This window comes from Citrus clementina, unplaced genomic scaffold (assembly GCF_000493195.1).
Source record: "Citrus clementina cultivar Clemenules unplaced genomic scaffold, Citrus_clementina_v1.0 scaffold_1, whole genome shotgun sequence".
NCBI lineage: Eukaryota > Viridiplantae > Streptophyta > Magnoliopsida > Sapindales > Rutaceae > Citrus > Citrus x clementina.
Window position 1 is genome coordinate 6,175,532 of NW_006263303.1, and position 72,089 is coordinate 6,247,620.

At 33.0% G+C, this 72,089-nt stretch overlaps 4 protein-coding genes and 1 long non-coding RNA gene across 14 annotated transcripts in view; 3 read left to right on the plus strand and 2 right to left on the minus strand.

Annotated features, from left to right (window-relative positions):
• The window catches only part of LOC18055882 (casein kinase 1-like protein HD16), an 8,883-nt gene extending 6,105 nt beyond the window's left edge, over positions 1-2,778 (minus strand). Inside the window, exons 1-8 of one of the 3 annotated variants that reach the window (XM_006451066.2) lie at positions 2,500-2,778; positions 1,568-1,735; positions 1,298-1,488; positions 749-874; positions 585-658; positions 433-502; positions 248-303; positions 22-93 (exon numbers count right to left, since the gene is read on the minus strand). In XM_006451066.2, the coding sequence (XP_006451129.1) occupies positions 22-93; positions 248-303; positions 433-502; positions 585-658; positions 749-874; positions 1,298-1,488; positions 1,568-1,670 (692 nt within the window). In that variant the 5' untranslated portion in view covers positions 1,671-1,735; positions 2,500-2,778. Of the gene's footprint in view, positions 1-21; positions 94-247; positions 304-432; positions 503-584; positions 659-748; positions 875-1,297; positions 1,489-1,567; positions 1,736-2,327; positions 2,474-2,499 lie in introns of those variants that run through there. The other 2 variants (XM_024177576.1, XM_024177575.1) reach the window with 2 other exon arrangements.
• Positions 2,779-34,043: 31,265 nt separating this feature from the next.
• LOC18055883 (ras-related protein RHN1) lies at positions 34,044-37,892 on the plus strand. Of its 2 annotated transcripts, none has more exons than XM_024177463.1 (8): positions 34,044-34,301; positions 34,783-34,860; positions 34,962-35,129; positions 35,669-35,717; positions 36,261-36,334; positions 36,759-36,852; positions 37,413-37,539; positions 37,678-37,892. In XM_024177463.1, the coding sequence occupies exons 2-7, from the start codon at positions 34,798-34,800 to the stop codon at positions 37,508-37,510; spliced, it is 546 nt and encodes a 181-aa protein (XP_024033231.1). In that variant the 5' UTR covers positions 34,044-34,301; positions 34,783-34,797; the 3' UTR covers positions 37,511-37,539; positions 37,678-37,892. The 2 variants fall into 2 exon arrangements, with proteins under 2 accessions (XP_024033231.1, XP_006451132.1); XM_006451069.2 differs by having other exon boundaries at positions 34,044-34,297.
• Positions 37,893-37,947: 55 nt separating this feature from the next.
• On the minus strand, positions 37,948-43,500 carry LOC18055884 (protein DECREASED SIZE EXCLUSION LIMIT 1). 7 transcript variants are annotated; one of them, XM_024177461.1, is made up of 13 exons: positions 43,196-43,500; positions 43,044-43,106; positions 42,895-42,966; positions 42,742-42,798; positions 42,138-42,298; positions 41,577-41,662; positions 41,386-41,479; positions 41,053-41,119; positions 40,662-40,744; positions 40,461-40,552; positions 39,927-40,033; positions 39,307-39,370; positions 37,948-38,350 (listed from the first exon to the last, which is right to left on the minus strand). In XM_024177461.1, the coding sequence occupies exons 1-13, from the start codon at positions 43,300-43,302 to the stop codon at positions 38,330-38,332; spliced, it is 1,074 nt and encodes a 357-aa protein (XP_024033229.1). In that variant the 5' UTR covers positions 43,303-43,500; the 3' UTR covers positions 37,948-38,329. The 7 variants fall into 7 exon arrangements, 6 of the variants coding, with proteins under 6 accessions (XP_024033229.1, XP_024033228.1, XP_006451133.1 ...); XM_024177460.1 differs by lacking the exon at positions 37,948-38,350 and adding an exon at positions 38,360-38,461; XM_006451070.2 differs by lacking the exon at positions 37,948-38,350 and adding an exon at positions 38,444-38,799 and having other exon boundaries at positions 41,577-41,635.
• Positions 43,501-54,639: 11,139 nt separating this feature from the next.
• On the plus strand, positions 54,640-56,729 carry LOC18055886. The gene is made up of 3 exons (XM_006451073.2): positions 54,640-55,284; positions 55,478-55,549; positions 56,358-56,729. The coding sequence occupies exons 1-3, from the start codon at positions 54,718-54,720 to the stop codon at positions 56,358-56,360; spliced, it is 642 nt and encodes a 213-aa protein (XP_006451136.1). The 5' UTR covers positions 54,640-54,717; the 3' UTR covers positions 56,361-56,729.
• A 12,735-nt stretch (positions 56,730-69,464) lies between these two features.
• Positions 69,465-70,179, plus strand: LOC18055889. Its single transcript, XR_002903969.1, has 2 exons — positions 69,465-69,771; positions 69,889-70,179. It is a non-coding gene; the product is annotated as an uncharacterized LOC18055889 (long non-coding RNA).
• Positions 70,180-72,089: the final 1,910 nt, after the last annotated feature.

Sequence of the window (72,089 nt, forward strand, 5' to 3'; positions counted from 1 at the left end):
AGCATAGCAGTTTCAAAGTACCCTCTCAGGTGAAGCTGTTCCAGAATAGATATTCCCTCCACTGCTATACAAGCCACCATCTCTTCAGATAGCCTGTAAGAGGAAGAAAAACAATGATCAAAGTTAAAAACAGAAAAACAGCAATAACGAAAGGCAGAATGCAATTTTTGGAAACTAACCATGGTAATTTTTTAATTAAAAGAAATAAATAATCAAACAATGAAAAACAGAGAGAGAATATTCATACATCTGGTTGTTAGAGTTCCAAACATCCCATAAACTTGGGCCTAGCATGTCCATAACCTGGATTCACAGACCCAAAACAATTGAGTACAATGTAATCACAGAAGATTACTGATATCAATAGGCAAAAGGTAAAAATAATCTTCAACATAAACAGGAAATATAAAAGAAGCAAAGGGTGAAACCTACAAGGATATAGTAGTCTCCTTGCTGGCCTTTGTAATGGACCAAAGGAAGTCCATAACAACCATTAAGAGTGCTAAACAATAATTTTGAAACAGAAAGATTGGTTAGGACATAAAAGTCAGAGTTAAAACAGCAGAAGAATCAAACCCGCCTACCTATATACTTGCCACTCATAAGGAGGGCTAGAGCTGCACCCTTTATTATTTCGACGCTCAAACTTCATAGCAACCTACAAACGTAACAGGAGAATACCATTAACAAAAAAAACCACTTCCTAATAATTCTGCATGGTTTACTAGAATTGCACAAGAAATTAAACCTCCAAGGCATCAGGCCCACTGCGCCCTATGCCACCGGTCATCCTTCTTCCAACATAAACTTGTCCAAAACCCCCTTTTCCCAGCTTTTTCTCTACCTTGTACAAGGGGGAGTTCCCAAGCTGTATCTGAAGAGGAAACACACAATAAATTAAAAATAAACTACTTCCAAGTATTGCCTTAACGCATGAACCAGAAAGACATCACATAGGCTGCCAAAGCTAACAATGCATTGTAACAAGCAGAAACGTTTTCAGTAAAAACAACATGTAAAGCCTAACCATTTTAAAACTTGACCGTATCTTACAAATGCTTGGCTTGTTTTCCCATAAACAACCAAAAAACACATTAGTTTGACTGCTTGTCATGGTTAAGAAGAATGTATTAACAAGGTTAAAGAAAGAAGCAACTACAAAGTCAATAGTCGATAAAAATGAAAAATATTGATTCAGGCTAAGTCTGATGTGACTTTGATATTAGAAAATGGTAATAGAAGTTGTTTATTTTTCTATCTACTAATTTTACTACAAGTGTTCACGACAAAATAGTACCTTCTCAGGAAGTGGACTTGCACTTCCTTCCTCCTGAACAGCCAATAATTTTTCAGCTCTTTGCTCACCTACCTGTTTCACGGGCAAGTCCAAACCTGTTCCACCCCTGCCTCGAAGCCCAGCAACAAAAGTCTTGGTATTCTCTTGATTCACCATTTTGCAGCCTCTACCTCTGCCTCTACCACCTGCGCCTGGATTTGGACAAAATAAAACTGTCTTAACTTGATTTCTTGTTAGAACATCCTAAGACCAGAGCTATAGTGCTATTACCTCTTCCAGCACCACGCTGAGCAGTTGGAGCTAAAGATAGAGGATTCTCCTGGCTTTTATTGAGCCTCTTTGATCGACGAATTCCACCTTCCAAGTCTTGCATTCTTTTCCCATGCAAAGATGAACAGCTTTAACCTTAATCTCCTTGCCGAAAGAAAAATCAGTAACCTACAATTTCACCCTATTAGTGGATAAAGATTACAACACTATGGTAGAAGAAACAAGGAAAAACCCAATAGTAATAACTAAATCATAAACTTGCTCCATGGATATGAAAAAACACACGACATGCATTCGCAAATCCAATAAACAAAACTTGCTTATTTTGGCAGATGGTCAAGGCTTAAGACTCTTCAAACAAAATTTAAAACGAATACATAAATTCCATTACATGATGCTAGCAGTAAGTCCAATGGGAGTTTTACAACATCAACAAAAATTGATAGATTGACTCAATCTCGATGAACATTAGATGGATGTATCAATCAATGCGAAGCTTGCACTCTAAATGTTACTGTATGATAAACCATTACTGATTTTTCAGCAGTCCAACAAAATCTAATCAACCAACCACAAGTCCAACTGCATCCTCTTCAACATCAAAAACCAACACACATGCAAGATGAATTCTAACAAATCAATTCTTACATAAGCAAAATAATCACATCACCAAACTAGAAAATAGCAGACTCCGTACCAAAAAAATACAAATTTTAAATCCAAAAATTACAAGCAATGCTTAAAGTTGAAATCTTTCCACCTATAAGCATAACGTGAAACCTGTATGAAGCAAAACCCCCTCGGTTGTTTAACGGCTAAAAGAATAAAACGATCGTCCAAGATTTCAAAGAAACACAATCAAGGCACAGTAACCATAAAAGCCAGCCAAAAATGGAGAAAAAGAAGTTTAAGTAAACAAATGGACCACGCACCTTAAGGAATCATGCAAATTTTATAAGCTTCGGTAAGCACAATGCGTTGGATTTTCTTTTTTATTATTTAGTTTTTAAAAAGTTTAATTTTTGAAGGCATAGCTGTAAGAGAATTGACGGTCGGTGACTTCGTGGCGTGGTGTATGTGTGAGAAAGAAGGAAATGGGAGAGACGGCGCACCATAGCACGCTGGCTGACGGGCGACATACTGAGTGCGGGACTACAATATAGCTGTGGTCTCTACAGTAGGAGACTTTTATCCTATTCAAGTTTGCGTAGATGTTATGCTGTGACGTTTTTGTGGGCGTACTGACACATTTTTGCCGTTTTGATTAATTTGAAGCAAGATGAAGTTTTTCTCTTAAAACGCCAAATAATTGTTATAATTGTTATGTGCTAGGTCGAATAATGGTGCGTGTATAAAATTTAATGGTACGTGTATAAAATTTGGATATAACTTTTGATATTTTTCATTCATCGATATGTGAAATCGTGTCATTAATAATTTTATAAAAAGTTGATTTTTTTTGTTAAATATCATTGATCAGTGATACTTTATTTATAATAGAAAATAATAATATATTATTAATCCTGTTAGGTCACAGTAAACTTTTTATATCAATATTAATGAATTAATTTCACAACACAAATGAATAACATGTCAAGTGCCATGTATTTTGAGATATAAACTTTATATCTCAACTTTAAAGCATGTCATAACTCAAAGATTATATCGCACATCATTTGGAGCTATTTAATGATTAAGCGATAAACAATTTTTTTTTTTTTTGGAAATAAGATATCTCCTTCATTAAACAAAGACAAAACTATGCAACAATAAAATTTTGAGTTGAAGACTCCATTTTAATGTCGTTAGGGTTTTTATTATTGATGTTATTGTGTCAATAATATTATAATTTAATTGGTCTTATATTAAGGACCTATTTAGATTATGTGGAATATTAGAGAATTTTTTAAGACAATTGGCATATATACATATATAGATAAATGACACACAGCTTTGAAATATTAGAATAGAAAGTAAAAATGCATTAAAAGAAGTTTAGAAAAAAAATTGCACAATATGGGTGTCAAAAGTATTTTTTGAGTAAAAAAAAATCACACTCTAATAGTAGATACATGTAAAATAAAAAAGTGAGAGTATTTGCACTTTAAAAATTATTCTAAACACTATTGCTTTATGCACTCATCTTCCTGAATGAGGTAAAAGTTCATATATAAGTTTGACGATAATTTCAAAAGCTCGATTGATTCTCTCATTTGAAATTATGTAGAGAGAATAATATTAAAGAAAACATATTAGAGGACACATGATTTTATAGCACAAATATGCTCTTTCCATAGCAAATCAAGAGTGCCAATATAAATTGATGTTATGTTTTCTTTTGTTAAAGATAAAATTTGAGTTTTTGATTAAATTCAAATTGGTGATGGATCACAAGTTCAAATTCAAAATCTTCACTAATTTAGCTTAGTAAATTTGCTATGCAAGTTTAAATCTTTTGTGAAAGTTCTTCTACAATTAGGGAGAGCAAAGTGATAAATATTTAGGGGGACAATATAAATTATTTGTTTCACCTTTATCCCATTTTGATCTTTATATGAGTTAATTAATTTGAACTTGAAGTTCAATAAGATTATTGTACAATACGCATTATTGATCAATTATTGAATGAATTTATTGATACGTAAAAGTGAAAAATCACAAACAAAATACGATTGTTGGTTGATATGATGTTCTTGAAAGACGAAATGGTGAGACAAATAAATATATAAATGCCTGAAGCATGTAATAGATCAATTAGTCTTTATATGAGTTAATTAATTTGAACTTGAAGTTCAATAAGATTATTGTACAATGCGCATTATTGAATGAATTTATTGATATGTAAAAGTGAAAAATCACAAATAAAATACGATTGTTGGTCGATATGATGTTCTTGAAAGACGAAATGGTGAGACAAATAAATATATAAATGCCTGAAGCATGTAATAGATTAATTAGTCTTTATATGAGTTAATTAATTTGAAATTGAAGTTCAATAAGATTATTGTACAATGCGCACTATTGATCAATTATTGAATGAATTTATTGATATGTAAAAGTGAAAAATCACAAACAAAATACGATTGTTGGTTGATATGATGTTCTTGAAAGATGAAATGGTGAGACAAATAAATATATAAATGTCTGAAGCATGTAATAGATCAATTGATGCAGAAATGTAATTGTTGGGAAGTTAAAGTGAAATAATTTGGTGCTCTTAAAGAAGTCATGTTTGCTTGTAAAGCAAATTTTTTTATCTATATTAAATTATTGAATATATTGCCTCTAGAAAGACATAACATACCAACTAGAAAAATGAATCTTAAATACCTTTGAAGAGGTAAATAGTGTGAAATAAAGAGATTCAAATTGTCCTATAAAAGACACACATGCAATTTAAGAGAGAGAGATCTTTAGACTTGTACATGCATATCTATTAGAAACTTTGAAAGATCTAATTGGGCATATATATTGAAAAATAAAAAAATTTGATCAACAGTGTGTTCGTACTTGGTGCAAGAGAATAATTGAAATTGATATAAGATTTTTGTCAATAAAAGTATAGTTATTAGGATCAAATTTTCAGGGATCAAATTTTTAGGATCCTGAATAAATAAAAAAAGTGAAGATCATCAAATTATATGATTGGGCAAATTTGTAAAATATTTGGACTTATAGTCCATACTTTAGAGACATAAAATTAATCAGTAAAATTTGAAGAATTTTGGACTTGTAGTACATACACTTAAAGTTGTAAAACTTATTAATAAAATATGACTATAAACTATAGTGTGTCAAAAATTAAATTGAAGAATTTATGTACGTATCATTGAAGGATAAAATACTTGAAACAAATACTTGAAGTACTGAATAAAAAAGGTTATAGCTTACATGTTCTTGATAAAGCTATAATCATAGTTGTATATATCATAGCAATCTAGATTTGTAAAATATAATCACTTGAGTGAAAATTTATTATAAGTGGAATATGTCATTATCCACTTTACTATGTGATTTTTATTAAAAATTACAATTCCAATCTTTCCAAAATGTGTTGATGAGTTCATGAAAACACTATTGAAGAGCCTATGAATTTATCTCTTTTAAGAATGGAATTCAAGATGAAAGATCTTGAAATGAAAGAATTTCCTTCAATTTGTGGATTGAAATTTATCAAGTGAAATGCTAATATTATTGAAATGCCAGAAGCATTTCATATTAAAAAATTGATCTACTTTAAAATAGATTGTATGTGGCTTGGTTATAAAGAAAAACATTTTATTCTAACTTGTGCCTACAAAGGCATTGAAAAATTGCATAATTACAAATTAAATTATGTTCAGCATAAACTTGAAAATGTCAAAATAGTGTGAAAAGTTTAGCACACTCTTTTCTTGAGACTGAAGGGATATGAGTTTAAATCTAAGTTTGAATGGAGACAATTGTTGAGCGTTAGAAAGTGTATATTTATAAAGGAGAAAATCGTAATTTTATACTTCAAGTCTCACTAACATCTCTACTTTTATGTATTTAAGTCCCTTGTGATGTTTTATTATAATTAAGCATTTTATGTATTTTGGGGGTATTATGTCATTTCACAATGAACGAGAGATCAGATGGCAAAACATACAGTAATTTTGAATGCAGGACAGTTGAAAACCTTAGGAGGAGCATAAAAAGATAAACGACATTGTTTAAATATACGGTACTGTTTATGAAATTGTTCACGACACTGTTCACATATCGGTATGATGACATGACATTGATCGCTAATGTGGCACTGACCAATGACATGGCAGCATTCGATTGGACGAATGATGTGCCATTGACTGCTTTTGTGGCGTTGACTGATGACGTGACTTGACCGATGATGTGTCACGATCCTATTGGACTAAAATGTTGATGTGACGTTGACTGCTGATGTGGCAGTATGTTAGTGGACCGAAAAAACGTGCGTACGGTATATGCATATACACAGAATGATAGCCCTGATGATGTGTTCTATCTAATCAGAACTTGCCATGTGGCGCAATCCTGAGCGTCTAAATTGTTTTAATTCGATGGTCATGGTTTACTCATTGTATCTATAAATAGAGGACTTCCCTCGCTAATTGGACACCCCTAAATTCATTTTTTAGCTTCATTTTCTGTAATTCCTCTCTATCTTGTATTTTCTATATATTTTAATAAATTTCTATTTTACCCTTAGTTCAATTATGAGTAGCTAAATTTTTTTCATGTTTGGGTTGAAGGTGAAGTCTCAACATATTCTATGGGCTTAATTTGGTAAATTTACTTTCTCTTCCCCTCTGACTTATGTGGATGTTTTGACTTTTCATCAACAGATAGTAATAATTTTGCCTAGATATTGCATTGGGTAACCGTCTCCCTAGTGCAATGTTATTACTATTTGACATAATAAACACTTAGCACCATATTGATTAGAGTGCGGTTCATGAAGAGTGGAAACCCCCTTCATGATTTAATTAGTACTAATAAAGAATATTAAGCTCATGGTGTATGTTGAGTGCGGATCCAATGACCCAAGCGCTTCATTTTATTAGTTTTTACTTTAATTGATTCTTGCCATTTTCATTTAAATTTTAGGATAATCTAAATCACTTCCACCACAAATCCAACGACCCATTTAGAAAAATAATTCTACACGCTATTAAAATCCACCTTCTTGTGGGATCGACACTCGTCACTATTGATTTATTCTATAATAAATTCGTGCACTTGCGAGTTCAATAAAATTTGCACAACATCAATGTCGTGAAGCATTTCACAGACCATTATCATTGTTGCAAGATATTAATTCAAACCAACGGAAATTGTACCAAAAATAGAGTTTTTTAAATTGATCTAGTTTCCTAGAATAGCTGCGTGTATAGTTGTCAATTAGTTAGGATAATTTCCTCAATTAGTTCATTGTAAAACTATATATTTGTACTATTGTATTCTAATCAAATATTCAGTAATACAAGTTATTCACCTTCATGGTATCAAAGTAAGAATTCCTTTAATTCCTGGAAACTTTATTGTTGTTCTGCCCTTTCTCTTACCTACAGATAACCTAGCCGTTCTCCTACTTTCTTTTCTACCCTAAATCAGTCTTACCTCTTCATCATGTTGACGTTGTTTTCGAGTCTACAAGCACCCTTGAACATGCCCAAAATGCTCCTACAAGCTTGCCAACACCTGCTGCTGTGCTGCCTAAAACCCAAGCTTCGGCCACCAAATCTCACTCCATTCAGATCACTACCACTAAACTGAATGGAGGAAATTTCTTGCATTGGTCTCAATCTGTGCGCATGCATATCTATGGTTAGGGCAAGATCAAGTATTTAACTAGAGCAAAGGAGCATGCGGTTGATGATGCAACCTATCCAACATGGGATGCTGAGAACTCGATGGTAATAACTTGGTTGGTGAACTCTATTGAGAACATAAGCTCTAACTTGATGTGTTATCATACGGCCAAAGAGCTTTGGGACAAAATTAACCAAATGTATTCTGACTTATGAAATCAATCTCAAGTATATGAGTTAACTCTGAAACTCGGAGAAATCCGCCAAGGTAACGATATTGTCACTAAGTATTTTAACTCCTTGAAACGACTTTGGCAAGCTTTAGACCTATTTAATGATTATGAGTAGAAATCTTCTGAAGATTGTAAACACTGTAAGAAAACGGTAGAGGATAACCGTATTTTCAAATTTCTCATTGGACTTAACATAGAGTTTAATGATGTTAGAGGCAGGATTATTAGGAAGCAGCTGAAATTCTAGTTATGCACCAAGAGGGGGGTGAATTGGGATTTTAAAAATTAAGCTAAGCAAATCACACAACAATTTAATCTAATGCCTTAATGGAATCAAAAACAATAAATTCAATAAAGCACAATAATAAAGGAGTAAGGGAAGAGAGAGCAAACACAATGATTTTTAAGTGGTTCGGCAATCCCCGCCTATGTCCACGCCTCCAAGCTCACCGGGCTTGAGGATTTCACCAAACAAGCCTCTAAGGCTTCAAATGCTTACAATTAACTTCCAAGGTGTCAATGAACCTTCACAACAAGAGATTATCCCCAATCTCTTAACCCAAGTGTATCACAACACTTACAATCTTTTAACTTGATTTTACAAAAATGATTACAAATGAATTTCTCTCACACAATGTGTTTGATCACAAATGAAAGCTCAATGTGTGAATGAATGAGATGAATACAAGGATTTAAAGCTCAATGAAAGTTGTATTCTCAATATTTTGCTCAATGATGATCGTTAGAATTCTTCTTGTTTGGATTTGAATGAGCTTATTTATAGTTGGAGCTAAAAACTAGCCGTTATTGACTTTCTGCTCACTATCGGATCACCGTTAACTAGATGTCGGATCGCCGTTAGTGTCCAGAGGCTAATCTTCAATTCTGTTCAATGTCGGCTACCCGTTATCTAGATGTCGGATTGCCGTTAGTGTCCATAGGCTAATCTTCAATTCTGTTAGATGTCGACGAGCCGTTATCAAGATGTCGGATCACCGTTTTCTACAGTAACTACTACAGTGAACTATTTTATAAAATAATAGTTTGAACCCAAAACTTTATATAATTGTACTATGGCCCAAAACGTTATACATTTAGCAAATAAGTCCAATTTCAGAATTTCTAAATAATGCTTACTATTCCCAAAACTTTCTAAAATTATGATATAGCCCAAAATGCTATGAATACTTTTCAAATAATTCCTTCTCCAAAATTTCAAGCAATACTTGTTGATTTCAAAGTTTTCAAAACTCTTTCAATTAAACCATAAACTTGAAAAACAAATAATTTCATAAAATCATTTTTTCATTAAATATAAAACCTTTAAAATGTGAAAATAATGATTTATTTAAAATGTATAAAAATAATTTGAGCTTAAAAGATTAATCATTCTTATTCTTGTTTGTTATCATCAAAATCAACATTATGGAAACATATATGTTAACATCAGCTGCTTCCCTATATTGGAGAAGTGTTTTTTGAGGTACGTTGTGAAGAGAGTCGGCGTCTTGTTATGATTGGCAAAATGAATCTCGGTAACACTATTGAAAATTCGACCTTTGTTGCAAGTATTAATGCTAGCCGAACTGCTATAAAGAAACCCCATGAAATGTCTCGCGTTTGGTGTGATCACTGCAATAAGCCATGGCATACACGAGAGACTCGCTGGAAGATCCATAGAAAACCAGCAAATTGGAAGGGTTTTCATGAAGGTAGATTTACTTGTACTCCTGCTGCACATGAGGTTGAGTTTGCGCCCTTTAACAAAGAGCAAATGGATCACCTTCTGAAGCTGATGAAATCTAACTCAGGATTGTTAAGTACACCTAATGCTTTCATTGCTCAAGCAGGTAGTGAATTAAATGCTCTCTCTTGTTATTTACTTGTTTATTATACTCCTTGGATTATAAATTTAGAAGCCTCTGATCACATGACAAGTTTTTCTTATTTATTTCATACTTACACCCCTTATTCTGATCATGAAAAAGTTTGTATAGCAGATGGTTCATATTCCCCTATAGTTGGCAACGGTTTGATAAATCTATTTAAAACCATCTCTCTTAAAAATGTTCTTTATGTTCCTAAACTTACTGGTAATCTGCTATCAGTTAGTAAATTATCTAGAGACTTTAACAATCGTGCTATTTTTTTTTTTCAAATCCCATGGTGTCTTTCAGGAACAAAGCTCGGGGAAGATGATTGACAATGCTAAATTGATAGATGGTCTCAACTATTTTGAAGATGAAGAATCTAATAATAAAGAAGCTTAAGGTAGTAGTATCAGTTCCACTCAGGTTAAGGATCAAATTATACTTTGGCACTATAGGCTAGGGCATCCTAGTTTTCATTATCTTAAAAAATTATTTCCTAGTTTATTTAAAGGTTTGAATTGTTCTGAATTCCATTGTGAAAATTGCATTTTATCAAAAAGTCATAGAACTATCTATCCTTCAAGGCCTTATCAAGCCTCAAAGCCTTTTTATTTAATCCATAGTGATATTTTGGGTCCATAAAAATTTATTACTTCTTCAGGAAAAAAATGGTTTGTGACTTTTATTGATGATCATACTCACTTATGTTGAGTTTATTTAATGAAGGAAAAATATGAGGCTCAGAACTTATTTAAAATATTTTAATTAATGATTGAAAACCACTTTCAAACTAACATTGGAATTATTCATACCGATAATGGAACTGAATATTTTAAGCAAAATCTTAGAACTTTTTTTTTGCAGAAAAATGTATTCACTATTAGACTACTTATGTTGATACACCTCAGCAAAATGGTATTACTAAACGTAAAAATAAACATTTACTTGAAGTTTCTCGTGTTATTATGTTTTCTATGAATGTTCCTCAATATCTTTAGGCAAAGTGGTTTTAACTGCATCATATCTAATTAACAGGATGCCCACCTGCGTTCTAAACTACATTACACCACTTGAATGCTTTAAAAAATATTTTCCTGAATACGGAATTCAATCTAACCTTCCTTTGAAAATTTTTAAATGTACAACTTATGTTCATATATTTAATAAAAATCAGTTTAAACTCGATCCAAGGGTTGAAAAATGTATTTTTATTGGTTATGCACTAAATAAGAAAGGATATAAGTGTTTTAATCTAAAAACTGGGAAAACTGTTGTTTCTATGAATATCACTTTTATGGAAAATCAACATTTTTTTCAAAAAATTTCTCTTTAGGGGGAGAACAAAGGAGAAGAAGGAAATTTTTGAGATGTTATTTCCAATCCCTTACTTAAAACCGTATATTGCATTACTAAACCTATACTTCAAAATGAGTTTTTTAATGAAAAGGAAATTGGTATTCCTAATGTTGTTCTTGAAATAGTGATACCAAGACTATTTTGCCAAACACTTCTGAGACCGCGACAGGGGGAGAAATACTACCTTTTGTTCTCAAGGAATATGATAGAGAGCTTCTTACTTATTCAAAGAGGAACCATACAAGGAGTAAGAGACCTATTATCCCTTTAGCACAGGGCCAACCAAACACCCTGCGTGAAGAATCTGAAAAAAATACAGGTACTCTAGATATTTTCTTACATAATCTTGTTCCTAACCCTAATGAAATATTTGAACCTACTGTCAATCCTATGCCTGATGCTAATTCTAATGATCATGCTATTCCAATAGCAATTAAAAAAGGAAAACGCTCTTGTACTTCTCATCCTATGTCCAAATATCTATCATATGGTGAACTCTCGAAAAATACAATGCCTTTATATTTAAAACCTCTAATCTGCATGTGCCAAAAAACATTCAAGAAGCACTTAATGATTCTGATTGGAAATCAGCAGTGATGGAAGAGATGAATGCTCTAAGAAGAAGTGGGACATGAGAAGTTATTGACCTACCCATGGATAAAAAGATAGTTGGGTGCAAATGGGTGTTTATAGTGAAGTGCAAGGTGGATGGAAGTATAGAGAGATTTAAAGCCAGACTCATGGCTAAGGGGCTTACTCAAACACATGGGGTTGATTACCAAGAAACATTTGCCCCTTTCACCAAAATAAATTATATTCACGTACTATTATCCTTAGCAGTAAACTATAACTGGCCATTACACCAGTTAGATATCAAGAATGCATTTCTGAATGGGAATTTAGAAAAAGAAGTGTTTATGAGTCCAACATCAGGATTTGAGAAGGTGTTCGGTCAAAACAAAGTCTACAGACTTGGAAAATCCCTATATGGCCTTAAATAATCTCCAAGGGGGTGGTTTGAACATTTTGGAACGGCTGTGAAGAGTTATGACTATCACCAAAGCCAAGTTGATCATACAATGTTCTATAAACACTCAGAGAGAAGTAAGATATGAATATTAATTATCTATGTGGATGATATAATTCTAACAGGTGATGATCTTAAAGCGTTGACAGATCTCAAGAAGAGAATGGCACGAGATTTTGAGATCAAGGACTTGCGTATGTTAAAATACTTCCTTGGTATGGAATTTGCAAGATTAAAGGAATATATCTTTGTAAACCAAAGAAAATACATCCTTGATCTTCTCAAAGAGACAGGTCTTTTGGATTGTAAGGCTACTGAGACTCCCATTGAAGTCAACTTAAAACTTAATCCTGCTATGATAGCGAGAAATTTCAGAGACTAGTAGGGAAATTGATCTACTTGTCACATACGCGTCCTGATATAGCTTTCGCTGTAAGCATGGTAAGCCAGTTCATGCATTCACCAAGACAAGAACACTTTGATGTAGCCTATAAGATACTAAGATATCTAAAGGAAGCCCCTGGAAAGGGTCTTATGTTCTGGAAACACAACAAGCTTCAAATTGAAGTCTATATAGATGCAGATTAGGCCGATAGCTCAACTGACAGGCGATCAACTTCAGGCTACTGTACCTTTATTGGAAGAAATCTCGTTACATGGCGAAGTAAAAAAAAATGTGTTGTAGCTCGAAGTAGTAGTAAGGGAGAGTTCAAGTCTCTCGCACATAAAATTTTCGAGGCAACATAGGTAAAGAGACTATTTGAAGATTTAAATATTCCAGTGTCTCTTCCTATGAAGATTTACTGTGATAACAAAGCTGCCATCTCAATTGCCTACAATCTAATTCTACATGATTGAACTAAGCATATTGAGGTTGATAAGCATTTCATCAAGGAGAAATTTGAAAGCTGGGTAATCTACGCTCCCTATGTACCAACCGCACAACAAATAGCAAACATACTCACCAAAGGACTACACAAGGGACATTTCGAACTACTAGTTAGCAAGCTAGCTATGGAAGACATCTACAAGCCAACTTGAGGGGGAGTGTTGCAAGATATTAATTCAAATAAGAGGAAATTATACCAAAAATAGAGTTATTAGAGTTTATCTAGTTTTCTTGAATAACTATGTGTATAGTTGTCAATTAGCTAAACCATCATCAGTCGCAGGTCACCATGCCGATCTCTATGCCCTAAACATCACAGACGCCATCTCACTCTCTCAGTCTTAATCCTTATAGCCGTCATCACAGCTGATGAAGAGAAAATGCTCATAACTGCCATAACTGCTTACAACCGAAAAAAAAATGTAGTCACAATCGTAACCCTCAAATCAGCCATTGAAAAATTCAAAGACCTCGATCTCTCACTCCAGTCATACCCAGCTATCACTAAAAATTAGTTGTGAGGTATTAAAACCCTAGGTATTTAGTAAATTTTAATTTTGAATTAATAAGTTGTAATCGTTGAAACTGTATGTGTTGCATGTCAAATTAACACTTCACTTAGAGAACTAGACATTGATTATTTTGTTTTAGTTTAAAATTTGTTACTTTTGTGCGGCATGTGGTATTTAACAGTTGATTCTTCTTTTGGATATATGGTAAGTGAAATTTGTCATTATCTACATGTTGTTTTACTAATTTGTATATGGATTATGGTCGGTTAACATTGTTTTGCGAAGCTGTCTTTTTAAGAAAGGTTGTTTTGTTTGTGGTCCTCGAAAACGACATGCAGGCCACAATGTCTGGTGGACCATCATTTTTTTTCTCCAATCATTATTTGATAACATTATTATTCGATAAATTGCTTTGTTTAATGCACTGTTTTGATTAGTTTAAATATTGCAGGCCATCCATTCAACATATATTTGTTTTTTAATTTATTTTCTTGTTTAAACAGTGTAAGGCATCTTAGCCAAGGAGGGCCTTTGTGTTTTACATTTTCACAACACATGGGTCCCCTAGAATTACATATTAACATTTTTAAACTGAAGATTGCCATTGGAGTTTATATATATATTGCTTCATACTAAAGACGAGGTCATTGCAGCTAAGCAAGGCTGTTAAAGGTGTAATGACGACACATTAGGTAAAGTGATTCAATTGTACTACCTTTTCTTATTATATTTGTCAACTATGATCTTTTTTATATCTGAATGCATGTTAGGTAGTTTATGGATGTGTGCTTTGCATATATTTGTGTTGGTTTGGTTATTATTTCTGTGGCTATGATAATCTTATACAGTGGCTGTAATTTTTAATATAACAAATCGTTATGACTATTTATTCATTTAACGGAAAAACAACTCTCTAATAAGTGAAATAATGATGATATTATATATGAATAATGATGACGTTATTAATTCCCACTGCCTTTTCTTTTATTTAACTTATTGTACAAATAATAAGTTATTAGAAATCCCGTAGAACCCTTAACTGAGTTCATAAACTTGTAGGGAATTCATTATATATCAGCGGGAAATCGGCAACATAAATTCTGGTGGTTAACTGGAATAGGAACTAGACCAGTCTTTAATGTCGGTGTAACAAGCCTCGTACAAGTCTTCCTCTTATGTTTTTTGTCATGTATGCCTTATTTGGATGGATTGTGGTTATATTTTGTAGATGTTTGTTGGATAAGATAGCCTTATTCAGTGGCTCTGATATTTGATCTGAAATAGTTAATTACTAACTTTAAATAATTTGATATGAATTAAAATTGAATAAGACGTAGAGCAGTAGCTAAAAAAATTCAAATATATATAAACCAGTCCAGAGTAATGATGATGTTTACTTTTTTGGTGTCACTTACTATAGAAGGAGTTAATCAATAGTAGATATTGTGAATTAAAAAAAAAAGTTATATGTTTGTGTTTTCTGAATGATTTGAATGTTTTCTGCACCAACTGCAACTCCTCCCACTAGCCCATTACAGAAAAATAAAAAGATGTTGCCAGCTGCCTCACCACAAGAATCCCCTAAGGATCAGCTACGAAGCGCATCTAAAAAGCGCTGAAGTCACTGCACCAAATTGCAGCAATACCCCGCAACATGGAAGTACCCCCTACCTGCTAGTTTTTTTTTTCTCCTACAAAACTGTTCTTGCATTTAGTTTTAATTTTTTGATTCATTCTGCATGTCCTTTTATTATAAGCATGTTTTGTTTATATAGTTTTATCTTGTGTGTTTGTGAGGACACAATACCTCTCAAGTTTAGGGGGGTTGTGTTTCTGATTGCATATGTTTATGTTTGTGTTGTGTGTTGTGTGTTGTGTGATTGCATATGTTTATGTTTGTGTTGTGTGTTGTGTGAGCTCTGTTATCTAATATTTGTGTATGGATTTGAAGACCTAATGAAGATAAATTGAGTGTTATTCAGTATTTATGAGAATGCCAAGTAGAGATAGTTATAGATGGAGGTTGGAATTCTGTCCTGACACTTAAGACTTTGGTTGAGTTTTATGAGAATGTTGTATCGGAGCCGAGAAAACTAAAAAGAGTAAAACATATCTCAAGTTTGGGGGAAAATATTTTGTTAAATTGTGCTTGTTATGAAATAAATTTAGCTCCAATTGCTTAAGTTGTTGAGTAACCAGGGCTGAGTATGTACCCCATATGCAGACTTGAGTTCAAAAGTAACAAGAGTTATGAGCATTGTTGTAGCATCTATGGTTTGCTGCTCTAAAAATAAAAAATAAAAGAAATAAAAAGTCTTATGTCTAGGATATTGAGTAGCCATGTCTATTCGTGAGTCTCATGTTCAGCCTTGAGTTAAAAGATATCTCTAGATAAGACTATGTTATAAGTATTGCTACAACAACTCTGATCTATGCATTGATTGAGTAATTGGGTGTCATCATTATAAGTGATCAACATTCACATGAAAAATCAATGTTACATTGAAGAGGGTTTAAGTGCATTATAAAAAAAAATTATTGTTATAGCACAGTTTGAGTATATTTATGATTTCTGCTCCCCCATATGTGAATATATTTGTGTTCTACCTCTAAATTATATGCAATGTTTGTGTAATGTTATAGCATCTTTGAAATTTGATCAAAGTGGAGCACACACACTTTGGACAGAATGAAACCTAAATCTAGAACTAAACTGCTAAGGCTATTTTGAGTGATTAAGAGTGCGATCTAAAGGTGAAAGAATTCTTACAAATTTGATGACAAAGCTGAGTTATTTGTGCATGATTGTGTGACATAAAGTGTTAGCATGTTCTCATTATTTGAGGACAAGTAATGATTTAAGTTTGGGGGTGTGATAACTCTATAAAATGAGAGTTATTATGGCAATTCTAGACTTAAATCAAGATTAATTTGAGAGTAAATAATGTGTTTTTATTGCATTTTTGTTACATTTTGCATAAACATTCATTTTAATTTATTCTTAATAAATTTTGCTTGATTTAGAGTAATTTGTTCTCAAATTATGTGCATAATTGTAGGTGTCCAGAAGCTTATTTTGCACGGAAGGAATGTACAACAGGCTCGCAAAAATGAGAAAGAACATGGCTACATAAGAATTGAAACAAAATCTGAAACAATGTAGTGATGTAGCTGTTGCTGGAGCAGTCATTGCTGTAGCAATCCAGGAACAACGACAGAGAAAATTTAGCGCAGGATATATGCAGAATCGCGATCTGCAGTTTTCTAATCTGACCTATGCGCGCCCTAGGCTTCTATTTACCCTTGTTTTCAGATATAAAAAGAGCACGCATCATATGAAAAAGGAGGTGGCGAATTAACATTAAAGGAATCAAGAGGAAAAGAAGGAAAATTCAGAGTTCACGGGAAAGTAAGTTTGCACCAGTGAAGAAAAACCAGCATAACTATTGTAGATTCAATTTTCATCATTCTTTACTTGTTCATTTTCTTACTCTTTGATTGAACTGATGTATTTCATGGCTGATACTTTGCTTTTTATTTTCTTTTTCAAAGTATGAACTGAATTCGTTTGTAGTTGAGTGACAAACAATCTAAATGGGTTTTGTACTGTTCTTATGAGTTGCTGCAAGATTGTTGTAGCACTTTGCTCTAATAGCTTATATTATAATCATTATTTCGGTTGATCATCCATTTAATGGTTCAAGTTAAGAGAGAGCTGCAAAAATGTCTGTCTTAGTGGAAATTATTAGAGTAATACTTTATCTTAATTTAAGTTTCTTAGACTGAGATTACTTGAGTCCTAAAAGGGCTATATTTGAGTTAAGATTTGTGAAGAACTAGACATAAGAATTCACCTTGTAGGGTAGAGAGAGTGTATGTTTATAATGGCATACCTTAGGTGGAATAACAACTGATCATTGTTAGTGTGCTTAAGGGTATGAGAAGTCTAACAAGCGACAACTGAGGATGCAAAATAATTCTGCCAAGTGCTGTAGGAATTACTATAGCAACAGGTAATAATTTAAACAAAACAGTCAGCCCATGAAGATAGTTTGATCATTCAGCTACCTTATTCCCATTGAATTCTTTTTATGCAATTCATCTAATTTACTTCATTACTGCATTTATTTGTTTTAATTTCTTGCAATTGTTTAATTCGGTAGTAATCAACTTTGACTAGATTCTTTTTTTTTAAATAAAAGGAAGTTTGCACTATCATGATTGCTGTAGCCTTTCTAGTAACATTAGTATCTATGGAAACGATCTTGAATACTCATCACTTTATTACTTATTGTATACACTTGCACATTGACATCAATAGCAATTAAGAAAAAAATACCCAACACATACGATAAAAGGTTTGTAGAGCATATTGTTGGGGTGAATATGTTTATAGAGTTTTATTGGTTGCTTATTGCTATAGGTGTCAATGTGCGTAAACTTACTTAATGGTATTGACTATTTTTCCAATTAAGATTTCATTGCTACAACATCTATTACAGCACTGGGCAAAATCCCTCATGCATCCTGAACTATCGGTTGTTGGATATTTTATATCTAAATGCAACCTAACAATGACCAATTATTAGTTAACATTAAATATAACATTATATGTTCTACGTTCTAATTACTCTACAAGGTGAATCCTTATGTCTAGTTCTTCATTAATCTTAGATCAAATATGGCCCTATTCAAATTAAAATTAACTCAACTTGGAAAACTCAATATAAAACCATGTATTGTCTTAATTTGTTTCATTAAGTCAAACCTTTTTGACGCATTTTCTAATTTGCAGTCCAACTTGAAAAACTCAAACTAAAAGTTGTTGCTTTGTTATATAGCCTGACACGACTTAAAAGTATATTACTCCCAAGTATAAGAGTGTTTAGTTATAATATAACCCGGTGAGTCCGAGGTCGAACCACAAGGAATTTTAAATCCAGTAGTCAAATTAAAACTAAGAAAATTAATTGTGGGGAAAAGAAATTATTTGAAATCAATTTAAAAAATAAGCTAAGGCTACGGGATCCACTCAAAGTATTCAAACTATAATTTGAATACTCTCTCACTTTTACCCTCACTTTTACCAGTTAATTATTATATTATTTAATTCTCAACTAACTATGTGTGAGGATAAATATGAAATAAAGTACCTAATGTGCCACAATTAATGTTTCGACATTATGTTAAAATACCATAAAATCCAGTGAGATTTATAAATTAATATGATATAAAAATATCCAGAAAAGAATAAAATAACTTAAAACTCATTTGAGAAAGTAATTAATTTTATTATTTGAAACTTTGAGCTTTAACATTCACCTCGGCTCAGTAAAATTAGCCACTCATATTGGAGGAAAACACAACACTTTTTTTATTTGATAAACTTTTGAAATATATTACAAGGAAACTGATACAGATGAAAACAAGAAAAGAAAAATAAAGAAGTCCTCAACTGAACTCTCTCTCGACTTTTGAAAGATTAACTCTATTGGCTTTTGGCTCTCCTTCAATTGCTTGCCACCCCTTGCCTTTTATAGGCAAAGTAAATCATCTTCTTTTATTTTATTTTATTTTATTAATATTAATAATTTATTTTATTTTTATATTATATATATATATATATATATATTGAATTGTGTGATGGTCAGGAGGTGTGATGGCCTCCTGACTATCACCAACATGCTTTTGTTCTTTTTTTCTTTTATTTATTATTACATCTCTTCAATTGTATTCTAGTAGTTCTTCTTTATTCCCGCTTTCAATTCCAATTCTATCTTTATTCCTGAAAAATATTTACAAGATAAAAATTAACAAATTACGAATTAATTTAACATAAAATATATTTGGGGAGTATTAAAATAATTTAGAAATAATGAACGCATTAATTGACACAATAAGTGAAAAACTAATAATTTTATCCTTATTAAATGTACAATTTTTAGTGTCAATCACACCCCCCAACCAGCTTATTGCTAGGCCTAGCAATTGAAGCGATAAAAATTTAGAGAAATTTCAAAACCAAATTGAAAATCTTTTTTTTTTTGAAAAATTGTGTTTACGTCTTTTATCAGATTAATGACAACAATCAAATAAAAGTATAAGTATTATCTTCAGCCTAAAGAAAATCACACCCCCACAAAATAATTCAGTAAAATCTTATAAAATGATCAATTATTAGAGCTACATTAATCAAGCCACTTTTAAGAATGATACATCAAACCCCAAAAATTTCACGATTAAGAGTGACTCTCTCGAAAGAATATATACCCCAAATTAAATTGTCACTCTAAAAAAAATGGTAAATGTGAGAGGATAATAAAACAATATCACACACTCTCACCAAGATGAAAAAAATAATGCCCACAGCTTATTTTTATTTTTATGCATCACCACATCTTTTAGTTCATATCATCAGCTTTACTTCAGACTATAGTTTCCTAAAATCAAGAAAGACTTTTATTAGGACGTAACGTAGGCTAGGGTCATGGCTAACAAAAAAGGTAATAGGGAAAACAAAAATATATGTTTGAAAAATAGGGGACTTTTTGGAGATTACAATGTGCTCTTTTTTTTTTCTTTTTGCTTGGATTTTTTTGCTCTTTTTTATTTTATTTATTCATATATACATATCATCTTTTTTTTATGGCACCATTATTAGGAATACATAATCATACATATTTTCAAACATAATTGGGTGGTGGAAAACATAAAATATAAAGTGATACTTCACATTAGAGTAGGATAAGATAAGTTACCAAAGAAAAAGTTTCTTTTTTCAAAGGGTCAAAGGGGTTAATTATGGATTCTTTATAATAGGGTTGGCTAGAACATCTTTTAGGGCTCTATATAATCTTTCATATCCACTAGTTCAATGGACTTTTAGATGCGGCTGCACAAACTTTCTTTTTTCTTTTTTAGAAAATATTGAGATCTTGTACAATAAATTGTGAAGCTGTATAGGCAAGTAAGGTTACTCTCCAAGGATAATAAGCTCAAAAACTCGCTTGGTCTTTTCATAACATATACATTCCTCCAAATGGCTTACTCAATTTCACTCATCCAATTTCTTAATTTATGTTTCAACATTCAAAAGGGAAAATATAGTGTAACATAACTCAAGGGCAAAGATAATACAAATACCAAAATTTAAAAATCATCATGTTATCTAATGTTAAAAGATCACACCGAAAAAGAAAACTCTTTTTTTTTGTTAAAAAAACACGAAAAGAAATTGGGACTAATTGTATAAACTTAAGGGAGATGATTAAGAGAAAAAGAGAAAAAAAGACAGAAAACAAAACGTTAGAAGACATTTTTTTTTTTGAAACAAAACACTAAAGTTACTGAGACATTCCAGTCTATATTCTGCCATCTTCGACTCAAATTTTTATTCAAAGTTAGTCTTTACAACAAAAATTAGTAAAAACATCACTAGAACTGAGACATTTCACAGTTATCAACTATTCCCTTCCCCCAACCTGAAAGAGACATTGTCCTCAATGTCTAAAGAAAAGAATAGAGTTTAGAAGATATCACCTGGCCACTGCTGGAAATATTTACAAACAGAGAGTTAAATTTAATTTACACTTTTTACGAGAGTTACTGCCATCGTCATCAGTTGCCTAATCCAACGCCAAAGTCATGGGATCTGGCTCTGGTTTGTAAGCTTGCAAAAGATCAAATAACTCGTTAGTAGTAAGAGCACAAATGAAGAGGTTTTTCGCTGAGGATGGAATGAAATAATTTTTTATTGCATAATTAAGAAATGTTATTAAGCCATCATAAAAGTTATTAACATTTAACAAACCAATGTGGTTTTGATGGATATTCAAATGGGCTCAAGAAGCAAATGTAATTAGCCCCTCCAAAGTTGTAAGGTCTCCTAGCAAGAAAATAAAAGCGTAAGCATAATTTAACATTTCGAATATTCTTTCTTGCATAACTGAGACAACTAACTATTCTTCAGTTGGTGAGTCTGGTAGACATCCTAAAGGTTTTAAGGTTTTTGGAATGATGCCTAGCACTTGGCTTCCTCAAACGAAAGCAGCTTCAAAGACAAGCTTTAATAACCCTCAGTCACCTCCTCCATATACAAGCTGTAGTTTCCTCTTTACTATAGCACGACCAAGACTATGGCTGCCTGAACGAACTCCTTATACTTTCCATAACGAAATTCAGAAAGCACACAAATGTTCTTTAGTTGTCTGTTTGAAGTTGCTGCCATTATAAAAATTCTAAAAAGAAACAATTTGTGAGTGCTTGCAAATGAGCTCTTATTTAAGGATCTTAGTGACGGATATAGTGATATACATCTGTAAATGAGGCGGTGTGTTTGTCAAATGACGCGTGAAACTTTTAGCTTAATAATTCAAAGGAAAACAATGAAAAGAAAAAGCAAAAAGTGATTAGATACAAAAACACAATAATGATAATGCAAAAAATAAAAGAACAGTAAAATAAAAGGATATTTACTGATAGTTGTGATTGTGGCTCACATCTTCCTCTGGTTTTACGCTTAGTAACGGCTTGAACGCCCTCTATGGGTCGAGAATATGCTTCCCATCCAGTTTTCTTATAAATTGGCAAACAATGTCTTTTAGAGTCAGATTCCCAAGACTAAACTGTGCACTTTCCTTTTGGAACAGCTTTAAGAAATTTTGAATTTCACGTTGAACATATCCGCTCGGATGCGTCTCAAGAGATCGTAAGATATCATCCAACGATTCTTTACTCATGCCATCCTTAACGAATTTGATTTAATCTTCACGATTTACAAAAGCCATTCCTAAAGCTTTACAACATGGCTTTTTGCAAGCAAGTCTTACATAGTGAGAACATTCAAAGCCAAGTCGCTTAGCTCTTCTTTTCTTAGCAAATGTACTTTTACCAAAACCAGGCATGTAAGAAATGAATGGATCAGAAAACTCACCTGCCAATCGGACCTTTACTTCAATTAACCAGCGAATGTCAGCAAGAATCCCATTGATCATTAACAAACACAGTCGTTCACAACGAGCTTTGTAAATCTTCTTAAGAGCATTTTAAAGGAGAAAAGGAAAATGTTTATGTAATTTTTGTTGTATTTCTTCCATGCTTGACATTGATGTTTAAGTTATTATGGGAAACTGAGAATACTGACTTAAAAAGTCACGGAGTGTCGTTATCCACCATTTATACGGGAGAGTGAATCAAAACAAAACGAATCAAATTTGCAAAATCAAATCAAAAGTGAAGAAGAACAACAAAATAAAACAAAAACACACAAGGAATATAACTCACCTTCATCCTTTTATTGAATTTACCTCTAGTTCCAATTGCAGATTATAAATACCATTCTTTATTTACTTGAGTTGTCTTTCTAGATCTTTCATGTGAGATATGAACTCTGGTGGTTGTAGATCCAAAATGGGATATGATTTACAAAATCGAAGCAATTTCCTCATGTGAAATTTTACATGTAAAAGCGTTTTAAGATGATCGAAAAGGAAATTTCTCATGGAGGTACTCATGACAAGTATAAAAATTTGGTGAGCTAAATCACAATTGTCAAACTACACACAATTAAAACAATGCAATGCACTTCATTCAAGACATAGGGAAAAGGAAAAAGAAAAAAAATCAAACAATTCAAACGATAAAGTAACAGTAAATCAAATTCACAAAAAGTTTAAATGAAAAAGCTTAATTAAAATTTGGTGCGTCACTCAAATTGATTTCAGTATCCGCTTTACGTGGTTGGTATTCTAGATGTGGTTTCAATCTTTGGCCATTAACTTTAAATGTGACACCATCCTTTGGATTCTGAATTTCTACGGCTCCATATGGATACACATTTTTTACAACAAATGGACCATTCTACTTTGACTTTAATTTCCCTGGAAATAAATGAAGACGAGAATTATAAAGCAACATTTTTTGACCAATTTCAAATGTTTTCGGAAAAATTCTTTTGTCATGAAAAAATTTGGTTCTTGCCTTAATAATTCTGGAATTCTCATATGCATCATTCCTTAATTCCTCAAGTTCATTTATTTGCAATTTACGCACATTACCAGCATCATCAAGATTTGAATTAAAAATTTTAATGGCCCAAAATGATTTATGTTCAAGTTCAACTGGTAAGTGGCAAGATTTTCCATAAACAAACCGATAGGGTGATGTTCCTAAAGATGTTTTAAAACCAGTACGATATGCCCAAAGTGCATCAGTTAGTCGAAGAGACCAATCTTTACGGTTTGGATTAACTGTCTTTTCAAAAATTTATTTTATCTCTCTATTTGCTAATTCAACTTAACCACTTGTTTGAGGGTGATAAGGGGTAGCAACTTTATGTGTAATTCCATATTTCTTCATTAAGGACTCAAATGGCTTATTACAAAAATGCTTACCTCCATCACTGATAATGGCTTGAGGTATTCCAAATCTGCTCAAAATATTTTCTTTTAAAAAGCGAATCACAATCTTCTGATCATTGTATCGATAAGGAATCGCCTCGATCCATTTTGAATCATAATTAACAGCAACTAAAATGTATAAAAATTCAAATGATGATGGAAAATGACCCATAAAATTAATTCTCCAACAATCAAATATTTCAGTGACAAGAATGGGGTTTAAAGGCATCATGTTTCGCTTTGAAATAGACCCTACCATTTGACAATTCTTACACATTTTACAGAATGCATGTGAATCTTTAAATAATATAGGCCAATAAAATTCACACTGTAATATTTTTGCAGCTGTCTTTTTTTAAGAAAAATGGCCACCGCATGCTTCAGAATGAAAAAATTGAATGACCATACTTACCTCGTCGTCTGGTATGCATCTTTGAAAAATTCGATCTAAGCAGTATTTAAACAGGTATGGATTATCCCAGTAAAATCTTCTCACTTCTGTTAAGAATTTCTTTTTGTCCTGGGAACTCCAGTCACATGGCATTTCACCTGTTGCAAGATAATTAACAATATTAGCATATCAAGGCATTTTGTTTATAGAAAATAAAAATTCATCAGGGAAAAAATCATTGATGGGTGTTGTTTCAATTGAAGACTCATTAGTAAGTCTTGAAAGATGATCTGCAACAACATTTTCAGTGCCTTTTTTGTCCTTGATTGTCAAGTTAAATTCTTGAAGTAGCAAAATCCATCGTATCAACCTTGGTTTGGCATCCTGTTTTGACATTAAATATCTCACAGAAGCATGATCAGAATAAACAATAGTGGATGAACCAATTAAATACGAACGAAATTTATCTAATGCAAATATTACAACAAGTAGTTCTTTCTTAGTTGTAGTGTAATTCATTTGAGCATTATTCAAAGTTCTACTTGCATAATAGATGACAAAGGGTTTACCTTCCTTTCTTTGACCCAGAACAGCGCCAACAACATAATCACTAGCATCACACATTAGCTCAAAAGGTAAAAACCAATTAGGGGGTTGCATTATTAGGGCTGATGTCAAAAGACTAGTTATCTTTTCAAAAGCTTGTTGACAATCTTTAGTCCATTCAAATTGTGTGTCTTTTATTAGGAGATTGCAAATTGGTCTAGATAAGGCACTAAAGTCTTTTATAAACCTCCTATAAAATCTTACATGTCCTAAAAAAGAACGGACTTCTCTAATTGTCTTTGGTGAGGGTAATTTTGAAATGACTTCAACTTTGGCTTTATCAACTTCGATTCCTTTTTACGACACGACATGGCACAAGACAATTCCAGAAGTGGTCATCAAATGACATTTTTCCCAATTTAAAACTAGTCCTTTTTCTTTGCACTTTTCCAGAACTTTTTCTAAATTATCAAGACATGTATCAAAAGAATTACCAAATACAGTTAAATCATCCATAAAAACTTGTAGACAATTTTCAACCATGTCACTACAAATGCTTAGCATACACCTTTGAAATGTTGCAGGAGCATTACAAAGTCCAAAGGGCATTCTTCTAAATGCAAATGTTCCAAATAGGCATGTGAATATGGTGTTTTCTTGGTCTTCTAAGGTTATAGGAATTTGATAATAGCAAGAGTAGCCATCAAGAAAGCAGTGGTAAGGATATCCAGCTACTCTTTCAAGAATTTGGTCTAGAAATGAAAAGGAAAAATGATCTTTTCTAGTGGTATCATTTAATTTTCTGTAATCAATGCACATGCGCCAACTAGATGGAATTCGTGTTGGGATTGGTTCACCTTTTTTTATTTTTTACAACAGTTATTCCATATTTCTTTGGTACTATTTGTGTTGGACTTACTCATTTACTATCAGAGATAGGATAGATAATTCCTACATCTAGTAGTTGAAGGACCTCATTCTTTACCACTTCTTTCATATGAGGGTTTAATCTTCTTTGTGATTGACGGGTTGTTTTGGCATTTTCCTCTAAGTGTATTCGGTGTGTGCAAATTAAAAGATTAATGCCTTTTATGTCTTTTAAGGTCTCACAAATGCAGTTTTATACCTTTTTAGTACAGATAGTAACTTACCTTCTTGATCATGCATGAGCTGGGAAGAAATTACCACCGGATATGTCTGTTGTTCTCCAAGATAGACATACTTCAATTCTTCTAGTAAGGGCTTTAATTCGAGCTCTGGTGTTTCTTTTTTGTTTGGTTCTTCAGGTTGTACCGTATCTTCAAAGTTCGATTGGTCATCGTCACCTATTGGTACCTGTATAAAATCAAGTGTAGAGCATATGTTAGCAAGCTGCACTTATTGAATCCATGAGATCTTATGAACTCATCAAATCTGATGTACCACTGCCTGGGTGATTGTTTTAAACCATATAGTGATTTTTTCAGCAAACACACATTGTTTGGCTTCATTTGGTCTGTATACCCTTCTAGTTGTGTCATGAAGATTTCTTCTTATAGGTTTCCATACAGGAAGGCTGTTTTGACATCGAGTTGATCAAGCTCCATGTCATAGACTGCTGTTAGAGCCAATAAGACCTTTATTGATGCATGTCTAACCACATGTGAGAATACTTTTTTGAAATCAATGCCCTCCTTCTGTGTGTATCCTTTAGCTACCAACCTAGCCTTAAACCTCCTAGGTTCTGTAGCTGACACCCCATCTATGATTCTGTATATCCATTTGCATCCCACTAGCCTTCTGTTATCAGGCTTTCTCACCAGCTTCCATGTATTGTTTTTGTAGAAAGATGTTATTTCATCATCCATGGCTTTCTGCCATTCAGCCTTGTTTATATTGTTAAATGCTTCTTTATAACTCTTAGGTTCTGTTTCATCAATTTTATGTGAGGTAGCAAGTGCATAAGCTATTAGATCTGCATAGCATATCTCTTTGGAGGTCTTATGGTTCTTCTTTCTCTTTCTTTTGCCAACTGGTACTCTTCAAACTCAATTTGACTCTGATGATATTGATGTTTTGTACTGTGATCTTCTTTATCAGAACTTTCTTCACCTGAATCTGCAGCTTCATTTGAAGATTTCTGAAATGAGTGCTCCACCTCAAACTGGATACTGTCAGTACCTTTGTCTTAAGATTCAGCAACCTCAGCTGGATTACTTGCAGACAACGCAGCTTCCTCATTGAACACCACATCCCTGCTTGTTATGCATCTAGGTGGGGTTAGTTCTGAACACCATAGCTTGTAACCCTTCACTCTATCTGGATAACCTATAAACTATCCCTTTAAGGCTCTGTGTGCTAATTTTTCCTAGTTTGTATGTGCATATGTTGTGCACCCAAATACTTTGAGGTTGCTATAGTTTGCAGGTTTACCAGACCATTGTTTATAAGGAGTCTTAAACTCAATGGTTGCTGAAGGACTTAGATTGACCAGTAAACAAGCTATTAACAAGGTTTCTGCCCAGAGCCCTTTGGCAGCTTAGACTAAATCATCATGCACCTAACTTTATTCATTAAATTCATGTTCATCCTTTCAGCAAGTCTATTTTGCTGAGGAGTCATTCTCACTGTTCTATGTCTAGCAATTCCCTCACTAGCACAAAAGTCATCAAACATCTTATTACAATATTCAAGTCCATTGTCTGTTCTTAACTTCTTAACTTTCTTCCCTGTTTGGTTTTCAACTAAGGCTTTCCAATCCTTAAACTTGCCAAACACTTGATCCTTGGTTCTGAGAATATACACCCAAACTCTCCTCGAAAACTCATCAATTACAGACATGAAGAACATATTCCCCCCCAATGATAGAACCTGAGATGGCCCCCACAAATCTGAGTGAATGTATTCCAGAATGTCTCTAGTCTTATGCTGAGATTTCTTGAAACTAGCTCTTGTAGACTTCCCTAGGACACAATCTTCACAAACGACTAATTCCCCAATCTTGCCATTCTCTAGAACACCCTGTTTTACTAATTCTTTTAGACCCTTAATGCTCATGTGCCCAAGTCTTAGATGCCATAACTTGGTTGCATCCATGTTAACCTTAGTGGATACACTGGACTCTCCAGTTACCATTTCACCATCCGAAATGTATACACCATTCTTCATATTCCCCTTCATAACCAGTGTTGCCCCATTGAGATTTTTATTTCACCATGTTCAAGCATAACACTATAACCAGCTTGGTCAAGCATCCCTAAAGAGATTAAGTTTCTTTTTAGATCTGGTACATGTCTCACTTGCTTGACTTCTCTAATGGTTCTATTATATAGTTTAAGGCTTACATTTCCTATCCCAATGACTTTACACACTGCATTATTCCCTATCATAACATTTCCCCCATCAAATGTATGATATTCAGAAAAGTAATTTTGACAATGACTCATATAAAAGGTGCATCTAGAGTCAAGGATCCACTTACTCTTCTGCACTTCTTCTGTTGCCACACATACATCAACTGACGCATATCCATCTTCTTCAACAATAGCTGCATCACCATTCTGTCCATTTTTCTTGAAATTCTTCTCTGGGCAATCTTTCTTGAAATGTACCTCTTTATGACATTGGAAATACTTCATATTCTTGTTTTTGTTCTTTGTCTTCCCTTGTTTCTTTTTCTTTCCATCATTCTTGTCAATCTTTCCTTTCACAGTCAGCCCTTCTGCATGAACTCTATTTACTTGTTTATCTTGTAACCCTCTTGTATTTAAAGCAGCTTTAACCTCATCCAGGGATAGAGATTGTCTGCCATACACAAGAGCATCAACACAGTTTGAGTATGAAGGAGGTAAAGAGCTTATCAAGAGTAGAGCTTTGCCTTCATCATTCAGCCCTTCATCAATAGTTTCCAAGGTATCACAAACCTTGTTGAACTCATCAATGTGCTCATCAAGAGAGGATCCCTCGGCCATTTTGAGTGTAAACATCATCTTCTTGATGTATAATCTGTTAGCCAATGATTTAGTCATGTATAAACTCTCAAGTTTTGCCCATAACTCAGCCATTGTTTTCTCCTTAGCCACTTTTCTGATAACTAAGTCATTGAGACTCAAGATTATCGTGCTTTTGGCCATTTCTCTGATAATTTCAGCAGCTTGCTCAGGAGCACTTGATGAAGACACCTTGTTTCCTTCTTTTTTGGTTGCTGGTTCAATGGCATCACTCAACCCCTGTGTAATTAACAGTGCTTCTATTTTCACTTTCCACATGTTGAAATCATTCTTTCTGTTAAACTTTTCTAGATCAATTCTCGGAGCAGTCATACTTGGATCTGATCTTTTAACCTAGCTCTGATACCAATTGAAAATTCTGATAAGTAAATAACAGCAAGCTTTACAAAACACTCCCCAAGATCTTAGATTAGACTCAACAAGATGCCTCACCAAACAATCGTAAAAGCTTAACAAGTAATGTACAATTGACTAAGACGATGATTGTGTTTATAAACAAACAAATAATTTAATTGAATGCAAGAAATCACAGAACACAACTAGCTAACGTGGTTCAGTCAATTTGCATTGACTTACATCCATGGGGGAACAAACTCATCAGCTTTATTGAATTTGATCAAGTCTTGTTTACAGAGATTACCAAGCACTCAATAAGAACAAGAAAACTTCTAACTCTCAAACTTTCTTTTGCTCTCTACAATGCTCTCAGTCTCTTGTCAACTCTCTGTTATTTCAAGCTGTGTATAACAGCTTATAAACGACCTCAGAGGCATTTCCAGAAACGCTCGTGATGATCAAGTGCAATAACGACTTTTTAACAACCTTCTTGTTTGCACGTGTTCTGCTTGTGCTTCATTAACTCCAAAACGGCAAGACTGTATGTCGTTCTAACAAGCAATAGATTTACTTATTTAAACGCAGTCTTCATACGTCGTTTTGCTTCAGTTGTTGAGCATCACAAAACGTATATCAGTACTGCCGTTTCATCCTCTTTGATTTGATTCACTGAATACACAACAAAAGTGTTTGGAAGATTGCAGTACTCCTATTAAAAATTTCCTCTTAAAAATAAATGATCGCAAACTTTATCATGCTTAAAATCATTTTTCATCCACAGCAAAGATAAGTCACTCTTATGATTTCATTATTAACCAAAAAATCCACTATTACAAGAACTTTACAACCACGGCAATAAGTGAAAATTAATTCCAACATAGAAGAGACTGGTAAATCATATAACATCAGACATTAGTCACCAAACATCAAAGAGAGTAAACAATAGTATATAAACCAAAATAACCGATTAATACTTACTTGGATGTTAGTCGCTCTGCCAGGAAGAGTTCTCGCTGCAGCACCAAAATCAAGCATATATAATGCTTCCAGTTCTAGATATTCTAATCTAACAGCTGACTTCCTACATCAACACAGACACTGACAATTATTAGAAGACCTACAAGGGGCATCGGAAGCACACGTGAAAGCATGTAGAAGCCTTTGAAACTGTGTTGTGTTTGAAGCATCTTGGATGACCTGGCTAATATCTATTATATAGAATATAATATGTGAAAGAATGAATGAAATGCCTTAAAAGCATGTCTTTTTTATAGCCTTCATGATCAAGCTCTAATTCGCTACATCAATTTAAGCAGAGAAATCAATAAAGTGGAACTAAATAACTTTCCCAGAAATCAGAGAGGGAGAGAGACGGATCATAGAAGAAAAATACGAGTAACTTGAAGTAAGTTGGTGGCCTCATAATCAAGAGCTGCATGGTACCAATTCTCAGCCTGGTAATCAAGACAGTTCAATTGCATCCTAGAATGTTGAAACGTCATGAGCATGAACCTTTGAGCTTCTTCGTATCTCCATAATTTTTTTTTTTTTTGTCAAGACTTTCCCTGCTAGCTATCATCTCATAAAGGACACAATTGTAGAGTTCAAGATCCTTCTGGATGGTTTCACACAGAGAAATATTTATTCTCCAAGGTACTCATAATTTGATGAATAGTTGATTAATCAATCTTATACGTAAAATTAAGAGCTAAAATGTAACACCCAAATTTAACACATGCGGAGCACGTGAAGAAGGAGGTTACTCACAAATCATAATCTTTACTCATAAGTTTCACACTGAAATACCTCGAATTCTCATTCAAATAAATCCATAAATTCAAACGTTTAATACTAAATAATCTCTCCTGAAGACATAAAAATAATAACAAAAGCCTCAAACTCCAAATTACACGTTCATATCAGAAATAACTAAATAGAAACATAAGTCTATTCCTCCTCTTATTCAAATGGCAAACGGAAACGAAAATTACTAACTCTAAAGCTAAGCGCACCTCTCAAAAGAAACTTAATCTGCAAAAAGTAATGACGAGGGGTGAGCCGTCAACTCAGTAAGTAAAACCATTCCTAACACACTAGGCCTATCGATACCAAAAATATTGCAAGCCTTCTTTTAATTAAAATATACATCATAATCCATAAATTTCATAAAATGATATATCACGATAAAATAACATAAATTCATTGTAGTTCAGAATATCAAAAGCATAGTTACTTATGAAAGCAAATCATATATCACATTTACAAAAAACAAAAGGTTAGCTCATGTCACATAGTGTCACCTATAGTCCTGGTGACCCGGCCAGAAACATAATCAGAATATCGTGTGCACACTCAGAACAGAAACCCAGTACTGGTCTAAAACAGACATATATCGTATTATACGATCAAAATCAGAATCAGAATAACTACGGACAATGAGCCAAAATATAATGACTTATATGTGGCACTTTGCATTATATATGGCACTTTGCGACGCTTTGGCCTTCAAGAGGTGGCCCCCATATAGTCCCAAGAGGTGGCCCCTGTACAATCATAAATAATTGAAATCATACATAGGTACAAAACATTCGTATCAGTTTCATAAATGTCCATAACAACAATTTGGGCTTGCAGAGTATTTTATACATAAAATCATAAACGGTAGTCATCATAAAATAATTGACGTATTAAAAAGCATTTATAAAATACTTTGTTAAAAAGAATTTAGGCTTTAAAACATTTACATAAAACTAATTTTGTTATCAAAATCAATTAATCTTCTAAGTAGTATAAAAACACTTATACTTATAATAATATCAAAATAATTATATATATCCAATACATTAGGAATAAAGTTACTTATCTTGACAAAAGAATTTTAATTAATGCACCTCTATACCTCTAAGAGCCTCAACCACCTCCAACACCTTAAACAAATACAAGATATGACAATTAATAACTTATTCTAAGAACTTGATTTTTTTCTCATTCATACTCGTACAGGTCTGATTTTCGGAATTTTAACTCTTAATCTAAACCTCCAAATGACATAATATTATACAAGGCTATTTTGAACATCCAATGGTACCTCATGTAAAGTTTTCAAGAGGATCCGATACCAAAAACATTTTAAAAACTATTTATTACTAGACAAATTTGAAACTGTTTTCACAGTACCTTGACCGAACATAATGGGTTCTGAGATTTTTATAAAATACAATACTGATCAGAAAATTACGAAATTAAAACTGAAAATATTAGACACATAAATTAACTTCCATATAAAATTTTAGAATCTTTCGACTTCATTTAATAGTACCAATAATTTTGTGAATCTGATCGCATTGCTGGAATTGCAGTTTTCCAGTGCAGTGGTGTCTATTTCGAAAATACATATAAAATTGAAAACGAAGTCAAATTTAATGAAACAAAATTTATTGAAGAAGCCTTACATGTCTAGTTTCCAGAAATATAAATTTCTTAAGAAAAATCGTTTAGAAAATACAGGTTTAAATTCGATGTACTCACACTGTCCAGAATTATCATGTGTGCTTAATGCAGCAAGGATTAATTAACTAGACTCATAATAAATCAGAGCCCTAAACAAAGCCTAAACACACCCTAAATCATGCATTATGATCTATAACAATCTAAAATCATGCCAATAGAAACCCTAAATATAGTGATTGGAAATCTTGTAGAGAATAGGGAGAATAAACTTACCAATCGCTTTGATTCTCTCCTAAGCAAATGTTTGAATACTAGAGTTTGGGTAGGAGAGCAGCAGAGAAAAAGAATAAACGTCATGAACTTAGGGTCATGGAAGGGGAAAAATATGAATTTATAAGGAGTCTTATGTAACCCTATTGAATTTTAAAAAATAATCATTTTTTAAAATTATCTCATAAATAATCCTTATTTATAATATAATATCCCTTTTTAATAAGGGTTATAGGCCACACATGATTCCTAATGAAAACCCAATTTCCATAATGTAATGTTATGGAAATTTGTGGCGTTACATAAAAGCATAATCCAATGCTTCATTCTTCTCTCCTCAATTCGTCCCCATAACGAGCTGCAATGGGGGGTTACAAATTACAATTGCCCTTATGTGAGTAGCACCAATCAATGTACAAGGTTTACGTACAGGCATGCACTCACTGGTTACTCATCAAATATTCTTACCATTTATATTTTATTTTTATTTAAAAATACTATTTGTCTTTTTTATTTTATATCTATTTCTCGTTAGAGTGTGATTATTTGTATTTTTTTTTGAAAGAGTGACTATTTATATTTTAATAATATTTTTAACACTCATATTTTATTATTTTTTAATTTTTAACTGTCTTTCAATGTTTTTTATTTTTTATTTTAATATTTAATAGGTGGTGTAATTTATTCATGTGTAATGTAATTTATTCATATGTGTAAATTGTTATTTGATTTAACGCATTTATGTAATAAAATCTGTTTATAAAATGAAGGGTATTTGTAGCAAATTTTAGGGTGCGTAAACCAAAAACCTTCGATGACGTGACAAAAAATAAATAAATAAACGTGATGAAATCAAAGGACAAATACAAAAAAATAAATGGGGTACAATTACAAAAGACGGAAAAATTGGGAAGCCAACTTACCAGTCAACCGAAAAGCTACCAGTCTCATACTGAAACAGCTATTGCTTCTTCTGCTCCTTCTTTTGGCTAATCCTTTCGCTAAAAGTAAACTTTTTTCTCTTCTTCGAATTATAATTAATAATTATGTGAATTTTTATCCACCAAACAAATAATAAAAGAAAGACTACTCTTATTGTTTCATTGATAATTAATGGCGAGAACCAGCAACAAGAACATACAAGTCAAGCTGGTGGGTATGTCTTTCCCTTTATTTTCTTCTTTGAAATTATTTTTTGATAAGATTTAATTTTCTGCCTGCATGGATCATTGCATTAGCAACAGGGTTCCTACGTTTTATTTAGATTCTTTTGCTGCTTTCGTTCTTGTGTTAGATGTATCTTACTCCAGGGGCTTCAAGATTTGGCTTTCTGTTGTGATTATGTTATTTTTATTAATTAAAATTATGAAGATATAACTGCTGCTTTGATTAAATTAGGAACGAACAACAGTTTAGTATTTTAATTGAACAGGAGAGACACAGCATATAATTAGTTTCAACTTTTACTGTAGAACTTTGCTTCAGCTGCCTATTATTGCTGTTTCATGAAGATTTTTCAGTACCCAATATAGCAGCTATTATATTCTATTTATGTACTACTGACAGAGATCCTTGTTAATGAAATTTCTTGATCTTTTTTTATTCAGTTAATTGACACATTATTGAGCTTTTGCCAGGTACTTCTTGGGGACATGGGAACTGGGAAAACAAGTTTGGTATTGAGATTTGTCAAAGGCCAATTTTTTGATTTCCAGGTTTTGCTTTTGAATGCGTTTTTCCTAGCTGAGTGTATGTTCAACTTTTTTAATTGCTTCTAATGGTCAAGTGCATGAGCTCTAATGTAGTAACGCTGCAGGAATCTACAATTGGAGCAGCATTCTTCACTCAGGTTTTGTCACTGAATGAAGTCACCATAAAGTTTGATATATGGGACACGGCAGGGCAAGAACGGTACCATAGCCTGGCTCCTATGTACTATCGAGGTGCAGCTGCAGCTGTCGTGGTGTATGATATTACGAGCATGGTAGTTATTTCTAGTGGTTTTCAGTGAAGAAATTTTGAATTAGCTTCAATCCTCTTCGTCCTAACTCGATTTTCTATTTATCTATGTGAAAGTTTTTGTAGTGGATTGCACATGTGAACCTTTAATGATTTTTTCACATTCTATTTCAACTTATAAAAACAGCGGATGTTATTACTATCTTTTTCAATTTGTATGACTAAAATGTGTACTTTGTGAGACAAGAAGATTACGAGCTAGGCGCTCTTGAGGTTTGACATTAAGTGCTCAATGACATGATCAAGTAGCCTTAGTAGATCTCATATCAATAGAGCATACTGCAGGCCTTTTCTGAATTTCATCTTATTCTGTTAATAGCTGCTCTTGTTACTGAGTACTTCGTTATGTACCTGAATCAAACCCTTGTTGACTGTAATATTTAGCCTTATTGAAAGATATTGAATTTCCCATTTACAGTTTCTTCCAATTGTTTCATGGATGCCATGCTATTCTTATCCAGAAGCCAGATGTCTGGCTTAACTCATATTGCATTTTTCTTCTAGGACTCATTTGAAAGAGCGAAAAAGTGGGTTCAAGAATTGCAAAGACAAGGTAACTAGAGTATGTGAACCGTTTGCTTTCTCTTTGACTTAGGACCAGCAGAAGGTGTCTTAGATAAACTGCAGTTAGAAGTTGTTCAGTTGAAAATTTTGTCATTAGTAGTTCCTCTCTGACTTGTCTTTTATTTTAGTCGCTAGAGTGAAGTTTGCAATCAGTTTCTAGACTAAGTCATTCACTCGGACTATTGTCATCAGCAGGCCCTCAATACTTTGTTTCTTACATTATTGAAACTTAATTAACTTAGCACAAATGGACATGCTGTATATTGTCATACTGTAAGCAGGCAACCTTTCATGATATTCTCCTCACATGTTTTATGTCTGCTGTGGCACATGAAGATTCAAATATTGCTGTCCCACAAAGTTCTACAGCTACTTTTAATAACTTTAAACGTTTTGTATTTACTTGAATCTGTAAATTTCACAGAATGTTCTCCTTCAAAATGATGTTACAACTTGTATAGACTGCACTACTAACTATTGAAATACAATTGGCTTTATTCTAAGTCTTATTTTTCATTTTATATTGGTTCAGGAAATCCAAATTTGATTATGTTCTTGGTGGCAAACAAGGTTGATTTGGAAGAAAAGAGAAAGGTGAAAAATGAGGTATCTGTCAATTCGTCTATTCTTTATTTATAAATTTCTTTTTTTCTTTTCTTATGGGTCAATGGTCAGAATTGAACCCAAGAACCACTCACCTTCACTCTTTTAGTGCTTGGAGATCCTTGAACACCTTCTCACTTCAACATCTGCTCCCTAGAGGTTGCCCTGAACATCTAGGAACTTAGGTGTCGCAAGTGTCCTCTCTTTGTATCTGAACTGCACTCTGTACACAATTTCTTCGGTGATATATCTACTGAAACTGATTAAATTTGTGTCTATATGAGAACACACTCGCATATAAACACATCCCCGTAAAGCAAATAGCTCCTTATGGTTACACTTCAAACTTGTGTCATGCAATGGGGAGAGTATTTCACATGTATTGTGTAATTTATGTTGGAGTTGAATCTCTAAAAACTGTTTGCAGGAAGGGGAGTTGTATGCCCAGGAAAATGGTCTATCTTTTCTTGAAACATCCGCAAAGAGTGCACATAATGTCAACGAGCTCTTCTATGAAATAGGTGATTGTACTGAATGCTTCTCACTCCAAACTTAGCCCATGCCTTTGTATCTCATGCTAATTGTTGGAACTTCCACTCTGTCCCAGTTAGGATTACCGTGTAAACTGCAAAGGGTTATTATATATTGCCTTCTGATTTGCTCATTCTTTTTTCTTTTAAGTAAAATGATAATATATGTGGGTCATGCTAAGTTACATTATATGTAACTTACATCAACCCAAGATTTGTTCCCAATAAATCAAGTGTTGTTTGATTATTAACATATCTTGAGTTAATGGGTGCAACTCTTGGGTTGGATGTAACCCATATATGATGTAACTTAGCCACACCATCTACACACGCACAAGCCCCCTTTCCCCCTGGGGAGAGAAAATATCCTACAAAGCAAGCAAATGATTTATAGCTCCACAATAAATCCAAAAGTGTATGTTTGCAATTCAAGTCATTGTTAATGCAGCCACTATGATTCACATAGGGTAGATATGCTTCTTGTTGTGGTATGATTTTTGTGATTTATTCAGACTTTCCCTTCAAAGCTCATGGATACATTTTGCTTGCAGCAAAGAGACTGGCAGAAGTTAACCCTTCACGCCAAACTGGAATGAAGTTGCATACTGAAAGCCATGGTGGTGGAAGAAGAGGGTTTTGTTGCTCCTGAAAATGCCCACATTTCCTATCAAATTCCAGGTGATTTTCCAACAGGGGCTCCCCGCCCATCGGATCCCATCTTTTATTTAAAATATGAAGCCTCAGTTCAGTTCAATTACATGTTGTTTTCCTTGCATTGCAAATCAATATGTTTTGGATGTTGGCATTTGTTAACAGGTTTTCTTCGATTATTTTCAAGAATATTGCTATATGAGATGGTAATGGTGGATTGTCGAGAGTTGATGATGGAGCTACCCTGAGGGCTAATTCTATTGCATGCCTGTTGTACGTACGAGAGAACTTTTCACTACTGACGCTTTGTGACTTGTGACATGTTCATATCTATTAATAAATGACTACAGAACTCAAAATGAATAAATGTGTGCTCATTTAAAAGGTCGTCGAGGGAGTTAAAACTTAAGTTATGAATCATATGGCGATGCAATATTAGCTGGTACTTTAGAATCGATAGCATAAAGAAAAGAAATGGGTATATAATGTCATAGTAGCCCCTAACCTCTTACACATTGCAACTCAAAACAAATACGGAAGCTCAAAGATGAGCAACATTAATGTTTAGGCCTTAAAGATGATGATTCATCAAACGCACTGAATCTCAATTCTAATTCTTTTTTGTATCAATTCAGCTTCGGTATTTTTAAACAGGCCCGAATATCATAACTTACAATATATTATCTGCATGAATTGGATCGTAAAAGTAGCAGCAGTGGGGTGGGTTGTGGGCTCTAAAAGAAATGTTTACAGACTTGGATCATCCACAGGCCTTATGATTGGTCAGAAGACAAATAGTAGCTAGGGCAAAAGGTTCTCACCGAATTTGACTCTGCCCCTGGAAAAGTAGAAGGCAGTTGTCATGTATCTTCAAGGAAGATCATAAACATCTCCCAGGATACATCACGCAAACCATTTCAGTCTTCGTGAATAGACAATAACTCAAAATCTGTAATCAAGAAAATATACAGCTGGAACATTTTATTCTTCATGGGGATGTTCACATGCTATATCCATTTGTTAATTTACATAGTCCATCGAGGACAGAAAATGGATACAAAATTTTGAATTTTACAAATGACATTTTTGCTAAAACAACGCATTTCAAGTGCATAGGCCAATTTTCATTTGCATGCATGACCAGAAATTAAAGATACAAAATTGGATAGCAATTAATATTGCTTCATTTCAAGCATGTGGGGGATAGAGTTCCCATAGCGCAACTGTTGAGTCTTCAGATGCAGAGGCCATGAGCTTACAATCAGATGAGAATGAGACAGCATTGCACTACAGTAATAGCAGATCATTTACTTTTAGAAACTAGAAATAAATAACCACTCAAATTTTGAGAAGCCTCATAAAGAGCAAGAGAAAGCTCGAGAGATTTATCAAATGTCACAAACATGCAAGTTGCAATGTCATAAGAAAGGCAGCACAGAACTCCCTCAAAGTAGAAAAGAAAAACTAAGCCAGTCAACTAAGAGATCAATATGCAGCTAAATTATCAGTCAGATTAGAGGCCATAGAATAATTTGTATGTAGCTTCGATTTTAAATAAAGCATGGATGTAAGCTTATAAACTCTTAATGCCAATGAAAATGGAAAATGATGTATACATAGGAATTTCCAAGTATACGGAGAACAAGTACAAAAATCTGCCAAGTGAATATTTTTTATGTTGAGATAAACAGAAAAATAAATAACTTCTTCATTTCAACATAAAACACTCAAAACTATGAAGGGAACTTTTGATTCATTTTTTATTCTTTTAACATATGATAAGAGAAAACATACCGTAGCATGATGATACTTCAATATTGCCAGTGCACTTCCTTTGCGATAATTATATATCCTAACTCTGTCAAGAATGAGTATTTAAAACGTTAAATTAAAACGAGAAAAGGAACCAGTGAAAGAGGGACTGAAAGCTAACACAGTAGACAAGGTGACAGATCTTTTAAAACATAACCTGTATGCTACAAAAAGTTATTAAACTTCAGTGTGGTGGTTCTAGAAATTAGGAAAACTTAAAGGGGAAAAAAAATCTAATATTTGATGTTGTTTCAACTTCTGGAAAAAGGAAAGGGAAGAGGAAGAAGAAGAAGAAGAAGAATCTTAGCTAAGATTGTATGTAACATATCCGTAATTTGCTACTAAGAGAACCTCGAGATTGATGGGAAATTCTTTTAGGAGTTGATCGAGTTCAAATTGGTTTAAGAAATCACTAAAAAATTTCCTAGTAAAATCATATAATTTAGAAATACTGACATGTAATCGATCTTTTCCACTCGATATATGATTTAGACATTAAACCAGGAACCTGTGTCATTTATATCTTATGTTTTTTGCATTTCAATGAATATCCTGATAAATTCAGACTAGATAGATTAAGTGAAAAAGAATTCAATACAGACCTGCGATCCCAGCCAGCAGTTGCTGCAATTTTGCTATCAGGTCGAATTGAGGTGCCTGATATGCCAGGTCGTTCCAAATTTATTTCCTTCTTGATCACACACGAACCCTATGCCAAATAGCACGTACTGTAACTACACATCAGACTTTAAAAAATATATGCTGAGGTAGAGAAACCAAAGCAAAGAGTCATTAACACGCAACAGGTAGTCAAGTAGTAGCAGTGAAACAAATCAAGTTGTAGCACTCAAAGTCTGAAACAAACCAATGAAAATAAAAGGTCAAGATAGTTTCCTACAGAAGCATTAATAAAATTTATATCTTTCATCTCACCCACTGCTGTTGGTCACTCCGTGTTAGGCCCCTCAAAATTCCAAATGTAAGGCTCATAATAAAAAATATGCGAATGCAAAAATTACACATATATCCCTCCATCTTCTGCTCAACTTCAACATGCCACCAATTGGCTTTCTTATAATACAGGAGAGGTTATATACAGAGAATCAGAGCAATAACTAAATGACACAGTGACTTACCGTGGAATGATCTAAATTATACAGTACAATCTTTTGGTCTGCACCTCCTGATATGCCTCCATTGCATGACTCATCAATGCTCAGACATAGTACTGCAAACAAAATATGACATGAATCACACTGAATGAGAAAATATAAGTGAGAAGGAAAATAAAGGAGAAAAAGAATACATGGGGTTTCTCCACATGCTGCATTCCAAACCTGGCTCTAAATGAACCTTCATGGCAGTAAGTGGAATCCCTGGATTCCGTATATCCCATACAAGAATGGAACCATCCTCATATCTGTCATGTGTACAGGAAAAGGGACACACATCATATAGGTTGAAAGGTTAATGAACTTTAAGGATCAAGGGAACTACTTTATCTATTATAGTGTGGCACCTACGCAAATCCAAAAACCTAATGTTGGATAATCATGATCAGTGATCATAAACAGACTTAAATTGCTGAATACTGTGAACATCTATGGCCACAAACCACATAAAATGGCTTGAACTTTAGCCTGGAATCCACCAACCAACCAAGAAACTTTTGAATTCATGTCATAAAACCAATAAATGTGTGCAGGTACTTTGGGAAGGAGTACCTACCCTGCCAAGACATTTACGAATCCTTGTGATTTAGAAGGTAAATATGCTTGAACCGCCATGCACATCCCTGAGAAGAAAGCAACTTATTATATATCTAACTTCCGGATCATTGAAGCAAGAATACTTTTTCTAAAATCATATTTTATGTCACATCATGTCATTCTGGAACACTTGCAATATTTTAATCAGATACAACCGTTCAATCAAGTTAGGGGATCAAACTTATGAGTATGCATACATAGTGGCTCTATATGCACAACTCTAATATATTGTTTTACTGAAATAACTAACACCATTGTCATAGGCCAAAAGGTGATATAAGAAAAGAAAGACCTCTTCCTTTAGACGAAAAGTTTGGAGAGCCCCCACAGCTGTTTTGATGTAATCGCGTACATCTTTCTGCAGTGTTGAGATCCCATATTTCGACCTTTAAACATCAAAAACACAGAAACAGCGAACAATTGGGAACAACAAAAATAACATAATTCTCTACTTGAAATAGAAATTTGAAGCAGTATATTGACCTCAGAAAGCTGTTCTCCTGCTACGGCCATATACTTAGGTCCTTCAGCAGGCACATCATCTATGATTTCAAAAGATCTATTACTTTCTGCTTCAACTCATCATGCATCGGTAAAGATCAAAACAAAAACGTTCAAAAAATGAGTGGAGTGAAACTTTCTCACAATATGTTGAAGAAACATGTATATATTAACTAAACCGGCTTGAAGATCACTGTGACATTCATGTATTTATAGATAACAGTCAGAAGTATGCCTTGCCATCCTGACAAGATATTACTACTTGGATTCTTTTGCAAATTACAATTAATCATATTATGAAACAAAGACACGATGTTAATGCATAATTCAGCATCCAGTTGTGGGGGGAAAAAGAAAAAATTAAGAGAAATTTTGTTGAGATTATTTGCCCATTCTAAGCATATTTGAGTTCCCCACAGTAGACTAATAATAAAACCATTTATATACTTTCACCAAAACTTTGATGATCAACTTTGATTGGAAATAAATAAATCCTTTTGCAATATTAATTTCAACAAACCTACGAGGTTTGTTAAGCCTTACCTTTGCTGTCACACAGACTATCTGTATCAACTGTTTCTCCAACCTCCCTCTCATAGCAATCCTTAGGCTCGTTAGCTTGTTTTGCATTAGCATAAGGCTCCTTTACTAATGAAAGCTTGCAAAAGTGATATGAGTTTGTTTTGATAGTCAGTGATGGGTTACTGCCAATCACAACAGCTCAATTTTAACAACCAAGACAAAATTAACAAGGGGCAATAAGGTTTCTATGAAATGATAAGAATAAAAATTAAATGTAGTGAAAAAAAACGTTCACATACTAAAAGTACAAATTCTATAGGAAACACCCCACGCTAGTGATGAATGGTAACAACCCATTCTCCTCATATCTGCGAACCCAAAACATGTACTGAATCGGTAATGCTTCTACCATCCCACAAAAAAGTCTACTACTCCCCTCACACAAAGAATAACCAATTTCCCTTTTAACAATTTATTAGTTGATTGATAATCAGACATTACAACCAATCTACATGTCACCGACATATGCAAATAAAAGTGCTAAATCATGTAATAAGCAAGCGGGCAGAAGACAATAAACATGAGCTAATTTGTTTATACAAGCGGAAGCCTAGGATAATAGTACCTTGATAAACCTCCATTTTCTATGTCCCAACACTTAACAGTTCCATCTCTACCCTGGCTACAAGACATACGACACGAGCATTAGTTCCCGAAGATGAAAAAATGAAATCAAATTTGTGGCAAAAAAATGTAAAATAGAATATTGAGAAAGCACCTTATGACTTTGTTAAGTCCAATTGAAGGACCAGTAGCAACAGATACAATGCCATGTGCCGCACTATGCACCCTGCAAGCAATACAACGATCAAATTCAAAACCATGATCATTAAAAATAATAATAATCAAATGAAAGAAATAACTGACCATGAAGAAGACACGGTCCGGTGTTGAACCGTATCCCAAATTCGCAGCTCACCGCCAGTAGTACTGCAAAATAAGAGTGCAAGTTTTAGTCAGTTCCGTAGAACGAAAAAACAAACAAACAAAAGAATAATAAATGGAGTTTGAATTAGAACCCTGCGAATAGAATTGGTTTTGTTTGATGGAAACAAACGTCTGTGACGGAAGCCCGATGGCCCCTTAGCACAGCCACCGGATCAGGAGGTGGCGGTCTCTTGCTCATTCTCCCAAATCAACTTCTAGAATGATCAATTTCAAAACGGTGCTGGAGCCTGGAGGTGTCGTTTTGGTCCTTTTTTGGAGCTGTTCGGGCTTGCATTCGGTTACTTTTGGTAGCGGGAGTGTTGATGTGTGTAGAGCACCAACGAAACGACGGGAATCACAAGGACCTGCCAATTGCCATAAGAGTTAGAGTTGCTGACTCAATTGCCTTAATTTCAATCAAATTATGTTTTTTTTTTTTTAATTTAATAAAAATTTTCAGATTTTCAGTTATTAAGTTAATGTTTTAATTTTTTGTTTAATTTAAAAATCTGAACGATATCAATAAAAAAATATTATCCAAAATACCTCTATCTTTTTTATTAATTTAAATAAAATTTAATAATTAACTCTATTACCTATCTTTATAACTTATGATAATATAATGGCAGATTATTATTATTTTTTTATCTTCTATTTTCTCAAATTAGCATTATTTATGTTCATAAATTTTTATGAATATTTTTCATATGGAAACATTATAAACTATAATAAAATTAATTAGCATAAACTAATTTAGAATATCAAAGGGTTGTATTCAATTGAATATGATTTATTTTATAATAATATATTATCTTATTTATATTTTTTAAGATGTCTATTATTTGTTTAACATTTATAATTTATAAGGGCATATATGTAAAAACACTAATTTTTAGATTTTTTAAGTTAAAAAATAACTTAATACTTATTTCAACGGTTCAGACAAAAAAAATACTCATATCAGTTAAATTCAAATAATTGGCTCTATTCAAAATTCATATTAAGAGGATGTTTGTTTTTAACTTAATGATTTAAAGTGACTTAACTTAAATAATTAAGTTAATAAGAGATGTTTGTTTCTTTAACTTAGTGGGACTTTTCAAATAATTATGACTTAATAAGCCCCCCCCCCCCCCCCTTTTTTTTTTTACTAATAGAGAAATATGAATTAGTCAACTAATTTCTAATGTCAAAAAGATTCATAATTTATTACTTTTTTCATGCCTATCCAAAAATCCACCCATACATGTTTATCCACTAATAATCTCATTTTTATTTTCAACCATCATGGAATCCCTCCTTACTTTGCTTTTTCTCATCATGTTCTTGAATCTCTCATTATTGCTAATCAAAGATATTATTCTTAAGTTTTGTTATGTAATTATATAATCTGTTTTTATTTAAAATATATATATATATATATATATATATATATATATATATATATATATTAGAACGCTAAGATTATTATATATTCACTTGAACGTGGTTTTGCTTATATACGGTAAAATGTTATGATATTTATGTCCTTTGAAATATACATATATAAAGGATGCAAAAGTAAAAGTACATGTGTTAGTCTGATTTTGGTTCAGCTCAAAGCACTATGAGAACTTCTCTGCAGAGGGTTGTTTTCTGGTAAAGATGCATATTGGGATATATAGAGACGATTTTCTAAGGATGGTGATAGCTAAGACAAACATGAAATCACAAGAAACAGACGTTAGAGGCAGCGCGATGGCTAGAGACGGCATTCCAACCGTCAATATAGTATAAGGTTGAAGAAGATGATGGATTTTCCAAAAACCCTACGAGAAAATTAAGTGTTTTGTGAATTAGTGAACTTACTTCTTTTTTGATTAACTTGATTTTTTAAAAGTATATTGCCCTTGAGGGCATCTTTATCTCCTTTTGAACATGTGGCGAGCCGTTATTAGTGACTTCCCTTCTCAGGTAGGGTTTTAAGGGTAATTTGGCACATCTTGTGGAGGTGTTTTAGCTTGTTTGGGTTGGATAGCTGTCCACTAGGGATAGTATGTACTTGGCAACATATCCTCAACTCTGATTGGCCGATTTTAAATGAACCAATTGGGTTGAGAAGTACTTGATTTCACTAGAGATTGTGCAGGTGACTTTGTCTGTGATCCCCTTTCCTCAATTTTGACTTTGATAACTTGTAAGGAGATATTTTAGAGACAATCGAGGTGGAGACTTTGTTGTGATGATGTGTCCTGTTACCGTTGGCAAGGCTATCATTGTTTTGTGGTCTCGTATTAACACGTGGCGGGTTACACTATAGGAGGCATTGTTTGTTATCCTCGGATTATTTGGGTGGCTGATGCTAGTTCTTTGAGATCTTCCAATTTCATCCTCCCTTTTTAGCTTCCTATTTATCCTTTGTCACAATCCCGAGTCCTATTCAATACCTCTAGTCTACATTTTACCACCAATAATAAATGTTTTTTAGCTTTTAAAGTTGAAAAAACAAACCACTTAATACTTATGTTTAGAGATTCACAAAAATATATATATTAGAACGCTAAGATTATTATATATTCACTTGAATGTGGTTTTGGTTATATATGGTAAAATGTTATGATATTTATGTCCTTTGAAATATATATATATATATATAAAGGATGCAAAAGTAAAAGTACATGTGTTGGTCTGATTTTGGTTTAGCTCAAAGCACTATGAGAACTTCTCTGCAGAGGGTTGTTTTCTGGTAAAGATGCATATTGGGATATATAGAGACGGTTTTCTAGGGATAGTGATAGCTAAGACAAACATGAAATCACAAGAAACAGACGTTAGAGGCAGCGCGATGGCTAGAGACGGCATTCCAACCGTCAATATAGTATAAGGTTGAAGAAGATGATGGATTTTCCAAAAACCCTACGAGAAAATTAAGTGTTTTGTGAATTAGTGAACTTACTTCTTTTGTGATTAACCTGATTTTTTAAAAGTATATTGCCCTTGAGGGCATCTTTATCTCCTTTTGAACATGTGGCGAGCCGTTATTAGTGACTTCCCTTCTCAGGTAGGGTTTTAAGGGTAATTTGGCACATCTTGTGGAGGTGTTTTAGCTTGTTTGGGTTGGATAGCTGTCCACTAGGGATAGTATGTACTTGGCAACATATCCTCAACTCTGATTGGCTGGTTTTAAATGAACCAATTGGGCTGAGAAGTACTTGATTTCACTAGAGATTGTGTAGGTGACTTTGTTTGTGGTCCCCTTTTCCTCAATTTTGACTTTGATAACTTGTAAGGAGATATTTTAGAGACAATCGAGGTGGAGACTTTGTTGTGATGATGTGTCCTGTTACCGTTGGCAAGGCTATCATTGTTTTGTGGTCTCGTATTAACACGTGGCGGGTTACACTATAGGAGGCATTGTTTGTTATCCTCGGATTATTTGGGTGGCTGATGCTAGTTCTTTGAGATCTTCCAATTTCATCCTCCCTTTTTAGCTTCCTATTTATCCTTTGTCACAATCCCGAGTCCTATTCAATACCTCTAGTCTACATTTTACCACCAATAATAAATGTTTTTTAGCTTTTAAAGTTGAAAAAACAAACCACTTAATACTTATGTTTAGAGATTCACAAAAATATATATATTAGAACGCTAAGATTATTATATATTCACTTGAATGTGGTTTTGGTTATATATGGTAAAATGTTATGATATTTATGTCCTTTGAAATATATATATATATATATAAAGGATGCAAAAGTAAAAAGTACATGTGTTGGTCTGATTTTGGTTTAGCTCAAAGCACTATGAGAACTTCTCTGCAGAGGGGTTGTTTTCTGGTAAAGATGCATATTTGGGATATATAGAGACGGTTTTCTAGGATAGTGATAGCTAAGACAAACATGAAATCACAAGAAACAGACGTTAGAGGCAGCGCGATGGCTAGAGACGGCATTCCAACCGTCAATATAGTATAAGGTTGAAGAAGATGATGGATTTTCCAAAAACCCTACGAGAAAATTAAGTGTTTTGTGAATTAGTGAACTTACTTCTTTTTTGATTAACTTGATTTTTTTAAAAGTATATTGCCCTTGAGGGCATCTTTATCTCCTTTTGAACATGTGGCGAGCCGTTATTAGTGACTTCCCTTCTCAGGTAGGGTTTTAAGGGTAATTTGGCACATCTTGTGGAGGTGTTTTAGCTTGTTTGGGTTGGATAGCTGTCCACTAGGGATAGTATGTACTTGGCAACATATCATCAACTCTGATTGGCCGATTTTAAATGAACCAATTGGGTTGAGAAGTACTTGATTTCACTAGAGATTGTGCAGGTGACTTTGTCTGTGATCCCCTTTCCTCAATTTTGACTTTGATAGCTTGTAAGGAGATATTTTAGAGACAATCGAGGTGAAGACTTTGTTGTGATGATGTGTCCTGTTACCGTTGGCAAGGCTATCATTGTTTTGTGGTCTCGTATTAACACGTGGCGGGTTACACTATAGGAGGCATTATTTGTTATCCTCGAATTATTTAGGTGGCTGATGCTAGTTCTTTGAGATCTTCTAATTTCATCCTCCCTTTTTAGCTTCCTATTTATCCTTTGTCACAATCCCGAGTCCTATTCAATACCTCTAGTCTACATTTTACCACCAATAATAAATGTTTTTTAGCTTTTAAAGTTGAAAAAACAAACCACTTAATACTTATGTTTAGAGATTCATAAAAATATATATATTAGAACGCTAAGATTATTATATATTCACTTGAACGTGGTTTTGCTTATATATGGTAAAATGTTATGATATTTATGTCCTTTGAAATATATATATATATATATATAAAGGATTCAAAAGTAAAATACATGTGTTGGTCTGATTTTGGTTCAGCTCAAAGCACTATGAGAACTTCTCTGCAGAGGGTTGTTTTCTGGTAAAAATGCATATTGGGATATATAGAGACGGTTTTCTAGGGATGGTGATAGCTAAGACAAACATGAAATCACAAGAAACAGACGTTAGAGGCAGCGCGATGGCTAGAGACGGCATTCCAACCGTCAATATAGTATAAGGTTGAAGAAGATGATGGATTTTCCAAAAACCCTACGAGAAAATTAAGTGTTTTGTGAATTAGTGAACTTACTTCTTTTGTGATTAACCTGATTTTTTAAAAGTATATTGCCCTTGAGGGCATCTTTATCTCCTTTTGAACATGTGGCGAGCCGTTATTAGTGACTTCCCTTCTCAGGTAGGGTTTTAAGGGTAATTTGGCACATCTTGTGGAGGTGTTTTAGCTTGTTTGGGTTGGATAGCTGTCCACTAGGGATAGTATGTACTTGGCAACATATCATCAACTCTGATTGGCCGATTTTAAATGAACCAATTGGGTTGAGAAGTACTTGATTTCACTAGAGATTGTGCAGGTGACTTTGTCTGTGATCCCCTTTCCTCAATTTTGACTTTGATAGCTTGTAAGGAGATATTTTAGAGACAATCGAGGTGAAGACTTTGTTGTGATGATGTGTCCTGTTACCGTTGGCAAGGCTATCATTGTTTTGTGGTCTCGTATTAACACGTGGCGGGTTACACTATAGGAGGCATTGTTTGTTATCTTCAGATTATTTAGGTGGTTGATGCTAGTTCTTTGAGATCTTCCAATTCCATCCTCCCTTTTTAGCTTCCTATTTATCCTTTGTCACAATCCCAAGTCCTATTCAATACCTCTAGTCTACATTTTACCACCAATAATAAATGTTTTTTAGCTTTTAAAGTTGAAAAAACAAATCACTTAATACTTATGTTTAGAGATTCACAAAATATATATATATATATATTATTCAAAATCCAACATTCAAGTTAATTCAAATTTCAAACTAATTTAGATTTATTCAGATTTCATATTAAAATAAAAAAACAAACAGCATCTAATTTGGATTTGTTCAGATTTCAGATAAAAAAATAAATACCGCTTTAGAGTAATTTTGGCATTAAATTGAATTAGAAAATCATGTATATTTTATTTATTGTGGCAAATTATTTTTTTTTTCATACACTAATATATGTATTAAAATTAAAAATTTATTGAAATTATCTTTGATAAGTCTATTTTATTATAATTTAAAAATCTATTCTTACATAATACCAAAAGAATATCTCCTCTAGTTACATTTAGTGGGATTTGAAACATATTCCTATCCAATTCAATTGAAGAAGGAAAATGAGAAGCTGAGACTCAACCCATGCTCTAAAATTTTCTAAAATTTGTGAGTGCATTAGCCCATTAGGAATTAATTCCTTTTGAAAGGAATTTGAATCTATGGCAAATAGATGTAGGCAATTAAAAATCTAAAATTAGCAACTTAATTAATTCTCAAAAATATTGTTCACTGATATTGTTCACGATTATCGTTCATGGTTACTATTTACAGTTACTGTTCATCCACATCAAAAATATTAATTTTTCAAGAAACAATAAATTGCAGAAAATAAAGACACAATGATTTTTATATACCTCTCTTTATATAGACACTAAGGTTTCACAAAAATAGCAAGTCTTTAAAGACTTTGATTCTTTACAAATAAGAGTTTCTTTCCTCTTATAATTCCTATGAATCTGAATAGGAATAAATATGATTTCTTGTCTTACTTGTCTCCCAAGAAATATCTGGAGCATTTAATGAACTTCCTGTTTGAACCAGTTTCTAGCTCTAAATAGATCTCACGCGTCAATTATAGAATCTCATCATTAATTGACTTACTAAATTAGACATCTAATTAAATTAGGAAACAAATATTCCTAATAAATTGGAATATCACTAAATTAGGGAATTAATAAATTAATCTCTATTACAAGATATGCAATAAATAAAATTCTAATTTAACTAGACTTGTCATAAGATACAAACTCTATAAATAATGGACTTAACACCTTTTATTATTAATTCGCTCTCGAATTTTAGGACTTGAATCTTAAAGAAAAAACCATTCTTTACTACTGTATTTAGACGTTTACTTTGCTACGACAATTAACTTTTTTCTGTTACGATGGATTGTAAAATTAATTCCTATTACAAGATATGTAATGAATAAAATTTCAATTTAATTAGACTTACCATAAACTATCAACTCTATAAATAATGGACTTAACATCTTTTATTATTAATTCGCTCTCGAATTTTAGGACTTTGAATCTTAATGAAAAAATTACTCTTTACTACTGTATTTAGACGGTTACTTTACTACGACAATTAACTTTTTTCTGTTACAATGGATTGTAAAATGGAATCATAAGAATCCAAAAGAAAATCGAAGTAGAATTTGACATTTTCATATCCTGTCTTATTTTAGTGTTGATGATGCACAGATGCAGGCAAACGGCGTATTTGAAGAACGGCACTGTCCCGCCCAAACAAACAATTAACTATTGCGCGCTTCAAGACCGAAGAGAACGAATCACATGTTGCAGCCCATACTTCCTCTTCGATTTGTCATTATCATCAATTGATTGCAGTTTTAACTAAAAAAAATTACAATTTTTATAATTACAATTGGTAAAAATGATTATCGGATTGTGTTCATGTCTTGTAATTTTGTGTCGGTAATAAATTTAAGCTGGCCTAAATATGATTTATTAGATAATTATTTTAAAATATTGAGATTTTAATCCACACAGAAAATAAATAAATACCTTAATAATATGTTTAGTCTTTATATTTAACAAGATTTACATTAAATATTTACATTCATTTATATATGCACACGCATATTTGTCAATATTTTATATATTTACACTATTAAAGTTTTAAATTTATATAAAATTTTATAAACGAAACACTACGTATATTTTCATCATTTCAAAAAAAAAATAGAAAAAGAAAATCATGTCTAGTAGTTGAGTTTTGATGATGAGAGCATACAAATTGGTTTTAAATAGAAAATATAATTATGTACTTAATTAAGTAAATGGTTAAGAAATTTAACGTTAATCCGACACAGAAAAAACCGTGTCAATCCTATCCTAATCTATTTAATAATAATATTAAATTTAATGACCCATATTCATTTATTTGTATCGCATTCGTATTAGATAATTGAATTATGTCAAATTTTATCAGTTGTATTTAACTATTTATAATATAAAAAATTATAATAATTACAGCTTTACTCACTACCGCTTCTAATATAATAATATCCACAAAAGGACAAATGCACTGTCGGTTAATGGGATTAAACAGCACAGCATAATCCAATTAAGTGGAACTGATGGGACAACAGCAGATCTAAATCTAATCCACGTGGAAAGATGTAAACGGGGTCACTTCGACATTTTCCACTCTGAATGCATAATTCAATTACTTTTTGATTAATCAGGGAATCGGCTACGTGTACAAATCAGCTTCCTAATCAAACAAACCCACATGAAGGGCCTCGCCAATGTCCTCATCAACCCACACTCGTGTTCATTAGTCCATGTGCTAATTGTTCTTTTGTAATCTGATTTCTGACAATTGTTCCCATGTTTTTAACCATCATTAACAATGTCATTATTTTTAGAGTTTTTCCATTAATTATTAACTTAATATTATGATGTCTAGTGGATCTCCTATATGTTAATTTAATATTGTAAATTTTTATTTTCTTATAATATACATATATCTCCTCAATAATACAGGCTAATTGAGATAGTCATTACAGGAATTAAAATTAGGTAGATAGATGGTACATCAAAAGTCATGATTTCTAAATTTCTAGATTTCTAGATTTCTAGATTTCTAGATTTTTAGATTTCTAAATTTCCAAATTTCTATATGCACCTAAAACATTGTACATTGGGAACTTAACCGACTTAGCCAGATAAGGAAGAGGGAGGTGGGATTATTATTTGGATAGCTTCAATATGGACAAACAAGGTGAAGTCATGGAGAGCCACCACTTTGATTGGATTAGTTCTAACCATGAATGACAAAATCTCCATTTCAATATTTTTATCATAAAACAAAAGTAAAAAAGCTGGTTGGCTCCTTTAGTATTCCTACTGCTTTATATATATATATATATGTGTGTGTGTGTGTGTGTGTGTGTGTGTGTGTAGATATAGGTTGATACATAAGTTGCTTTTTCTTCGGACTCGGCTATGGCCTCTCATGGTATCATCAAAGTTAGCACTACCACCTCCCCAAAAGGTGGCAAGAGTACTACTGATCCTCACGGCGGCGGTGCCGGTTCACCGAAAGGGCAGTGCCTGTGTTCGCCGACGACTCACCAAGGGTCGTTCCGGTGCAGATTTCATCGGACGGCTGCAGGAGGGTCATCGGCGGCTTGGATCATGAAGCGATCAAACTCCATGCCTGCCGATAAATCAGCAGCGGTGGCTTCTTTTTCTCCCAAGTCAGTTGAGACTTGACCGCGCCTATTCCATGTAAGCTAAAGATTAATTAATGGCAGCTAGCTGCTTCTTCATATATATCTTTCAAAGCTCTGTAAAAAAAAACAATATGTAATAGCTTTGGTACTTGACTATATATGTTTCTGCTTGGGATTTTCAATGCTTGAAACTGTTAAAACTTGATAATAGCCTATAGGCAGCCCGCGGCTGGTATGTAAAATTAATTCCTCCCTCTGTTGTTCGTTTGGCTCCTGTATGTTAATAATTCTTGCTTTCATTATTAGTCTGTTCCCTTTTTTGTTCTCCGTTTAATTAAGCTTGTAGATTGATGAATCTGTTATATCAGTCTTTTTGACTCTGAAAAATTAATACCAAGAGACGAATATAGAATTTTGTTTTTATTTTTTTTTCTCCCCACTCAAAACAAGTTAGGGCACTAATCTTTGACCTGATCAAATGGTAATTAAAAAACCGAACGTATATAGTTCATTCTTATCCACAAAAATTACACATATCGGTCGAGGACAAAAGCAATATTGAAGTTTGATTATAGTGTCTTCATTTTTTTTTCATTTTTTTTTTCTGGACGGTAATGGAATGGTTGGATGAGTTATGAATGGCTCTCTCTCATTTTAGGGTAAAGAACCCATCAAAGATTTTTTTTATGTTAAAATAATAAAATGAGTTGATCAAGATTGAAGAACGCTTGATTTTTTGTTCCAAAGCTATTCTGAGATGGTGATGGGCGCATGTACGTGACAATTCATGAGAGTGTTTCCATCCAGAATCCAGATAGCTACGCGCCTCTTAGGAATTAAAATTCAATAATTGAGAATATTAATTCATAAGTTGATCATACAAATCAAAAGAAAATGACATCAATGAAGTGTTTAAGCACCGTGGTGTGGAGTCGTAGTCCATACCTCGTCCACAAAAAAGATTTTGCTATAACATGACAGTACGCGTATTAATATTGCTAAGCACGTGTAATTTAATTAACGTTTGATTTTGTTTTTGCCAATAATAGGAGTCTTTTAATCTTAGTTTATCTAAAAGTTGTATAAGGGTTACATTTATAAGCCCGTTTGACCATTTGAGGTTCCTTAGCAATAACAATTTCTTGAAGCAGCGTTGTGATGGGATTTGTCTAAAGCGCTGAAACTGATTTTGAGAGTTAATTAAGGGAGTGAGTTCAATTTTCTGCAATTTCAGAATTCGAGTTCTCCTTAAATTAATCTATCGAAAAAATCGTGAGTAAGTTCCTCATGAATTCTTTTATAGTTCGGGCACTCTTATTTTTTTCACATTATTAAATCATAAAGTTTAAATAGAGTCGGTGCAGACATGTTATTAGACTGTATAATTTTATAATATATTGAGAAATGATTCTCTTAAGAGTGATGATACAACCATAATCTTTTGTACATATTTATCTTATACAAACTGATATGACATTAATTCATTGGTTGAATAAAATTATAAAATAATATAAATAAATCATGTGGGCTAAAAAATATTTAATTCAATCAATGAATTAACGTCATATCAATTTGTACAAAATAAGTTTGTACAAGAGTTTGTAACTACATCATTACTCTTCTATTAAACCACACAATTTAATTTCGTGTCCACATTAAAAAAAAAAAATAGTGCCCGCACTTGAGAATAATTAGTGTCCTCCTATAAATGGATGCGGTGATTTAGGACGGCCGTAATAAAAATTAATAAATGAAATCCATTAATTCTAATATATTTATGATAATTAAATATTATTAGCATTGTAACTCTAACTAAAAAAAATTATTTAAAAATAAGAGATTTTAAAATGTATCAAAGATAATACAATTAATGAGACACATATGATACATGCCATTAAATTTAATACAATTACAATTTTCATTATAATTTTTTAGAATAAGTATACATAATAGTATTAGTTATATTATTATATGACTAATATAATGCCAATAAATATATTTTAGAATTTCTCCAATGTGAAAAATATAGTGAGCAACGGGTTATTTTGCAGTTGACTTCTAAAGCGTGTCGCCAGATAAGATCTTGTCGTAAGCCACTCTGATCATGCCACGTCGCACTACAACCCCGCAAGACATGCTTGCTAAACTAAAATCACAAAATTACATCACAAGAATTAAGGTGCCGTACGCATTAAAAAGATTAATGAGATAAATTACCTCCTTCGGCCACATCTAAATCATGCTACCACCAAGTCTCCTAACCCACCAAACAAAACAACGATGGGTTCAGGTTCAACTCACGACCACGTGGCGTACGCGCCCCTTCCCACGGAAAACGTCATCGTTCTACCCGTCTACTACCAACCCGATCTCCGCCGCTGGCGGCGCCGCCGAAATCTCAGCAGATGTCTATGCACAGCCGCCGCCATCGCGAGTCTCCTCGCTGTTCTGGTATTCATATTCTACCCCTCCGACCCGTACCTCCAACTCGCCCGTATCCACCTCAATCACATCCGAGTCAACTCGTCTCCTCAACCCACGCTGGACCTTTCCTTCTCTCTCGTCGTCAAGGTCCACAACAGAGACTTCTTCTCGTTGAACTACGATTCGCTCGATGTTTCGATCGGTTACAGAGGGAGAGAGCTAGGGTCGGTGAGGTCCCACGGAGGCCGAGTGAGAGCCAGAGGCAGCTCGTATGTTAATGCCTCGCTGAAACTCAATGGCCTTGAGGTTATTCATGACGTTATTTACTTGATTGAGGATTTGATCAAGGGGGTCATCCCCTTTGATACCGTTACTATGGTCAAAGGCGAGCTCGGAGTTTTGTTCTTTGAAATTCCTTTGAAGGTATTTTCTTTTTTATAAACATTCGTTCGCGGTGTTGAATTAATCGCTTGTATTTTGATTAGCTGTATATATATTTATATCCAAGTTGCCTTGATTTCTTAATTGTGAATTGTGAGTTCAATTATTTGATTGATTTAGAAACAAACAATTCGGAGAATTACTACGCATATTTATGATTTTTGAACTGTTTCAGGCGAAAGTATCCTGTGAAGTGTATGTAAATACAAGCAACCAAACTATTGTCCGGCAAGATTGTTACCCTGAGGTGAGAAAAGTGCATTTCTCTTATGTAGCTGAACAGGATTTTGATTTAAATAGAAATTTGCTGTGCAACAAAATTCCATTTTAAGTGCCGTAGATAATGCTGTTCTTGATTATAATGTTGGGAGAATGTCTGGTTGTATACCTAGGAGTGTTACATGCTAATCATCCCCAAGTTACACATGTAACTATGAATGCTTTGCTTGTTTTAGTTTTATCTGGTGTGGATCAATCATTTGTTGTCTGGGCATCCACTATCTGTTAAACTGACTAACATAGTGATTTAGAACACATTGTCCAATGAATCAGATGAAGAAATGGGAGAAATCGAGGCATGAAAAAGGAGAGACAATTCAGAAGAACGTGGGAAGGAGTATAATAAACTACATTCCAATAATCATTGATAGCTTCAAGACTACTCAAAAATGAGAAAGAAATCTCTATTTATAGTGGCCAAACCCTAGATAGACTGGGAAATTGATCTGTGCTTAAGAAAAGAAATATACTTGTAGAAAGTAATATAACACTCACTCAAATAAGAAAATTATTATAGGTAGGCTAAATATTACCAAAACATTTAACTGATCTTGACTTAAATAAGCAAGAATCTATTAATCTTCCTAAGATCCTAAATAGAGATTTCTTGGTCTGTATCACTTGAACAGTTGACCTAAATTAATTTGTGCTGTGCTTTGGTTAAGTTAGTTCAATTTACATTGTTGTCTCTTGTTGATCTTGCCTGCATAACAAGTAACTGCCCCGAAGCATCAATTTTATAAAGCTGACTCATGACCTGAAATTTGATTTTGCAGTGATGTGTTGGATGCCACCAATTTACTATTATTGTTTAGTCGATGAATTGGCAAGAAATCCTGTTTGATGCGAGACATACACCATTGTTTCCTTGTGGTCCCATGGGTATGTTTCACTTGTGCAGGAATAGGAGTTACATGGAGAGGTTGGCGTGTGTTAATTACATGGTTTAAACTTGTATTTTTGAAAAGGATTTATCAGTTTCAGTAACCACACCAGTGCATTTGTATCATGCCCTTAATATATAAGAAATATTAAATTTAAATTTAGTTGGAACTTTCTTGTGTATATTTTATCTGAGACAGAATGATGGAAACTGTGCACTGAATATGCTATTTTAAACTAGCTCTTTTCACCTTGTAACTTAATAATATTTTGAGGGTTCAAGTCACATATCGAGTTGCCTTTTATTGCATGAGTAGGGATAGCAATTTGACATAGGTTTGTGTGGAGTTTGGGTAGCCACTTTGAGGTGAAAAGTCTTGGCTGCTTTTGGTGTACTGCTTTTTTTTCATTCATTCTTTGCCACATGTGTGTTTCAATCAATCATAATAATATGTAAACACACGAAGCAAGCAATGGATAAATGAAGTGCAATGCTCCAGGTGCACTAAATGCCTTCTCACTTCGAGGACATGGCCTGCCTTTCTAAATAATCTCACAGTAGGTTCTTTTCTTGTTGACTTGTAAAAACTTGACACATCTCCGATGTAAGCCACTCTGATCTTGCCATGTCATGAAATAAACCCACAACAAAACATGTTTACTAACCTCAAATCACAAAATTACATGACAAATTAGGGTGTCGTGCACAGATGAAGATAATAAGATAATAAAGTGCGTTTAGTATTATTTTTCAAAGGTAGCGCTATTTGCACTTAAAAAATTGTATCGAACACCTATTTTTTAACTCTAAAAATTATATTGAGCATTTTTTTAATTAATATTTTTAAGATTAAAAAAATAATAGAGTAATTTATTATTAACTACGATCTAATAATAACATTAAATCAAACATCATTCCTCTTTCATTTCTTCATGTCTATTCTCCCTCTTAAACATCATTAATCATCAAACAGAACAAATTTTCTATTTGACGGAATAGATGAAAATTTTAAATGTCAAATTGTGTATTTCTGTTTTACATGCAGTTTAATAAATAGCATACAAAGAACCCAATGAAAAGCACTGCTGTCCATTCTAGTGCCTCATTTTTATTTATAAAGTCGGCTGAATGCAAATGAAAGTTCAAAATTAGCAAAGATACAATTAGTACTTGAAAGGCTATTCTTCACTTTTGGGTTTGCAAGATTCATATGGAATTGTATTGATTGGAGGTAATGGGTTTTAAATTTTCTATCTCTGCATTAAGTAATTAAGTTAGATTTTGATTAGTTATCAGTTATGTTTTAAATTATTGACGGAGTAGAGTTTTACAGTAGAAAGAAAATGGCTAAAAGGTTAAATGAAGGGTATTTTACCCATTTTAATATGTTGTTTGAGTAATTTTAAATTTAATAAATGAATACTAAAAATAAAGAGTTGTTTAGAGTGCAAATAATTTTACCTTTTTTCACATGGTGTTTTTTTTCTTTTATTTGTTTTATAATATTTGAATTATTAGTTTCAGTAAAATAGAAAAACGAGTTTGGCAACTTCTTATTCGTATGATATTTCTGAAAATGAAGAAAAATAAAATAGTAAAAATACGTTCGTAGTATGTTGGAACATATTATTATGAAAATAATACATATGAATTACGAGTAATGCTTTTTGCACCCCTTTATTTTCCTTATAAAACCTCATTTTTTAAACTGTAGTTTTATTGCTAAAAGAAATGACTGAAAAAGACAAATACGAATTTAGTTAAACTAAAATGTCTTTACAAAAGCCCTAACTATTTTTAAATCTTAATATGTGAGAGAAATAATTTTTTTATAAAACTAATAAAAAATTATTTTGAAGCAATGATTTAATTATGAAAAAGTATATTTCATAATTTAATTAATTTATTTTAGATGAGAATAAAATGTAATTAAAACTCTATGGCAATTTTTTTGTCTTTTTAATAATTTCATAAAAGAAAAAGGTATAAATATAAAATATGGGGTTTCATCAGTGCTATAGAAGGGAGTTAGAAACTTCACTCAATGATTATAAGGGGGTAAATTTGATTTAGGATGCATTTGAGATTGATGTTAGATAACTGTAATTTAAAAATTACAGCATTAAAATGTTTGGTAAATATTAACTATTGTAACTTGAAATCTATATTAATATAGTTTTTTACTTGTATCATGAAAAATTTATTATATTTTTAATATTTTTGTTAAAATTATTATTGAAAATTTATAGTTACTATAAATTATTAATTTTTATTTCATAGTTATAACTTTTTTTACAACAACTATAGCTTAAAAAGTGCCACACTTCCGGCCAATACTTTAATGTTTTGTTTACTTTTTGGAGTGGGAGTGAGGATTATAAATTTCTCACACTCCAGTGTTTACTTATAAATTTTAAAGAAAGTAAGAATCTCACTCTGTGGGTCCCATCTAATTTTAGAGTAAGGACTAAGGAGTGGGAATCCCATTCCTAGGGGGGGAGTGGGAGTGGAAATCCACTCTTCCCTTCTCTTATTACTCTTATATTTAATAAAATTATATTTATTTAAATAATATAATAATATTATATCTAATAAAATAAAATTACATTTATTAAAAATAATAATATTAAGCATATTAAAATATATTTAATATTATTATATTTAGTTAAAATAATAATTTACATTGATTCTAAGTTAAAATTACTTAAAAATAATATTATTATACTCATAGAGAATTAATAATATTACCATATACTATCTTTATTTGAAAATATAATATTATTATATTTATTTTAAAATAATAGTATTATTTTATTTAATATTAGTAATTAATAATAATAAATAATTTATTCTAAGAAAATATTAATTTTGTATTATATTATTAATAATGTTTCATTTGTGTTGTTCTTATTAATAATTTTTTATTTACATAATTAAAATTAAGAGTAGTAAGAAATTATAATTTACATAATTAATAATATTATAAATTATTATTAATTTATAAATATAATAAAATAAATATTTTATTTTTTAAATATATATTTTATTAATTTTATAATTAAAAACTATAATTCTTTAAATAAAGATGAAACTATAATTTAAAACCATTTACTCTCAATTCAAAACTATATAAACACATAAATTAAATTATTATTTTAATTTTTCAATATAAATAAATAATCTAATCCCACTTCATACTCAAGATTCCCGTTACAATTCAAAATGTAATCGCCGCTTAATTGCAGTGCAGTTTGCAAATAAAAATAATATTAGTTTAATTTTCAATTTCAAATATGTGGGACCCAGTATGTAATCTTAGCAGATGTCTATCCTCAATCGCCTCCATCGTTCTCTTCTCTCTTCCGATGTTCTTAATATTCCCTTCCGACTCGTACCCTCCGACTCGTCCGAATCCACCTCAATTACATCCGAGTCAAATCGTTTACTAAACTCACGCTGGACCTCTCTTCCTCTCTAACGATCAAGGTCCACAACATAGACTTCGTCTCGTTGACCTACGATTTGCTCGACGTTTCGATGGGTTACAGAGAGAAGAGCTAGGGTTGGTTAGGTCCCCCGGAAGTAGAGTGAGAGCCAGAGGCAGCTCGTGTGTTGATGCCACGCTGGAACTTGATGGCCTTGAGGTTATTCACGATGTTCTTACTTGATTGAGGATTTGACTGAGGGAGTCATTCCCTTTGATACTGTTACTATGGTCAATGGCGAACTCCGACTTCTGTTCCTTGAAATTCCTCTGATTTTTTTTCGCATTATGTGTGAATTGTGATTTCAATTATAATTGATTTAGAAGCAAACAATTCGGAGATAATTAGGAATATTTATGTTTTTTTAACTGCTTCAGTCAAAATTATCCTTTGAAGTGTATGTAAATACAAGCAACCAAACGATTGTCTGTCAAAATTGTTACCCTTATGTGATAAAACATTCTTCTTTTATATAGCTGAATAGTATTTTTATTTAAATAGCGATGCAACTGCTTTCAAGTTGAGAGAGTTCTTGGACATCTTCATTGCACCAAAATCATCTTGATCATTGTTCCTCTGTTTAAATTTTGATGTGCCACAACAACAATCCATTTTTAATGTGCTTCTTGATTATAATGGTGGAAGATGTCTGGTTGTGTACCTAGGAGTGTTACTAATCATTCCTGGCATATAACTATGGATTGTTTTGCTTGTTTTGGCTTATCTGGTGTGTCGTCTGGTGCATGCGCTATCTGTTAACATAGTGATTTAGGAGGCATTGTCCAATGAACAACAGGAAGAAATGGGAGAAATCCAGATATGAAATAGGAGAGATAAAATTCTGAAGAAAGTGAGAGGGAATGTCATAAACTACATTCCAATAATCATTGGTAGCATCAAGATTACTCAAAAATGAAAAGAAAGCTCTATTTATAGTAGCCATCCCCTAGATAAAATGGGAAATTTAAATCTGCTTAGGAAAAGAAATATACTCGTAGTAAGCATATAGCACTTTCCCAAACAAGAAAATCATTATAGGTGGGCTAAATATTACTTAAACATTTAACCAATCTCAACTTAAATAAGCAATAATCTTAATTCATAAGATCCTAAATAGAGATTTCTTGTTCTGTATCACATGGACAGCTGACCTAACTTAATTTGTGTATGCTTTGGTTAAAGTAGTTCAATGTACTTTTTGGTCTCTCATTGGTCTTGTCTGCATGACAAATAACTGCCCTGAAGCGTCAATTATTTACAGCTGACCCATTTCCTGGGATTTGATTTTTCAGTGATTCATTGAATGCCACCAATGTCGATGATTGGCTGCAGGAATTCGTGTTTGATTGGAGACATGCAACATTGTTTCTTTGTGGTCCCTTGGGTGAATTAACTTGTTCAGGAGTAGGAGTTACATAAAGAGGTTGGTGTGTGCTATCTACATGGTTTAAACTTGTAATTTTTAAAAGGATTTACATTTGTTTTGAGTACCACACCAGTATAGTTAAGAACTTTCTTGTATATATTTATCTGAGAGAGAATGATTGAAACTGTGCAAAGATTGCGCTAATTTTAATTGTGCTAGAGGAATGGGCTCTTTTATCCTTGTAGCTTCAGAATATTTAAAGATAGAACTGTTATCTTTTGCAACTTCAGTGACATGCCTTGAGTTAATCTTGCAATAGATTTGGTGCTCTAGTAGCCCAGGACTCTACAGAGTTGCCTTTGATTACACAAGCAAGGAGGCTTGTGGAGTTCTTGGTCCTAGAGTCCTTTTGCATAAAAAGTGATTATTTGTGGGAGTAGATTTATGAGCCAATTCTCAGGAAATCTCTGGGTTAGACTACAAAGTATATGTATTCAGACTCCTGACAGATTATATAGAGGATCTGGCTATGTTGCAACAGTTGTCCTGTACCCCAATTTTTGTCTTTTATAGTTTAACTACTGTCAAATTTACTTGAGCACCCTGCACTCTTTTCATTTACAATTTGTTTGTCTTAAAAGGACAAAATTACCCTTCCTGCAAATATTTCTGAACAAAAGAAATAGATAAGGTGCAGAGTTTAGGTATTTTTGGTGTTACGAAAAGCCGTGGCAACAATGAACTTTGCCTTCTTCTCCTCCTCTTCTCATTTGAAATTGTTTATAGCCTTGATACCAAATTTACAAGCGTACGGCTTGCTGCTCTGGGCAGTGGGCAGACATCATGCGTATGAACCTTAGCATTGTGATCTCTTGGTGAAATATATAAACTTTGATGCTTATCATAGCATATCTAGGACTAGCTCGAGCTTTAATCCTGTGATTAATTAAGAAGTATGCTCATGATATATGGACCCATGCTTATCCTCCGATTAAGAAGTATACTCAGCAAAAAAGAAAACTATTGTACATTTTTCCTTTGATGATTTGGGGAAGGTGTGTTTCCAAGGAAGAGTGTAAAATTAGCAAATGATATTGGAATGGATAATTCAAGAATAGAAAATGGGGAAACTCTGAAGTAGATTTTATTTTCTTCTCTTTAGCATATTTTACTGATTTTAATTTTTTGTTTTTTTTCCATGGATGGCATAACCTTGCATTTCATTTTAATGACTGTGATTTGCTTAAAAAAAAAATCTGCTAATAATAAATAAGAAAGAAATAAAAAGTGTAAATCTTTTTTTCATGTGCTATTTTTGTTATACTCTAGCACCAGCATTGACTCTGAATACACTTGCCTTTTCATGGACAGCCAGTGCCATTACGAATTTCATAATCAACTTTTTTTTTTGGTCTAATTTGTATTATATAGACTGTTTGCATAATGAGTTATGAGTGCGTGGCTTAAATCATGTGATTGATGGAACTTTTTTTGTCACTCATGCACTTTCTTGTGTGCTCAGCATCTAAGGTAGGGATGGCAATGGGGAGAGGAGGGGAGGGGACCAATCTCTCCGTATCTATCTCCGATATTTTGCGTATGTTCCCGTCCCCTTCCCGTCCCCGTTAAAATTATTTAAGAGAATCCTCATCCCCTTCCCGAATAATAACAGGGGATCCCTGAAGGTCCCCGATCCCCGAATAACTAATACATTTTTTTATTTTTGATTTTGAGTTAATCATATTAAAATAAAAAATTCAAATAAAAGTAAAGTTCGAAATATATCTTACATTAATATCCATTACAAAAGTCACATACATTAAATTAGTAAGTAACGCAGCATGCAAGGAATACAAACTATCATGAACAAATTAATAGCCTAATACAAAATTGTTACAAATAAAATCAAATTTAGATTCAAAATTAACTTTTCAATGGTGGTGTGGGCACTTTATAAATTTGGATTATTCACTTTACAGCACAATAGTTAAGTCGTAGCAAATCAATAGCAAATATTAGATTAGATTAGATATTAAAATTGTGATTTGTTGTGGGCAACTATAACATCTAAAAATAAATAAAAAATAGACTTAAGTTTAAAATATTTCATGAATATTAAAATTAAAACAAAAGTTTTAACCTAATAGAATCTATCCGGTCTTTTTAATGTCCTAAATAAAAATTTAGGACTTTAATTAGTTAATTAGGCCTAAAAGTTTAATAATATAAATATTTTGATATTTTTTTATTTTTACCAATACTTATAATTTTATAATTCAAACTTTATTATTTTTTTACTAGTAATTTTAAAAAATAAAAATTAAAATGGGGAAATGGGTAGGGGATGGGGATTCCACCTCATCCCCGTCCCTTCCTCGAATAAGAAATTGGGTAAAAAAATTTCTCCATCCCTTCCCCGAATAAGAAATTAGGTATAAAATTATCCTCATACCCTCTCCGAATGAAAAAAATCCCCGAGAGTACCCGTGCCCGTGGGGATTTTTGTCATCCCTAATCTAAGGTACATCCCTTGCGCCTTGACTATTTCTGCTCCTTTGGTCAGGTTATTGCTTTAGCTAACGGGAAAGAAGAAAACGAGTGATGAATCAGGCCAGTGAGCTGATGAATCTGGCCAGAGAGTGACAAATCTGTCCGGTGAGGCGGTGACTGATGCACGAGAGAGAGGGAGTGCCGATGACGCGATGAAAGCAGGGGAGGGAGATGTGATGGAAGCTTCTGGTTTATGCGAGAGAGAGAGTGTGTTTAGGTTTTTAGGGAATTTTTTGTTTTTTTTTAATTTTTCGCTATTTTTATTTTTATATGAAGTAAGGGTATTTTTTAAATAATAAAAAATTTATGGGAGTAGAATGGGAAATCCCAGAGAGTCTGATTCCCAAGTGAGTTCTCATTCTTGATTCCCGAATTATTGTGGGGTTCACAAAAATGATTCCCATTCCCCTCCTTATTTTACTAAGTAAATGCAGGAATCATTCCAATTTCAAATTTCCATTCCTGAATTCGGCAAGTAAACGCAGCTTAATACTTATAAAAATAATAAATAAAAAGAGAGTAATGTGTTAACCAGAATCTTTAGTAGTGTATGTAAGTAGAAAATATCACAATATTTCTTAATATTTTATAAACAAAAGGAGTTTAAAGTGATTGGTGAAATTTAACATTAGTTAAATCATAAAGTACAAAGATGGGAACGTTACCAGTTGTTGCAACGTAGATGAACCCATATATACATATAAATCGTAATAAATTCAAAATTAAAAAAGGACAAATGAAAAGAAAAAAGAAGCCGGAGAGATGTCCATTGAATAGCAAGCCTATCCTGAAGGATGGATTTGTGCTTTGAATAGTTGCGTGCCTGGTCAACATCTTAGAAAAGTCTCGTCTGATTGAGGCTTTCATAATTGGCCAAATGGACCGAGAACTCCGGTGCCGGTGGTCATATTGATGCAAATGTGCAATTACAAATTGTGAGGCCGCTGAATGAGCCCATTCGAAGAGAGAAAAATGAAGAGATTGATGGATGCCTGCCGAGAGTGTCACTTTTCAAGCCTGTGGGCCATTTCCAATATTATTGTTGAAGCTTCTACCCTCCAGCGCAGAAGAATTCTCTGATCACTCACATTCACACCTGCTCATCAATCAAACAATGCAAATCTTTACCATAAAAATGAATTTGGACAAGGACCCAACACTCAGCTGGCTTCCGTTATTAAATTTGTCTAGGTATAGACAAATTGTGGACATTTCTGGCGTTTGTAAAAATTTGTGTGAAGGAACTCGGTTGAATATTGAAAGTGGATGTTATTTTTCTTGTTCTTCGTCCTTTATAGAATCGTGATTATGTAAAAGGAAGACATAAGGAGAAGGAAAGAAGCTCAACGATATTATTCACATTAACTAGCTTGAGACCAAGACTTCAAGAGTGATTAATATTAAAAAAGCTGAGTTACTGCGTCGAGCATATCAAATACATGTATTTCTTTATTTCATTTATACACTTAACATGATAATCAGATAAAACCTACAGCTAATTACAGACTGGAGTTGACTCAACTTTTGTTATACGACCACGCCACACATACTGGGCATGGTGGTGCCTGCAACGAAAGGAACCCGGGTGCGTCGTCGGTGAACAAACGCACTGCTTTATCAAGCCACCGCCGCTGCCACCATCACCACCAGCAGCCTCTCCACCCACTTCTTCATTTGCTCCCTGCACCGGAACCCTTGAGACAAACCATCTGCCTTGAACCAGCACCAAGTCTGTACGGCTAACCAGACTTACGCCTGTTGGGTAACACATTTTCCTTTTGTGCTTTCACGCCCTCTTCTAAAGTCTATGTTATTTTGTGTTGTCGAATGTGCAGCCTGAAAAGAGAAGAAAAGAAAAGAATCTGCGTGCTTTAAGAGAGATTATTATGCAAAAGAAAAGAAAGGAAGAATGAAAGAGAGGTGGCCAAGCAAAGTTTTTATTTTATTTATATACGTTTTTGGGATACAGATATATGTAAAAAGCTTTTAGGTTGATTCGCATAAAACATTTTGCTTTTTCCAAAGCTCCCAATTAGGCGTTTTGCGCATATGTTCTCTCAGGTGATGATACTTCTCTGAAAACGAGGTTCTCATGCGTACACGTGTCCAAACCATTGTCTATCAGAAGATTAGACAGCCGTGGATAGATAGACACAACCGCACAGGACATACTAGTGCCGCGTGTGGAGGATCTCTAACGTGGCATTATGTGAGTGGAGTGGGCACAGTGGTAAATAGAGCAGCACCATGTATGCTTGAGTAAGTAACGCTGAAGTTAATTCAGTGTGTGCGGATGCTTTCACTTTGCACGGGGACGAATGGTTGCTACTTGCTTGCTTGCTGGTTTTAGGACTTTTCTTTGATATAACGTTAAAAATTGAGTTTGTTGAGATTTACGCAATTCGTGTTTTGAAGTTTGAGGGGTTGGGCGTAAAAGGAAAAAGGAAAAAAAAGACAAGCCAAAGCTGATGCCACTCCAGGTCAGATTCTTAACAAAAGTTTAGTTCATTTTTGGATGGTAGCAAAAAGCAAAAGCCATGACTGGGCCTAAATTGCCGATGCTTATTCATTCGCGATCGCATTCATATTAGTACCACAAACAAGAAAAGCAAAAAGAATATTCTGATAGGTGGAGAATTGGTTTCGTTCAGACTCTTTTGTCTTTTGATTGCTATTGAAGTGAATTATAACTATAAAAATAAAAATTAATAATGTATAATGAGTATGATTTTTAAATTATAATTTTAATAAAAATAATAAATATATTATAAGTTTTCTATTATACAAATGATAGACCAAATTAATTTAATTAATAAATAACAACAGTTATTGTTTATCAAAATATTTTAATATAGTAACTTTTACGTTAAATTTGCACAACCTCAATGCTAAAGAATATCCTAGTATTTTTCTGATAAATGAGAAACATTTACTACGGTAGTAGTACCTATCCGTTTTCAATTATGTGGTTTAAGAAAATAAGTTGCACACTTATTGATGCCTATAACTAGAAGAATGGTTTTTAGGGGTGGGCAAAAAAACCATAGTCTTAAAAAAATCGAACCGAACCGACGGTTTTTTCTAATTCGGTTCGGTTTTTATTTTTAAAAAAACCGAAATATACCGTTTGTAAAAAAAATCGAAATGTCGGTTCAGTATTCGGTTCACTTAACTGAATCAAAAAACCGAATTATTTTTTTATTTTATTCAAATCAAACATGTGTTATTTCTTTTTATAACATTATGATTATGTTTATATAGATGGAGTATTGAAGTTTGGTTATATATTTTAAAATTTTAAAATTTCATATTTTGGGAGTATCTTATTAATAGTTAGTAAGATATTAGTGATAAAATGTGTTTTAAATACTTTATATTTATTGGTAATATTTGTAATAAAATTAAGATAAATTAATTGTTGAAAAAAATTATTACATTCATGAGGCCCAATGGGCTAAAAATTTAAAAATTCAAAATAGGCTCAATAGGTTCAGAACCGAAAAAACCGAACTGAAACGAACCGATCCGAAAAGAACTGTTTGAGTTCGGTTCTTATTTAGTTCTTTTTATAAAATAACCGATTTAAATCGGTTCTACTTAATTTCAAACCGAACCGTGCTCACCCCTAATGGTTTCTCCAAGTGTGCAACTTATTTTGGGCCAATATGAATTTTTATAAGTTGCACACTTATTTTGGGCCAATATAGAAAATGAGTTTCAAATTAAGATTGTGGAGGTGGGAGTTCAATCCGCTTACATGTCCAATTGGCAGTGGTGGGTAGGACAGGTGTTGATGTGGTATGGGCTCATGTTGTATTAAAATTAAAATTAAATGGACTTGATTATCTAGCAAAAGGTTGCTTTCGTCATGCGATGTGTGAGTTCGGGTTGGGCTGATTAGAGTTTATGAAGTGGATCTTGAGCAAGAGAAGGCTTTTCACCGATCAGAGAGTGACGTAAGGCTTTACGGTGTTACCAGTGTAACGGACTTGGGTCCACACAAATATACTTACAACAACCCCATACCAGATCTTGGGCCCACCGTTGATCAGTAACAAAAATGTGTTTGTTACTTTTTCCGAATGAATTCACACATTGCGTCAATAATACAAAAGAAATGTTTTTTACATTTAGATCAGAAGAAAACTGACTTTTACCGAGCAAATCGGGCTTGACAAGCAGTAATCTGTTAGGTTATGCTGCTGGCTGGCATCTTTTTATTTAATTGTCATCCTACAATTATTAATTAGGGAAATTATCCACCGTACATCCGTTTTTTTTAATTTTTTAAAAAATACATAATTTTTTTTTTGCTAAAATCCACTTGAAGTTACATTTTTTTTTTTCATTTCCGTTTGGAATCCGTTAAGGAAATTAACGGAATATTGCTTAAATGACTTTTTTACCCTCAAATGTAAAAGATAATTTATTCATCGACCACTTGTTTTTTGTGTATTTTTTCAGAAATACACAATTCTTAATTTATATTTACTGACCTCTACTCGAAGTTGTATTGTTTTACACCTATCCACCACTGTGTCGTTGTAAAATGACGATTTTACCCTTATGATGTTAGTAAAATTATAACGGTCTCCAAACGGAAGTGGAAAAGTGAAAAAAAATGTAATTTCAAGTGGATTCCAGCAAAAAAAAAAAAGAGAATTGTATATTTTTAAAAAATAGTGAAAAAACGGGTGGACGGTGGATAATTTCCGTATTAATTATTAGTTACCAAATACCTAATTGACGTTTATATATATTGTTTTCCAGATAAATCTCCGACTTCAATTCAATGGTCCTTCTCAATGACGTCTCGCTGAGTACATCTCGATACAACTCAATTATAATCGGTGTAATTTTCCCCCTTTTTTTTCCCCTAATATTGCCATAGACGAGGACTTATTTTGTTATTCAACTTCAACCAGTCTCTTAGTCGCTGCCACAAGCCCACAAGTGTCTATGTTATGAGACCATTCTAAAGGAGGAAAAAGCCAAAGTCAAAGAGCCATCATTTTTTAACCAACAAATTTTGAAATGTATTGTTGCAAATCTACCGTTGACAAGGATAGAAAATTCAAACACTCCATACGATAAATTAACTGACAATATTATTTTCCGTAACTCCACGATCAGTAATTAAGAATTTATATCTCCCTCAACATATAAAAGTCGATAACTTGAGACATAATCTCCATCTAAATAAATAATAATTATAGTTACTCTATAATAAAATAATTAAATATAAGCGTAAGCGTTTACGTAATAAAACAACATCAATTTTGTTAGCCAATCATGTGATAAAAGAAAAACGAAAATAAAAGGAAACAACAGCTGACCAAGCAAAGTATCATTGTATTATTTGTATACAATTTCTTTCTCCTTCACACTGATTTGTCTCTAGAAGTTAATTATTATTTGTTTTTGGTCGTCAAAATATAAAAACAATATAGAAGGCAACGTGGCGGAGTATAAGTGGAGGAGGGAGGGACCGAGGAGTCCGAGCCAGTTCCGTGTCCTACAGTCCTAGTCCTCCTCGATGAGCCGCCAACCGAGTCGAGTCAAATAAATCTCGCGTTTACCACGCGTTGCTTTGAAGTTTAGATTCCACACTCCCAATATATTTGCCACGCCTTTGCACTTTCTTGAAATTTCCAGGAAACTGCAAGTGCAATTTGATTGCTTACAAATCTTCTCGTATAAATAAAATATCACAACGCCTCTCGCCGATCGAAAAGCACTCATCAAAGACAGAGTTGTTACAGGGTATCACTCGGCGAGGGAAAATATGATGAACTCGATGAGATTATACGCTCTCCCAGTAATTGGATTCATGTTCATGGCGATACTGCAACTGGGTAATGCTCAAAACATGGCTCCTTCACCGGCTCCGGCTCCGTCTAGCGATGGTTAGTACTCGTATAGTCAGTCACATACACAAATCAATCAACCATATTAATCTTTTTTTTTTTGGGTTAAAAGTGAAAAATAAAATTTAATTGAAGTGGATTGGGTTTGATCTGCAGGAACAGCGATCGATCAGGGGATTGCATACATCCTTATGGTGCTGGCGCTGGCAATTACATACCTGGTGCATTGATTTTGATTCTTTTTCAACTGATTCTTTTATGTATGTAGTTTTTCTCCACAATCATTTCACTTGGAGAGAAAGTAACTGCATTATTTGTTATTCTTTGCCCTGTAGCCTTGCCCTATATATGTAATTAACTGGTTACTGCAATCTTTCATTGAATCCAAATACTTCTTTTTTTTTCCTCTTACTTGGTGTATGCGATTTTGTTCAAGTTTCCGGGTCCGATCCTGTATTTTCTGCACGATTATGGGTGTTTTCGCATTTCAAGATACTATATAAATAAATATACGAAACAAAAGCAAAAAAATTCGAGATAATCTTCTTTATGGCCAATTGGCCATTTCATGATATGCAGCAAAAAAATTCGTAAGTTGATATGCAGCCACTTGATGATATGAAAAATAAGAAAATAACGACCTACTAGTTGGGTTGTGTAGGGTTGGCCGAATGCCAATTCCCAAGGCGGATCGAATACCTAACCGGTTTGCTGAAGATATGGTATTTGCAGATATCTAAATATTAGTTAAGTTTTCGTTCCTGTTGTGAAATTAATGGCCTCTACCAGTTTAGTAGTTCTAGCTCCATTATAGGAGCAAAAGCCAATTAATTGAATTTTTAATGCTTTAGTGGTAGCGACATTTACTCGTTTCCTAGTGTAATGCTTTAGTGCTAGTATTATTATGATTAATGGGACAAATTTTTAGAGCTATAAATATAGCTTATATTGTAGTAAAAAGAAATGAAAATGAGAATGGATTGGAGAGCATTCCATTGGGAAAATTAGGATAGTTATTGAGAATCTGTACATTGAAAAATCAAAGCTTATGGTAAATAATAATCAAGGAAGCTTCGCTAAATTCCTTACGAATTTTATTTATAACAATTCAGGCACATTGAGTTTTTTTATTTTTTGAGTTTTGGGTTAGTGGAATATTATACAATTGTCATATTACACAGCAATGTAATAATATTTTGAGTACATAAGTAAGTTTTAAGGAAAATTATTTTATTAGTACTTTTAATTATAATTATTTTTATATATGATTCAAGAATTTTATATTTTGATTAATCATAATTTCAAGAGTTTTATTTTTTTAGAAGTTTATTTTTTATTGAAAATAAGTGTCCTTAATCAAAATTTCGGGCGAAAAATTACTGAAAATCTTGTGAAATAGGGTGAGAGCCAAAGTTTTGATGCATAAACAATTATTTGTTTGTTGCTATCACATTGTCTTATGGAGTTTTTGAAACTTATATTATCTTATACTTATTTTGATTTTATAAAATAAATTTTGAAGGAGATCTCTTTTGGCAATGTTAACCGGATTTTGGTGGATCTGATTAAAACAAATAAGATAGCATTTTAAATAAGAAAGGTTGCCAATCTTGAAATGTGCTTTTCACAAGACCAAGGAGGATAGCTAGTTGAGTATTTGATGAGGGGCAGTAGGCTCAACCTCTAAGCAATTTAGGCGGTTGCTTAAGGTCCTGTTTTACATGAAAGCCCCATGAGATAATTATTTTATATATAAAAAGAGAAAGTGAATTTAAAAATCATTATTATGCATTTAATTTATTATGTTTTGTATTTATCTTTTCCTAAATAAACTATCAAATTCCTATAAAGTTTATTTAATATAGTACTTAGTAGTTTTAATTCCTACAAAATTGATAAATTAATAGTTTCAATCCTACAAATTCTCTATTTCATTGTTATAATTAATATGTTATAATTTAAAAGTTTTATATTCATTTTAAACTTCTATAAAAGCCTCACATTTTATTATTTATCTATTAAGTTTTTCCTCCAACAATCAAGACACGATATGTTCTTGGTCTTTGAGAGAAAGAAAGAGAGAAAAGGAAAAAAAATCCTACTTCCTCTACTTTTCCACTTAAAAAGAAAAAGAAAAAATCTAATAATTTTCTCTATTCTCTATGGTTATTGGTATTTATTCAAATGCTCAAACAATTAATATAAAGATAAAGTTAATTTATGATTTCATCTCAAATTACAGATTTTATCTTTTTATTATTCTCTTAATTAGTTGTGTTCTTTATTTGTTCTTATTTCTTTTTAATATATTCTTTTATTCATCTACTTTTTTGTGTGTGCTTATTTGATCTATTTTG

What these genes read in the sequence shown, in the direction of transcription:
- LOC18055883 (XM_006451069.2), top strand. Translation starts at nt 34,259, where the DNA reads ATGGCGAGAACCAGCAACAAGAACATACAAGTCAAGCTG. An exon ending in GCCAATTTTTTGATTTCCAG is followed by an intron (nt 34,861 to 34,961) that starts GTTTTGCTTTTG and finishes GTAACGCTGCAG; the next exon opens with GAATCTACAATTGGAGCAGC. An exon ending in TGTATGATATTACGAGCATG is followed by an intron (nt 35,130 to 35,668) that starts GTAGTTATTTCT and finishes TTTTTCTTCTAG; the next exon opens with GACTCATTTGAAAGAGCGAA.
- LOC18055884 (XM_024177458.1), bottom strand. Translation starts at nt 43,302, where the DNA reads ATGAGCAAGAGACCGCCACCTCCTGATCCGGTGGCTGTGCTAAGGGGC. An exon ending in CGGACCGTGTCTTCTTCATG is followed by an intron (nt 42,967 to 43,043) that starts GTCAGTTATTTC and finishes TATTGCTTGCAG; the next exon opens with GGTGCATAGTGCGGCACATG. An exon ending in GAAAATGGAGGTTTATCAAG is followed by an intron (nt 42,299 to 42,741) that starts GTACTATTATCC and finishes TGTGATTGGCAG; the next exon opens with TAACCCATCACTGACTATCA.
- LOC18055886 (XM_006451073.2), top strand. Translation starts at nt 54,718, where the DNA reads ATGGGTTCAGGTTCAACTCACGACCACGTGGCGTACGCGCCCCTTCCC. An exon ending in TCTTTGAAATTCCTTTGAAG is followed by an intron (nt 55,285 to 55,477) that starts GTATTTTCTTTT and finishes GAACTGTTTCAG; the next exon opens with GCGAAAGTATCCTGTGAAGT.